The following is a 72,089-nucleotide window of genomic DNA, read 5'->3' on the forward strand; positions in this document are numbered from 1 at the left end:
ACACTGTCACACTCACGGATACTGAGACACCATCACTTTCCTTCCCGTGACTTTCTGTTTGTTTCAGTAGAGTTATATATTTAGAAGGAAACTATATGTTTTTCTAAACAGAAATTTGTGTTTGTTTATTCTTTTTTTTTTTTTTTTTTTGTCTTTTTGCTATTTCTTTGGGCCGCTCCTGCGGCATATGGAGGTTCCCAGGCTAGGGGTCGAATCGGAGCTGTAGCCACCAGCCTACACCAGAGCCACAGCAACGTGGGATCCGAGCCGCGTCTGCAACCTACACCACAGCTCACGGCAACGCCGGATCGTTAACCCACTGAGCAAGGGCAGGGACTGAACCCGCAACCTCATGGTTCCTAGTCGGATTCGTTAACCACTGCGCCACGACGGGAACTCCAGTGTTTGTTTATTCTGTTGACATAGAGAACACTTAGAAATTTTGAATAATTTCATTGCTAAGAGATGACATTGACCAATGTGAGTATCATTGTAGATGCCTAATAAATTGCATGTTTAAAATCACGAGTTTACTTTTTCTGAAACTAAGGTCAACTCTTCTTCATGTCTTCTTACTAGCCTGCAGGATTTTCAAATAGAAATAAAGAAGATGTGGAGAAAATCAGAACAAGGACTATTCAAAGTTTTTCACTTCATTTCCCAACATCTTAAAAAGAAAACAGACTTTGTACAGACCAGCGTGAAAAGATTATGTCTGTTCTGAACATAGCCAGGCCAGGGAAATAACAGCTTTTCATTTAGTACTCATTTGCAAGTTTATCATCCAAAAGATAATATTTACCAGTCCTAAAGTCTTCAAAGATAAGGAGGATAAAGGAAGATTTTTTAATAATAATTTCTTTAGATTTTATGTGAAGAGAGCACAGACTCACCAATGGTTCTTTTTGTCAGCAAACCTCTGGGAGGTACATTAGGATTAAGGTGGGCTTTGAACTAATGTGTTCAAACATGGAGTTTGCTCATGTACGAAAAAAAAAAAAGATCAAGTCAAAGCTAGTCTTTATCACTTGTCTAGCACTCAAATCATGTACCCTCCATGGAAAGCTGTTTGTTTCACCCACAAAGTATTTGCTTTGCTTTACCTTACAGAAGTATGAGATGAGCATTCAAAATAGCCTGTCTTCCTTCATTTTCTTGGCTTTATAACATTAAAAAAGTAGCTCACTTTTTGAAAAAGCATAATTTTTAGAGTTCCCTGGTGGCTCAGTGGGTTAAGGATCCACCGTTGTCACTACTGTGACTCTGGGTATGGCTGCAGCATCAGTTTGATCCCTGGCCTGGGAATTTCCATATGCCATGGGTACAATAAAAAAAAAACATAAAATAAAAATTACATTTTATGTCATTACTCTATAAATTAAGTCTTTCCCGTTAATAATAAAAACACATAATAATCACAGAGAGAAGGTTTTCCTGAGGATGAGAAATACACAGCAAATTCCATTTGTTTATTCAGTATTTTGCTTCGCTTCATAAAATACCTAAAGACATTTGGCTTATCCAGTTATTATTTCTTTTAAGGAAGGGTAGTTTATGGAATATGGAGTTTAGTATTTATACTAAATAGTAAAAAGAAGGTTATATACCTTAAGTCCAGTTTAGCTTCCAATTTAAAATCATCGCTTTTAAAAAACTTTCAGATCAAAGTTACCATTGTGGGAGCAGCATACCCAGCTAGCAGGAAAGGCTAGCTGGGAAGGCTAGGTGGGAAGGCTTGGGATAGGAGGATAGGTGAGCTGCCCCGCCTGCTCCTCCTGCTGCATCTGGGCAATCAGCTGCTGCCGCTCAGCGGCCTGGCGCATGCGCATCATGACGAGGCTCTCGTAGTCCCTTTCGGATAGCACTGAGCCCTGGGATGCTCCTGGGTGGCTGGGGCCCATCGAACTCTGGGGCCGTCCCTCCCAGCTAGCAGGAAAGGCAGTAAAAGAACTGAGAAGGAAGAACCGAGGACCCCCTTTCCTGAACATTTTGTTCAGCAGAGTCAAGGGGGAGAGGGCTACAAAGCTAATAATCTGAATCCCTGGTAGCAGAAATTTGCTTGGCAAAGTTTTTCTCCAAACCAGAACAGATAAAGGCTTCCCCTTTATTTCTATCTGTGTCTACTAAATCCTGGTGGTCCTTCCTTAAGAATTTCCTTTGGACACATTGATTAAATATATAAATGTACTGTTTAGTCCATGGATAAATGAACAAATGAGTGAAAGAATGAGGCACAGCCATGAAAACTCTTTTGACTTAATATCTCTCAGATGAGATGCTGTATCCTGATTTCTGGAGATCTGTCCAAACACAACAAAGTCAGTGGGTGGGCCCAACACTCAGCATTTAATTCTGCAAAAGGGAGATGATTGGAGTCAAGCTCAGTATTGAGGCCTTCAATTAAAGGACAAGAAGGCATTTTGAAAAATTAGGATAAAAGAGAATATTGGAACTTACAATCTAGTCAGTAAACAGAGTTTATCCCTGAAACACGAAACATCATGTCTTCCTGGTGACTTGACTCCATTGTAAGAGGCACTCCCTGGGGGCTTGAGCTTCCCCCAGAAACTTTCTAGGTGACCCTGATTATGTCTGTGGGCCTGCATGTGCCCTTGAGGGGACATAATGTGGCAGGAGGGTGGAGAAGAAAAAGACAAGAGACACAAGGCAGAAACCAACCAAATGCATCTAATTTCAGGCACTCTTCTTGTCTTCAGTATATTCTAGACTATATTTTAAAATTATGATGTCATTATTATTATTATACCTTATAATTTGTTAAGCACCCACAGAATTTATGTTGGCATATAAAAATCTTTTTTTTCCTTTGACACACAACTGATTTGTTGACCATTTGACCACACACAAACTGCTGAGTAGCAATTCTTTTTTAAAGATCTTGAACTATCTTCTACGCAGCTGAAAGTAAGAAGAAATAGAGAATCTTCCAAAAACTTCATAATACTTTCATATGAGTGGAGATAACTCAGCTTTATGCCCAAATGTGTGGGTGCTTGTCACAGTCAAGCCTTGTTTTTTCCCTTTATTTTTTATTGTATCAGTTACAGAAAATTGTTCAACCTCCAGGCAGAACCTGGATATTTCATATTTCTCTCAGCTGGAAATTAGAAAAAGGAGCACACATATACCATATGAAACACATTTTTGAAAGACAAATATGCAGAAATATTTTCTCTAGTAGTCTCTAATTTATATAGAAAATACCCCTAAGGAAGATAAAGCAAGTTTTGTTGGGGAGAAGGGCATACAGGACAGCTTGCATGACATGCATGATAAGGTTCTTTCAACTTTATTTCACAATACTGTGCTTTGATAAAATGTTTACCTTGATTTGGGACTTCTCATCTTGTCTTCCTGTTCCTGGCTTGGTTTTAGTTTTTAAAATAAAAATAAAAACGAATGAAGGCAGAGAAAAAATTTTACAAGCAAGCGTCTTAAAAGAAATCATTGTAGTCTCATAAAGTTTTATCTTTTTAGATTTGTTGCAATTTGAGATGTAATAAAAACATAAGGAAAAGTATAACATCATGTCCCTTAATCTAAATACAGTACTTTCATAACCTACCTACCTCAGTGGAAACTTACACATTTTTAAATTTTACTACATGAAAGCTTTTTTTTTTTTTTTTAATCTTAGTACTACTAGTCTCTGCTACGATTCCCCTTAGAGGTTTTTCAGAGGGACAGAGACCACATATAGGAAATTTGGCATCACTTCTAATGTTGCCAAATTAGAGTGTGACAGGGTGTCCAATTTTCCAATAAACACCATTTCAACAAATAACAAACTTGAAGATGATCACACTGAAATCTGAAATACAATATTCCATATCAGATCAGAAATTGTACATAGAGTTTTAGTGTTAAAAAAATAAGTAACATTTCAACTTCAGATATATTTTATAGGCTAAGATTTAAATATACTCTTGGTACTTTAATATCAAGTTACAGAAAACAGCATGCTAAGTTTTAATTTTTCCAAGTAAACATGTACTATGCAAACACTAAACAAGAATAAGCACTGTTTCCTTGAGATGTATTATGTTTTTATTTTTTTTATTTTTATTTTATCCTTTTTACAGCCACACCCACAGCATATGGAAGTTCCCAGGATAGGAGTCGAACTGGAGCTGCAGCTGCAGGCCTACACCACAGCCACAGTGACACCAGATCTGAACTGCATCTGCAATATACGCCACAGCTTGCAGCAATGCCACATCCTTAACCCACTGAGCAAGGCCAGGCATCGAACCTGCATCCTTAGAGGAACAGCATCGGGTTCTTAACCTCTGAGATACAACAGATACTCCTGTATTATGTCTTTAAATCAAAGACTTTTTAAAAAATGATGCTCTGCTCCTCACAATGGAGCTGAGGGATATTTAACAGTCACTCTTATGTGGACAATATTAAGACAATGATATTAGAAATCTGTTAATGTTCCAAGCTCATGTTTAGTAGTTTTCTGAAATGTCTATGAAGCATCTACAAACACTCCTGTAAAAAGACTAATTAATTTTTTAATTGAAAAAATATTGCTTGAATACCAGGGAGAAGTTGAGTGGTCTATGAAACTTGTTATGTCTTTGGAAATTAGTTGTTTATTGGCTAAAAAACAATATGTCACTTGAGGTCATTCTTTCCAGCTGAGTCACTAACTCAAGGGCAAAGCATGGTGTTTAAATGCCAGTGGAGACATAGCCCTCTGACTGTGACCCTTATTTTCATGATACAGCATCATGTTTTGGATATCCTATACTAGTGAAATTCAAATCATGTTTACTTATAATAATCTGGGAGCCCCTTATATACAACACTGGGTCTAATTTCACCCTCTTTTTTTTTTTTTTTTTTCTTTTTGCCATTTCTTGGGCCGCTCTCGTGGCATATGGAGGTTCCCAAGCTAGGGGTCTAATCAGAGCTGTAGCTCCCGGCCTATGCCAGAGCCACAGCAACACAGGATCCAAGCCACGTCTGCAACCTACACCACATTTCACAGCAACACTGGATCCTTAACCCACTGAGCAAGGCCAGGGATCGAACCCACAACTTCATGGTTCCTAGTCGGATTCGTTAACCACTGCACCACGATGGGAACTCCCTAATTTCACCCTCTTATCAACCCAAGAATCGCCATATAACCAGCTAATCCAATGTTTATTGAGCTGAATTCCTTTAAGATGGGCTTTCTCTTTCCTAATAATTTCACGTTGTGCTTCTCCCTGTTTTCCTTGTGGTGTGTCTGTGTTAGACCACTGCTTACTGATTTTTGCAACAGGAACAGGAACAAGATAGTACTACAATTGCCTACTCAGCCTGAAGTGAGTAAACAGTAAAATTTTGGAAAGCTCAAGGAAGGGGTAAGAGACAGAAGGAATGTACCGTCAGGCATTTTTCTGTCTAATGGGGGTTTGGTGCAATGGAAGAAAACACAGATTTAGAAGTAAAATGGCCTCGTTTTCAAACTACTGCCATTCCCTAGAAGCGATAGCTTTTCTCTGAGCTTTGGTTTGTCATCTGTAAAATGGGAAGAATAAGATTAACCCTTTAGGATGCTAAAAGAAGATAAAAAGTTACATGTAAAGCATTCCAGCTAATGCCAGACACACAAATGATAGCTATTAAAATTTGAACTAGAAAGATTATGGTGCTACAAATAAAGCATTTTTAGCTTACGTGCTTTGCTAGTGGTAGCTCAACCTGTCAAAAGAGGTTTTAAAGTGCTCCCTCTCACTTCACTGACATGTGCAGAAGGTTGATCCCATCCAGAGAATTCAGCTGCCATTGAGAAGAAAGCTGATTGCTCAGTCACTACGGATAGCAACTCCCTGTCCTTCCCAGGGTTGGTGAGCGATATCAGAGGCTACATTTCTGATAAACATGTTAGAAACAAGCAGCATCCCTTAGAATCGAATGATGAAGTCCTTAGCAATCTCTCTGACAAAACATAAAGAGTTGGCTTAAAATACAATCATAAAAGCATTTGTGCTTCCTTGGGTATAACTCCTTGAATATAATTCCTCTCAGTTGAAGATCTATGAAGTAGGGCCACAAATTATATACTGCCTGTGTTAGTCAGGGCACTCCAGAGAAACAAAACGAGCAGGCTCTCATGTATATGTATGTATCTGCTCAGGAGCTCCAAAGGCCTGTCTTAATTTTGTCCTGTCTTTATCATTTAGTTGAAGCTAATACATCCTTTAAAACTTTATGGTCACCATAAGTTTTTCAAAGTCTGAGTTGTATCTGTTCTGCAAAGAACTTAACAATTTCCAAAGGAGACAGGTTGGGGCATGGGGGGATGGGCTGGGGGTTCAGGATGGAAATGCTATAAAACTGGGTTGTGATGATCATTGTACAACTGTAAATGTAATAAAATTCATTGAATAATAAAAAAATAAAATTAATTAAAAAAAACATTATGCTCTTCTTTCTTATTCATTTATTTTCTACTATGTTAGATAAAAGCCAAACCAACATTGTTCTTTGAGACAGTCCCTCTCAGTCTTAGGCTTCCTGGGCTGGAGATGTAAGTTTGTGAATCATCAGTGTAATAGACAATAATTGAAGCTGTGAGTGTGGATGAGACTACTTGGAGTGACAGCATAAATAGAACTGAGAAGAGTGCTTATGACCAAACTTCTGCTGTCAAAGAAAAGAGTTTAACAAAAGTAAAAGATGATGACAAACTAGGTCATTTGTATTTGCAATGATTATGCCAGGCTAAGATTTGAGGGCCTTAATACATAAAAAGTTCTTATAAATTAAATTCAGAAAATAAATGGTCAAAAGGATAGATAAATCTCCAGACAGTGAAATACAAATGTCCCTTAACAAGCTATCAAAAACTTAAAAATAAATGTTTAATAAACTAAAAAAAAAAAAAAATCAAATTGAAAAAGATTCTTTTAAAGTATTGAACTCAAAGTCAGGAAGGGTGAAAAGATCCCTTCCCGGCACAGCAGAAACGAATTTGACTAGTATCCATGAGGAAACAGGTTCGATCCCTGACCTCGCTCAGTGGATTAAGGATCTGACGTTGCCGTGAGCTGTGGTGTAGCTCAAAGATGCAGCTCAGATCTGGCATTGCTGTGGCTGTGGTGTAGGCCAGCAGCTGTAGCTCCAATTCAACCTCTAGCCTGGGAACCTCCATATGCCATGGGTGTGGCCCTAAAAAGACAAAAGAATAATAATAATAGAAATTTTTTAAAAAGTCAGGAAGGGCAAGAATAGACTAGCACTCACATTTGCTACTGGTGGGGCTGTATTTTAATACAAAAGGGCAATATTTGAGCATTATGTAGAGCAGACATTTAGAAATTTTATTTAGTAATTTCTAAGAAATAAGTTTAGAGGAGCAGTTAAATATTTATGTGTGAGAATGTTCATCGAAGAATCATTATTGCATGAGAATGATAGTTGAAGCATTAATCTTTACCAAAAAAATCAGGAACAATCAACATTTCCAACAGAATAGTGATTAAGTAAATTATGAGACATTCATAGGATTATGAATTTAAAAGATAATGAAATATATGCATGATCACAATATGGTGCTAGCTGAGGTAAGACATAAAACCATATAAAATATGATTCCAATTTAGTTTAAAATATGTGCATATTGAAATTCAGAGGGAAATCTCTCAAAATGTTAATACAATTTATCTCTGTGTGATGCAGTTATGAATGCTTTTTAAAAATTTCTCCTTCTATCTAGTTTTCTTTTTCATTTTCCCACAATAAGCAGGAATTAGTAAACAAAAGACAACAAAAACAAGAAAAAAAACGAGCTTAGAAGATGTGGCACTTAAAGGCTTTTCTTTGCACAATTGCACAAGCAAAGACTAACTGTTTAAGTAGTAAAAGCCCTAAGGAAAAAGTGGACATCTCAGACCAGATGGCAGGATAAAAATGCCGTCTAGGGAGCGCAGAAACAGATTCAGACTGAATCAAAACAGAGACAATTCCCTTAGGTGGGTGGTTTTCTCAAAATTTGGCACAGACACCACTTATCTGTACTAGATCTTGCCCAGAAGTGTTGAAAAAAAACAAACAGAGCTTCTCTGGCTGAAGACAGAGATGGGGGCCTGCTCTGCTGCAGGCCTCCTAGATTCCCTGCCTCTGCCTTCCCTAGCCTCGGGGGTCCTTGCAGCAGGCTCCGAGGAGGCATGAGGTCTAAGAAACACAGTTTGAAAATTTTTAAAAATCATCTTATGCTCACGTTTATCATCAACCACTCCCTAAGAAAGAGACCTGGAAATTGTCAGAATCTGCTGTATAAATTTCATGATGGACAATGCATTTCAATATAAGAAAATGTGTGGTTCTCAGGACAGGATGGGTCAGTTCCCTAACTCCCCACAAATTCATCAGCCCTCTCTAATAAAGGCTTCATTAAAAAATGTTATTCTAAGTATTCATATCTCTAAGTACTTGGCCTGGAAGGATTCTACATGATCTTCAGTGTTATCCAGAGTAAGAAACACAGCAAAAAACCCAAATGTGAGTGCATCTGAAAAAAGGCTGTGGTGCTGAGTTGCTGAGTCAGTTTTGGCATCATCGCCCTTGGCTGTGCAGAATGCCAAAGGGAAAAAAATTCTCCCCTGTGCCCAGGTTGCATGACAGCCTGGACAGAGACATACTGATAAGGGCAACAAAAACAGCCTCAGCCCAGACATGCCCTATCAAAGCTGCACTCAAACTAGCCTCTGAGCTGGGTGAAGCAGGGCCTGGAGATGGTTGAAGCATTGAGACAGGTCTTATTTATTGAATGTACTTAACACTTTTCAGAGGTTTCAACATGTTGCCTTTCCTAAGATGCCAGGGGCTGCAGTGAAGATGAGTGGGAACATCTCTTCTGACTGTATGGAAAACTAGAGCACAAAAGCACATTGTAGAACTATGCTGCTCAGTGTGGAACCATCAGCCATGCGGCTTTCACCTCTTAAAATGTGTCTAATCTGAACTGAGGCGTACTGTAAAGTACGTACCAGATTTCAAAGACATAGCACAGAAAAACAATGTAAAATATCTCACTAATAACTTTTCATATTGATTATATGTTAAGATGATAAATCTTGGTATTTTAAGTTAAATAAAAATAAAATCTATTACTAAAATTATTTGCACCTGTTTCTCTTACTTTTTCTTTAGGCCACACTTGTAGCATATGGAAGTTCCCAGCCTAGGGGTCAAATCAGAGCTGCAGCTGCCGGTACACCACAGCTCACGGCAATGCCAGATCTTTAATCCACTGAGTGGGGCCGAGGATTCAACCCATCCTCATGGATACTAGTTGGGTTCGTTTCCACTGAGCCAAAACAGGAATTTCTCTCTTACTGTTTTTAATGTGGATACTAGAAAAATTTAAATTACATATGAATCTCACATTTATGGATGGCACTAAATTTCTACCAGACAGAACTGTAACAGAACGAAAAAAAAGTTATTAGCCCCTCTGGTCTTATTTGGGAATTTTTTGTGGCAAGAGGAGAGGATTCTTTGTTCTATGGATGAAGAGAGAGAAAACAGCCCTGGCCTTCTGAGTCCTTGATGTATCAACTGGGGTTTGAGTTTCTTTGTGGAAGCAGGAAATACCAGTTACATTCCATAATAAATGAGGGAGATGTGGACTAACCCAAAAATGCACCCAGAATGAGTCTTTTGTTGTTGGCTTGGGCAATGGTTAGGAACTGTGCTGAGTCCTTTGGTCAATCTGATTTTTTTTTTTTTTTTCCAACATGAAAAGGAGAAAATTATCTAAAGATTTTTTTAAAAGGAATGTGGATACTGACCATCATAATGGGCTCAGGACTGCTCTATAGAGTGAGATCTTAGCTTTTACTCAGGGATATGCCCTCTTATATTTAGGCCTAAACCTTTATGCAGAATGCTTTTCTCTGAAATGGAACATTAATCTCCCGAAGCCCATGAATTCCAATGTAACATTGAGTTATATATCTCTTCAAGCATCTTCATTCATCATTTAAATATATTTTGAGAGGCTGAGTAACGTAACAGTAGATTCTAAGGTGGAGTTTACATTACGCAGTCCCCTACTTTCAAGGGCATTAGTATTTTCATTAATTTATTCAGCATATATTTATTGAGTTCTTACTACGTGCCAGGCACACTGCCAGGCCTTAGGGTTGCAATGGCCGTGAAGACTGGAATAAGATCAGTGACCTCCTAGAAATTACAGTCCAGTGTGGGAGGTGATTATTTATCAAATAATCATGTGTACAAGTTCTGAGGAGCAGGAAGCAGGAAGAATTCAAAGCTCCTCTGAATATAATGGGAAGCACAATGACCTAAATCCACACAGCTACCAAAAAAGCCTATGTATTGATAGAAAGTTTTCAAGGAAAGTAAATGGAGCTGGGGTGCCTAATGTATCCCAGCTCCATTATCTTGCCATAATAATCACTTATTATCTAGATATGGCTAATTACTCAGAGCAAGATTTAATTTCAGACAATGGCCAAAACTTAAAGAATAAACTCATCCATTAGGGCTGAAAGATAGGTTGATGGAGACCAGGCCCAGCTGATAAGAGCAGAAGAAGATACTTGGCTGTAAGGACAGGTTTGTTGACACCATCCAGGAAATCCATAGTGTACAAAGATTGGGCTTTTGTACTGGCAGAAACCCTTCAGGAGATCGAAAGAACATGTCAGTGTACCATTGTGAAAACTCGAACCATAGGTCAGGACGGCGTTCTTGTGGCTGGACATGCAGGATGTGGGGGAAGAGGGGTGGAAAGGGAGAGGGATAATGAGACTACACCCCAGCCATTGGAGATTTGCTATCAGGAATAGTAAATAACAATTGTGACTTGGAAAACATCGTAGAAGTCCAGTGGCCAGTGCTAGTCATGATTTGGATCCTATTTGTAAGTGTGAGCAACACTAGAGCACCATGACCAAGGTCAGTCTGTCAAGGAACACTGTTCAGTATCAAGTTCCTCAGCTTGGAAGAGGAGATAGGGATAGAGAGTCCCCAGTTTTTTCTGCTTTAGGTTGGTTTTGCTCCCGCAAGGGATTTTGATACACTTGAAGAAAAATTGTTCATTAGATGCAGATATCTCCTAGATAGATATATTTTTGTGTGTGCAGTTGGGTAAAGTACTAGAAATACAGACTTTAGAAGAGACTCTTCCCAGCGAGTCTGACCTACATCTGTCCCTAGAAAAGGACAACTGTTCTAGGAACAGAGGCGGGGAAGAAAAATCAGTTATTTTACCACCCTAAAACTTGGAAGGCAATGACAGGGTGGAGGCAATGACTGACAGAAGACATACAAGTTATGATCATGAGCAAGTTTGTAAGAAGATGATACTTTATCATTATTTTTTGCCTGTACCCATGGAATGCTGTAAGTTCCTAGTCCAAGGATCAAACCCATGCCATAGCAGTAACAAGGCCAGATCCTTACCTTCTAGGCCACCAGGGAACTCCCAAGAAGATGGTATTTTAAATAGGCTTTGAAAGAAAATCATGATTTAGAAAGTTGGTGGTGACAAGAATGCCATATGGAATAAATGTATAGTTATTTAATTCATATAAAATTTAAATATATAAATATTTAAAATATACAATACAGAGCTTATATTTTAATGTATAAGTCAAAGCTGTGAAATATATTTCTTTTATTCTCTAAATATATACTGTTGACCCTTAAACCCATGGGAGTTAGGGATGCCAACCTTCAAAAATCCACATGCAACTTATAGTCAACTTTCTGTATCCTCATTTCCTCTCTATCAATGCTTCTTTATCATCCAAGTTTTCACAACCACAGATTCAATCAACCATGAATTGGGTTGTATTTCCATAGCTACTATTGAAAAAAAAATCTGCACATAGGTAGACCCATGTAATTTAAAACCATGTTGTTCAAGAGCCAACTGTATTCTCTACACTTTATTTATCTTTGCCAAATAATCAAATTTATAGTAAAGTCATTCTTCAAGTCATTCTAAGATTTTGAAATCATTGGTGTAATGTTTGATTGACAGAGCTAATTGATGCTCCTTCCTTAACTGAGGTTTTACGTATAAAATTCTTCCAAAGACTTCTCCATTAAAGTAAATCTCTCTCCAACCACTGTCCAATAGCAAAGGCTATGACCCTTTGTCACAACCCTATTGGTAGTAGTATGAAAGCCAGAGAAAGAGGAGAAAAAAAAAGAAGAGGGAAAGGATGTATTAATCCTATTTCTAACATCTATAATTTGATGGTTTAAAATCTGTCCTACCTGCAGAGTTCCTGTCTTGGTTCAGTGGTTAATGAACCCGACTAATATCCACGAGGATGCAGGTTCGATCCCTGGCCTCGCACAGTGGGTTAAGGATCTGGCATTGCCGTGGGCTGTGGTGTAGGTTGCAGACATGGCTCGGATCCCACGTTGCTATGGCTGTGGAGTAGGCCAGCAGCTAAGGCTCTGATTCAACCCCTAGCCTGGGAACCTCCATATGCCACATGTGTGGCCCCAAAAAAGACCAAAAAAAAAAAAAAAAAAATCTGCCCTATGTGCATGTATCAGACACACTTGTTCCCAACAAGCTGATAATTTTGCTGAGTCACCTTGCCTCAGACGCCTTTGCTTTCCTCCCCCTCAGGAGGAATCATCCTCACAAGGCCACTCTTTGCAAATACAAACCAACCAATTCAGCGCCTACACCCCCTAACCACCTCCCTCGTCAGGAGCTCACACTCCTGGCCACTATCCACCTGCCCAGTCACCACAGGGCCAGATGTGAGCCAGCTAGGGACAGCCCCTGTGCCCCAAAGGCCTCCGAAGTATCAGACAAGCCAGTCTCAAACCTGTTTACCACACCTCACCTGCTTCTTCCCACAGACAATGTGGTAAGAGCTCTTGCGCACAGGTCTTTTCCGCTGCCTCCGGACTGCCCCGGTGCTTCCTTGTGACCCTCAAGGGCATGAAATGTTTCCCTCACTTGTGTGTATAATAAACTCTCTTTTCAATGGCCGTTGTCTCTGGCTCTACTGGCCCTACCATACCTAAATAATAAGAAATCTTACTAAAACCAAAGGGAGGCAAGAAAAGGGGACCAGAGGGTGGTTATTGGCCAATGCTAGTTACCCACGTATTTTATCTGCTTTTTTCCCCCGAGAGGCGGGTTAGACGGTTGCCTCTCTGCAAAGTCCAGTTAGGAAACAACTGGTGCAGGTGTGGAGACAGCTGGTTGAGACACACTTAACCAGCAAGACAAATGCAGGAAGGGGAAGAAGAGGAAGTGAGACATAAAGGGCCATCGCTGCCAGGCTCAGCAAGTGCCAATGCTTGGAAAGCTGTAGAACCAGCCGAGGTGGGCATAGAAGGGCCAGGGCATCGTGCAGTTTCTCCCCGGGGAGAACTGGCTGTGGGAAGGGGTGAGGGGTCAGAGGTGAGGCCCTCACTGTCACTTCTGCATTTCACAGTCTTGTGACCTTCGAATGGGATCCCAGGAAGAGCTCCTCCTCAGAAACCACTTCACAGGGTACAGTACTTCCAGGGAATAAGTTTTCCAGTAAAGCGTATTTACCTGATTGCACCTGAGAGGCCATTACCACAGTCTGAAAGTTAAGTCCCACTTGTGCTGCCTATGTCACAGACTTCTCCCGAACCCTTCAACCATCACCATGTTTCTCTTCAACAAGATTGTGTGAGCTCCCTTCTCCCAGCCAAGGACATTTGAACCCCAAAGAAATTCCTCAGCCCTTGAAAGAAATAGAAGGATCTCTTCAGCAGGATTTCTAGATCTGTGCTCTGGTGCCAGACCAAAAAAAAAAAAAAAAAGTTAAACCTTGGAATTACAGTGGTGTGTGGTTTCTGAGAAAAACCCCATGTGCTGAAATTCATTAATTTGAGTACTTAGCACATTTACTGTCACGCTATTTCCTAACCGGTAGAAAAATATTTCAATATTAAATAAAAGTGTGGCTGCATTGATATGTGCCTCAGAGTATAAGCCCTGGTTTACTCTATCTAAGACAAAGAAACTCAGCACTCCAAAGAGGAAAAAACTTTCATAAACCCAACAAAGAGATTGTAAATAAAAATTTAAACATCTGTACATGCATAGACCCACACACAAAATGCGTGTCAATACACACACACACACACACACACACACAAAACTGATCCTGCTTTAAATGTATGAAGTATTTCTGAATGTGGAAATCTCTTTCTTTTCACAGACTTGCAGTTTTTCAGTCCCAGTGGTAGAGGTTCTCCGTGCCGAGGGGAGTACGCGTCTTTGCAGCATGAAAGACTCTTTGTACTGTGTTCTTGTGCTACTTTTCCATTCAGTATGGAGCAGAATACCACAGTTATTCTCCACACTATCACAAATAAAAGCAAAGCAAATGGTGCTTTATAAAATTGGTACAATTTGTAGAAAGGGAAAGGGGAATTTGTAATAATTTTACATTACAATATTATGAATTTTTTTTTATTTAGAGAGAATTCAAGGTCATGTCTTCTAAAATAATGAGGGTTTCTGTGAATGTTAATGACATCCTTTGAGATCTTCTACCTGGAATTAAGTGCAGTCCCATAATTCTTTGGGGAGCCCCAGACCACTCTGGAAAGCCTCCAGGGTGCATGAGTATTCAGGCCTACAGCAGGGAAAAAGACATCTATCTCTTGCTCGCCAACACACTCTGTTGGGCCACAGTATCATGATGTGCCTTGAGGGAATCTTGTCACTCCTGCTCTCAGTCCATTTGGTAGAGGTGAGGCTAACCTTGGACCCTGGTGCTGGAAGTGAGCTCATGACCCCAAGCCAAACTGATAATATCCAATCTCAGGACCTTAACTGGAATTTTTGTAAAGGAAATTCTTCCTCTAAAGCTGTCCTGGTGGTAAAACATAAGTCTCAAATTTTTGGTGAACACATTCATCATAACTTTAGAAAAGCCCTGGAATGAAGCCAGCCCTTAAGAAAGAAAGCAGAGTCAAAGATGTTGATGTTGACATGGAGATGTGCTGTGTAGGTTTCTCTTCAGGGAAGGACTGGATGCCCAGCTGCGGGGAGTGTGGCCATCCGATGGCCTCTAGCCATCAGCTTCTTCAGAGTCTGCCTCATCTGACAGAGTTGCCTCACCTGAGGACATGCCCTTATGATTCAGCCCACATTAGTGACTGTGCAACATTATCAAGACCAGCCATTTTGACCAGTCTTGGGAAAGACCTCATGGTCAATGCAGAATATTAACTCAGGGGGTTGGTTGAGGTTTAGCAGGACCTGCATCATGGTTTCACTTCTCCCTTTGCCTTTCCCATCACAGGTAACAGCTTGCACTCTGAGCTCCATCTTAGCCTCTGCTTCTGGAGGGCTCTACCTGTGGTAGGTAGAGGAAAACAGATGACTGATAAATTATTTGGGAAAGTAGTTATGGCTGAAATAAATTCTCTCTCCATACTTCTAATAGATTGTGTCAGTTAAGTCTCTAGCAATTGCAAGGTTCTTGACAAAACAGGCTCTATATACTATAGCACAAAGCTTTCATGGGAAATTCTGATAAATATCTGGTTGTATCTCGGTATCTTCTGCTTTTGCATTTCTAGCTATCAACTCTCTCACTCTCCTCAAATAAACCTGGTAACCCATCTTAATCTCAGGTCTATGAGAAATGAAATCTTGCCACCCAAATTACTGATGGCTATATAAATAATTAATGAAAGAAGGAGGACTTGAATCTAGAAATGTCTTCTTTCAAAGCCTATTGTAGACAGCAAGGAAAAGGCATATTTAGGAAAGAGAAGTGAGTGTGATTCTAAGGTAAGGAACAACTGTGTCCAGGTATAGGGAGCCAAGAAAGGCAGAGGGGGAGGAAATGAGATTATGAGCTAATATTTACCCCTAATTTATATTTACTTCCGTCTGTAGCTTTTTGTCTATGTTGTCCCACTTTGTCCTATAGGGCTCCCATTCTATTAAGTACAGACTTTATAGTTTCTCCAAACATTTTCTCACCTCTTGTTCTATTAAAATCCTCCCTATTTAATGATAACACAGTGCTATTCTCTGCTGTCTCCTAGATAGTCTTCACTTCAGTACCACCCTTATACCTTGTCAGGAGATGCCTCTACTCACAGAACTAGCTGTTAGGACCCCACTGGGCTGTTGCTCAGCTTTCTTTCTCCCAGTGGCATGAGGAATCTATAGGACCAAGCCACAGGCTTTTGCTTACCCTTCCAGAGTACACTCCAGACACCAGAGAATTTCATGTTCCCTACATAGGCCACTTCCTTTGGCTAGACTCCAAAAATGCTGACCACACGACTGGTGTGTACAACTCTAGATCCAAGGGGTGGAGCAGCCAGGAAGTGGTTGTCTGTGCAGAGTGAGGGCAGAGATTGCAAAAGTGGGCTGCTAGTGGAAAGGAAAAACAAGGGGGTGTGCTGTGTACCAGAAGTCAGCCCTGAACTCTAAGGAATTCCAGGATTCTAAACTGGAAACAACTCAAGAGGTGAAGGGTAACTTTTTCCCCATTATTCTTTGTTTCTTCTTCTAAATCATCAAATTGTCCTGCTCTTTCCATCTCTAGTCATTTGACATCTCAGAATTACAGAAAATCAGTAAAATCATCACTGTAAATTCTCCTGAGGGGAAGTGTAGGTCTAAGGGACCCTCACTCTGTAATCCATGACATGAATCTGAGCGTAACTTTGCTACTAACTGGAACATTTACTGCTTTCCTTTCTCCTCATGCAACTCAACAGAGTGACTGTTGAGTACCAGGTACATTACTGAGAACCTACAGTGTCTGACATTGAGAATTCAAATGATTAGGACTTGTTTTCTGCTCTTAAGGAGTTTGTAACATAGTGTGTATAGGATGTCTTTGTATGTGTGTGACACAACCTATAAAAATGATTGTAATAATATGTAACTATAAATGACTGATGATTCATTAACCATGATTTTTTAATAATTTGGGGGAGGTAGGTAGGAAGGACCAGCAGGGGGAAGAATTGGCTCTGAATGGTTTCAGAGAAATGGTGCAGGGTTTAAAACGACCTGTGTACTCAAGGAATACCAAGTAGCTCTATCTTTCCAGGTCTTCCAATTTAAGAGGTGGAGGAAAGCATGATAAAAACTAGCCCAAAAAGGCAGGAGATAAGTCATGGAGGACCTTGGATGCCCTGGAATAACAAGGCATTGAGACTTTACCTATAGATTGAGAACACAAATTGAAAAATATTATACAGAAGAGGGACATGGTCATATTTAAAATGGAGAAAGATTATTTGAGGGCAGAGGTAGATTCAATCCTGAGTGAATCAAGAGTGACCACAAAATTGTTGCCAAACTGACACACTTTGAGACTGAAAAAGGAGCACTGCTATCATCCCACTCAGAAAAGAGGCATAAACTGGGACTGTCTCTGGAAAACTAGATGTATGTTTAATATAATTTGAGGGGACTTGGCAGTGGGGCCATTTATGAAGTTTCCGAAATGATCTAAGTTGGAGACAGAGGAGCTCTATGAAAACAATAGTAGTGAGGGTAAAAAGGAGAGATGAACTTAAGGCATAGTTAGAAGATAAAACTGGTAATCTTTGATTAATGGTTACAAAGGATGAAGAAGAGGAGAGGATCTCTGCTGTCAGCTCTGATATGTTTAAAATTTGGAAGATGTCCCATCAGTCCTTACATCTAGAAAAAAACTGAACAAATTGAAAATAAGTGACATTTCTTGGACCCATCAGAGAACTGAAGTCACAAGGTAAATATCCATCCCCAAATTTGGCAAGACAGAAAATTCAGTCACAGCCAGAATATGTTTACCTAGGGAGGAAGCCTTTGGAACCATAAACTAGTAGAAACACAAATGTTAATTCTGATGAGTTGAGACTGAGTGTGGGCTAGCATAAGAGTGGGAAAATCCTTAAGGGCACAGTCTTAGTGGGACCACCCACATTTTCATGGATTCTGCTTTCAGAAGTCCCACCAGGTTCTTTTTGTGAAAAGCCAAGAAAATCCCCATGTGGTTCTGGCAGGGGGAGGGGTAAAACATCAATTTGAAATAGGTGCAGAGTTCCACGGTGTTCTCTGTAACAAAGGCCTATATTCAACCTGCGAAAAGGACATTTTCCTCAACCTCTGCCCCCTCTATGCCTCCTGTCTGAAATAAGGGGAGGAAAAAGGGAAGTCACAACCCAGGAACTCAAGCCCACTAAAAGACTGAGATTTAATCATAAGATTATAGAATCTTTCCCCTCCAATATCTTACCACAATGCCAATAAGTTTCCAATGTAATAGCAGTGGACTACAGGTTAAAGGGCTACAAGATTCAGATTCTATCTAACAAGAGTTCTTAAGGAAGCCCCAAATCAACAGGAAACAAAATCAGGGACACTATAGGAAATTGAAGCTTCTGATATCTACAGCTAAAACAAACAATACAGGCAACACAACTCAGAAGATTAACATAAAACTTTGCACTAAAAATCTGTTTGCTTTAATCCTTATTATACAATACATAATAGCTTTCAGAAATGAATTATTAGGCATGCTAAAAGACAAGAAAAAACAGAGCAAGTCTCAGAACCAGACCTACATTTGGCATAAACTTGAAATTATCAGGCATGAATTTTAAAATAACTATGGTTATTATGTTAAAAAGCTCTAATGGAAAAAGTAGAGAACCTGGAAGAACAGCTTGATGATGTGAACAAGAGATAGAAATTCTAAGAAAGAGAAAAAAAGGAAATTCTAAAAGTCAAAAACACTGTAATGTAAGCGAAGAATGAAGATGAACTCATCAATACACTAGATATGATTGATAAAAGAATCAGTGTACTTAAAGATAAATCAATAGACATTTCCCAGACTAAAATGCAAAGAGAAAAGGAATTAAAAATATGAGAATACTGAAGGTCAGTATGACAACTCCAAAGAATGTCATATATGCATTATTAGAACACTAGAGAAGAAAGAACATAAGAAACATTTGAAGTAATAATAATGGTGAGAACTTTCCCAAGTAATGACAGATACCAAACCACAGATCCAAGAAGCTCAAAGAACAGAAGCAGGATAATTACAAATAATATATATACCTAAGCAGATCATGTTCAAACTGCAGAAAACCAAAGACAAAGAGAAAAAAATCTTAGAAGGGAAAATGAAGGAGTAAGGATAATTCTCAGGCATCTGCTATGGGTGGCATCTATACTATAAGGAAGACAGGCTGGAAAGCTTTCCATCTTGATTTCAACTTTAAATTATTTCTTATGTAACCATAATATCCACAGCACCTAGCAGTACCCAGGCCAAGACCTCTTCACTTGAGACCTGGATTCCTACACCAGTGTTGTAAGTAACACCTCTAGATTCATTTTCTCCATTCCCTTCTATTATCTATCTTGACTGCTGCCTTATACTATTTTTTTAAAATAGTATTATTCTAAGTTCAACTTTTTCCCAATACTGCTAATTTCTTTACTTTATTGGGTACTTAAAAATGTTTAAATAATAAAGTGAAGTGGTATAATTTCAAAAAAAAAAAAAAAGTAAAAGAGCTGAAAACAGTGTAAGGAAAACAAAATCATCCATAATCTTCTAGTTCAGAGTTAATAACAGCTGGTAAAAATTGGTGTCATTTTCCTGTATTTTTCTTTATCTAAATAGCTATCCACACGTGCTGTTCTTTCCTCCATTTTGTGTGCTTTCAGGAACAAGACTTAAGCATGGTGATGAGAACTAAAAAGAGCCATAACCTTGACACATAAAGCAGGGCATCTCTGTGGCTGCTATGTGTATATATCAGCAAGAGTAACCCAGCAACAGTACACAAACACTGTCCATAGAGCTGTGCAGGCTGAGTCTTTAGCATCAACATCATCTGCCAGGGAGAAGCAATGGCAGAAGAGGGCTAATCAGGCAGATAGTTCTCTCTCTGTATAGTGTTGGAATCAGGACAAATCCTCACACTCACTTCCTGTGGACTGGGTTTAAGTTCTGAGGGTTCAGGGGTAATTTTATTTGAGAGGAGAGAATGGCTGAAAGAGCAATAAATGTTGCTGTTGTTGTTTTCTAAAAAAGTGTAAGGAAAGGTGATTGATAGGGAGAGGGGTTGGAGATGACCATGTTATAACCATATCTGTTTCCTGAACTTTGAAACAGGTCATGCTAGGCTGTAGTCTGTTCAAGCTCTTCATTCTACTGAAGCTCAGAGGAGCAGGAGCTGTAAGGATCTCTGTAGGATGTATTCCTAAAAGCCAAATGACCCCTCCTTCAACGCTCAAGCCAAGTTCATTGTCATCTTGTTCTATCTTAAAAACAGAACATATTTCTTACTGCTTTGCCAAGCAAGATCTAGCTTATAAACTAATGAAAATCAGGAAACTTCCTCTTTTTCTTCAAACACATATATCTTCATTCATCTGAGCTATGTTTTTCTGACTTTTGGGATTACAAAAGAAAACACATAGCCCTTCATTAAGCAGACTCAGCAAATAGCACTTCAGTTTCGTAACAAAGCCAGTATTATGGCAGAGAAGTCATGATGTACAATACTGCCCAATTAATTTCAACAGGTGCAATAATAAAAGATTTCTTTCATGATGCTGGTTGACAAATATTTAAAGGTATTTACCTGACTTGCAGTGAACACATTTCTATTCCAAGACCATAAAAAAAATAAATCGAATTTTAAAAAAATCTTAAAACTGTCTGTATGGTTACCAAAGAAGGTTAGAAGACTTCAATAAAGCCTGTTGTTTTTGACTGAATTCTCACAATTGCCTTTTTTTGTAAGCTGTCATAGTTTAACTTCCTTGACCCCTGAAGCTATCACAGAAAAGAGTTGAAATTTCTTATGAAAAAAGTTTCACACAACTAAGATTTTCATGGTGTATCTAGTTGAACATTAAAAAAAAAAAATGTTCTTAATTAGCTACAATTCTGTATGGGAAAAACAACCACTATGATTACTCAGGGAACAGATAAGCCTCCCCATGTTCCTTCTAAATAACAACATTGCATAAGATAAAAAGAAGAAAACATCTATTTTATTTTGAAGTAATCACCAAAAGAGCTTGCCTGATGCGATTATAAAAAAGTCCAATGTGGGCTCAGAGTTAAGTTACTTTTTTATGTTGAAAGTGCCACTGCAAGGGAGGGAATGGAAAAAAGGCAGTCCTTTTACAACTTTTTCAAGATTGCAAGGCAGTGCTGCGAACATCAGAGGCTACATTCAGCTCCTTGGCTAGGACAAAGGCAAGGCCAGAACCAAGTGGATGCAGAATGAATAAAGAAAATGCCTGGTATTCAAGGGCCAACTCTCAGCTGGGCTTCAGGATTGCCATTTCAGTTTTCAAGGGTAGAGAAATCTACCTATGTTTGCGAAAATTTGTGTATTTCTACTGTGAGTGGAAAATGGCTTCGTCCTTTGCTTATTTGGTCTCTGATCTTCAATTTCTCCATCTGGAAGGAGGAAAAAGCAGATAGAGAAAAACTACCATGGGGCAAGTTTTTATTTTGTTTTCTCTCTCTTTTTTAAAAATTTGTATTGGACTAGAGGTCAAAACTGATTTGGACTGAAAAGTACTGGCATGGCAGAAAAAGTCTCCATTGAAGGAAGTCGTGATGGATGTCCTCCTGATTTTGTTCACACTGTTGTCCACAAACCTCTTGTTCAAATTCCTGCCCAAGTCTGGCTCTGCCGGGAGACTTTCCCAGACAACCTCACCCCAAAGTGATCTTCTGAATCATATCACTTACCACTGACAATGCCTATTTGTCATTAAATGCTTATGGTCTTGAATTAGCTCTGGGGGATGTTGTTTGACATGACTGAAACTTTCTAGTGAAGAATTTCAGCAGAAAAGTGAAACCATGTATCTGCTACTCAAAGAAAAGTTCAGTCCAGAGATATAAAGGTGGAAATCATAAAAAAAAAAAAAAGTGGTGATTGAAACCAGAAAAATTAATGAGAGTACATAAACAAAGAAATGCAAAGCAAGAAAGAAGAGAATTTGAAGAGGGTTCTGAAGAAGGCCACTACTTAAGAAGAATAGAATAGAAAAATTAGTGAAAGAGGAATTTGCAGGGTCAGAAAAGCAGAAAGAATGTTGCTTTTTGTAATCTTTTACAGAAGAAGAAATTGTGTAATTGGTGATTTCAGCATTTTCCAGAACATTTACCACAATTCTTTGCACATAGTATATGCCCTAAATATTTACTTGGTGCACAAGACATGAGGAATAAATTCACATAAATATTTTTATTATTTTTCTTTTGATTGTTATGTTCTTAGCAATCACCCCCGTGCCACTCCTATTCCTTTTTTTTTAATTCCATCTTTTCTGAGAAGTCACTGCGGGGTTTCTGTTATTGGCAGACTCTAACCTCTAGGGGGAGCTCAAGGAGAGGAGGACTGAATAAGGGTCACGTCTAAGGCTACATTGGGTCATGGTAGTAGTAGACTGAGTTTTTGGTGAATTAGCAGGGAATTAGAAGGAATTAGCCTCCACTAGGCTGAATCGTTAATTCTTTTGAAATCTCGCCTTTTTAAAAATTTCACATGACAGAGAGCAGATCCAGGCTTGACTCTTACTTGGAAAAACTGCCCTAACCTGAAAAAACTGTAGGGTAGAATTCAAGGTTTAAAAATAATGGCCAAAAGACTGCATTTCACTCAAGGTAAGTGACTCTGAATGTCTATTTGTGTGAATGTATATGTGTGTGCATGTGTGTTTTCGAGAATTTGAACTTTGAAACGGGAACAAACTTACCACTCCCTCAAGTTTTTACAACTCCATTCATCTTCTATCTGGCCTTCATCACAGATTTTTGTTATATTTTTTGTCTCTATAGGCAATTGAGTTTGCAAATATTGTTTAAGTTTGGAAAAGTACGTTTTTACAATTTGCCCTCTCAGAGCCTTTATGGTTCAATATCTCAGAGTTCCTCTTGTGGCGTAGCAGAAATGAATCCCACCAGGAACCATGAGGTTGCAGGTTCCATCCCTGGCCTGGAGGAGTGGGTTAAAGATCTGGTGTTGCCATGAGCTATACTGTAGGTAGCAGATGAGGCTCAGATCTGGCATTGCTGTGGCTGTGGCTTAGGCTAGCAGCTGTAGCTCTGATTAGACCCCCTAGCCTGGGAGCCTCCATATGCTGCGGGTGCAGCCCTAAAAAGACAAAACACAAAAATAAATAAATAAATAAATAAATGTTCGATATCTCATACATTCCTACATTTCTCATCAGGAAAAACAACAACAACAAAAACAATTTCCTTTCTCGGAAGATGTGTTTTGCTCCATGTAGGGGAGTTTAGCAGGATAGATAGTGAGAGCTAAAATATTGCCTGCCATGACAGTAAACAAAGGATGTTGCAGCCACCAAGCCATCACATTGCAGCCAACTGGACAGCGAGCCCTGAGGAAACTCAGGATGGAGACAAATGGGCTGCTCACTGCGAAGCCCATCTAAGCAGTCAGCAGCTTCAGCTACCCCCTATGGTGCCCCCTGAGAAAACAGAGTATTGGCCCAGATAGCTGAGGTGAATATCAAAGGGGTGATTTCAGTGAGCTCAAACTCTTGCATCTTCCCATTCACAGAAAAGCACTAAATTCCTTAATGTAAAATGTATGGTTTTTTTTTTTTTCTTTTACTTTTTAGCCACATATGGAAGTTTCAGGCTAGGGGTGAAATTGAAGCTGCAGCTGCTGGCCTACACCACAGCCACAGTAACAAGGTATCTGTCTGCGTCTGCAAAACACACCACAGCTCACAACAATGAAGGATCCTTAAGCCACTGAGCTGGCCAGGGATCTAACCTGTATCCTCATGGATATTAGTCAGGTTCATTCCTGCTGAGACCCACAAGGGACACTCCTGAGTTCCTTTAATTGTTAATAATCCTTTGATGTTCTGACTGCTTGGTCTTTTGTTGAAAACTCCTATACATCCTAGCTCCCCATCATTGCCTCTCTGGAAAAGTTTTCAGTGTTGTTCGAGCTGTTGTGTCCTGGGCTTGAAGTCCTCAGAAAATCATCGGAGTAAAACATAACCCTCAAATTTTAGGTAGTGCTTTTTTTTTTTTTTTTTTCTTTCAGTCAATGGTACGTAATCCTTTGCACAAACCACAGAATTTGCCAGTCTGTCCTAGCTCTTTTGCTTTTGGGTTCAGTGTTTCCACTTGAACTGAGTTGAAATGATGGGAGCATCCCTCTTAAAGGGAACAAGGGTGGATCCTTCTTACGGATTGTGAATCATTGTTTCCTTATTGTCACTGAAAAATGTAATAGAGAAGACAAGATCTGAAGACAAAGTGTTCAGTATTACATGTTAGTCAAACCTTGTTTTTTTTTTACACTTGGAAAGAAAAGAAAGGATGCTGAAGTGAAAGCCTCCCTCTGTAGCTCTGTGATCACAGCCAAGGCAGGAGACTTCCCCAACCCAGAGGAGCATTCCAAAGCAGAAAGGATTAGGCAACCTCCACAAAGCAGGCACGCCGCCATTGGTCTGGGTTTCCCAGTGTAAAAAGCTCTTCTTCTGTTCTAAAAGGACAAACAGTTCAAGTCTCACCACGGGTAACTGGGAAAGTAGGGTAAAAAAGGATCTTCCAAACAGTAAACTGCCTATTTGTTTGATGATTATTTTGCAAGCCCAGTAAACAGATCTGTTTAAATCATCCATCCAGTCAAAAAAAAAAAAAAAAAAAAATCCGCCAATTACCTACCACATGGTGAGGGCTCTGCACCTGCACAGAGGTGTAAGACAAGATCCCCACCCCAGAGAGCTGATAGTCTAGCACTGCTGGCAAATATGAGTGAATTTCTCATTTCCACCATGACCCACAGTAATATTTTATGTTGAATCCATTTTCTTGAGAGCATTGTGAATCCATTGATCATAATCTCTACAATAAGAACAAGTAGCTAATATTAGTTCCCAGGTATGAGGCATTCTAGACATATTTTAAAATGTTGATTTTTTCAGCACCCCATGGCAAAGATTTTAAATGGATTTGATCAAAAGTCAAAAGGAGCCCTTTCACATGCTCTTGCTGAGAAACTTGGCATTGGGACTGTACCTAATTGAGAGACTTTGTTGGCTGAAGTGTGTTGGCTCCAAGCCCAATCACAGGACCCCTTGGAACAATGAGTAAGGCCATTAGTGTGCATGCCTAATCCCTAGTGACCTTGTGAAAGTCTCCCTCTTTCTTGGGATTTGCAGGTCCCATGGTTCCGTAGCATGGGAGAGTGACACGTTAATCCTGTTCTCTTTTCTCTCTCATCCTTACAGATTGCTACAGGCCATGGACTGTCCTATAAGTGGAGACTGAGTCATTTTTTTTTAACAACTTGACAGTGAAGCTTACATCAGAGTATGTTAAAATTATAAGTGCTATTAACTTTGAACAGCAATCTGACTATAAATTTTCTTTTGGCCTATGTAATAACTCTCCTCCTTTTTTAAAGACACCCTTATTAAGACATACCCCAAATGTAGCTAGTTTAAATACTACCCATTAAATTTTTTCTTTAATCTTTATTCCTTTTTCTTAGAATCTTACTACATATTGGATTTGTACTTTTTTTTTAGTATCTTTAGAGTGACTGACCAAATGCAGTAACTAGCTGTCTTAAATACACCTAGAGTATTACTTAATACCTCAGAAATTCCCTCTATAGTTTTGTATTTAAAAAAGCAGAACAGGGGAGTTCCCATTGTGGCACAGTGGAAACTAACCCAACTGCTGTCCATGAGGACATGGGTTCCATCCCTGGCCTTGTTCAGTGGGTTAAGGATCTGGCATTGCCATGAGCTGTGGTGTAGGTCGCAGACGTGATTTGGATCCTGTGTTGCTGTGACTGTGGCCAGTAGCTGTAGCTACAAGTCCACCCCAGCCGGGAAACTTCCATATCCTACAGGTGAGGCCCTAAAAAGAAAAAAAAAAAAAAAAAAGCACCACAAAACCAAGAAAGCTACCTTTGAAAGCAACAACGCTTTTTTTTCTTTAGGTAAAAGTTAAACCAAGGCAAGTGCAAATTATCTGAACTCCATTCTCCATTATTATGAATTGGCTTTGACAACTCCTTCTTGCCAAATTTATTGTTCCTGGTTGTGTGGGAGATGTTTCTATAAAATAATTTGGAAGGAGCAGTGGAAACATTTCTCTATAAAATAAAGATATATAGTTGTCTAAGATCATTAGCAGATGGGTTATAATAAATTTGTAGTTTCAAAGTGATGGAAGCAGACTTTAAAAGGGGGTGCCCAAGAGGTTTTGGTTTTTTTTTTTAATGAGAAAATCCTCTCCCTGAAGCCTGATTGGTGTTAGAGAAGTTTGACAAACTCTTCCTTCTGAGCACTGATTCCCAGAGAGCTGAGTAAGGCCACTGGAGAATGACCACTGGCACAGAGATCTACCATCATCAACTTTTAGATCTTTCCATGAACTGTCATGAATTACACCTGTTTAAAACTTGTGAGGAAGAGACCCCCATATAGGATTAAGTGGGAAGCATGGGTTTTGTCCAAGAAGAAAGCAAAATGAGCATTATCTTGGGCTTTTATTCAAGTAGAATTAACATTACTTGTTTCAGTGAACATTTATATGTGTGTTTTAAAGACATATGTTTTAAAAATTATTTAATTAAAACAAATGCAGAAATGGCAAGTGTTTTCTTATCCTGAAAAAAATTTTTTCCTGTGACATTCAAAAGCCATTGTTTCATAAAAAGGTATACACTTACTTCACCCACATACTCCCTGTATTCCCCTCCCCCACAAATCATAGCCCAACTTGCTCCCCACCATCCCCACCAGTAGAGGGTTAAATCTGGACTAAATGAGGGTCAAAAAAACGGGGACATCATTAGAAAGACTTCGTATAACTAACTAGGTTCAAAAGCCTACCTCTGTAATCAATTTTCTATGGCATATATAAATCAGTCTTCTGTTGTTGTGATTAAAATGAAATTTTGCTCTTTTTTGGGTGCAGAATTTTAAAAGACATACAAGTCTGTTAGAAAAAATTGAATAAAAATCAGTAAAGAAAATTGAGTTTCTTTACTGAAAAGTACATAAAAGAAACTCATTCAACGTTTATTGAAGTTCAAAACCAAAAAGCTAAATAATAGTATAAATGTTTTATCATTTGGGGCACTTAGGTAACTAATCAGGAGGAACTGAGTACAAAAAGAATATATAGAAGCAAAATATTTATTGATGGTTGTTGCATATTAACTCATCAGATGCTTATAGATATGGTAAAAACTAGGAAAATGTTCAAATAGCCAATGGATTTAATATGTAAAAGAACTTGCTTCTTTTAAGGAACTCTTTTTGCATTTCTTTTTTTTTCTTTTCTAATTGTACGAATTCATCAATTACCCTTCCAAGAGTTAAACTATTCCATCAGACAAGAAAATAATAAGGCTATTTCTTATTTACAAGTAGAGAGTCAAAGAAATTCCTTTATAAAGATTGTATCATGACTTTTTTTCACATCTTTAGACACAGATGTGTACTCTCTGTGGACAAAAACCAGGCAGCCTGTTTCTGAGCACCTTTTATCAGTTCTGACACATCATTGCTCCTGTTTCTTCAGGAGGACCACAGGATGTAAACGAATAGTGCCCTACCTCACTATAATTAGTGTCCTTATCTTATAAAGGTGCCAGGGTTCCTCTGTGCTTTATCTGAACTCACAGCCTATTTATTGGAGGGGAGGCAGAGGAACTGTCATCAAGTCCTGCTTAGTGGTTGCTGCCACCATGTACTATTTCAGAGATTTTAACTCACTCCTAACTCAAGGTGGCAACAATGGAAACCACTGCTTTGGATTTTGAGTTACAACAAATGAAAAATGTTGTTAAATATATAAGAACTTCTGAAATGGTGTTTTTTTTTTTTTTTTTTTTTTTTCCCACTGAGGCCATGAAAAGTACATCAGAAAACACATCCTTTGGAAAAATCTAAATAAGTATTTAATACTAAGTAAAATCTAAATAAGCATTTTGATAACCTATCTGAAGAAGCTATATCTTATTTTATTGTACCATAGCAATTCAGCTTTTAGTTTGGGGCTTCCCATTTCTGTAGCATGATTTTTACCATTACTCTTCACCGTAAAATTTCTTCTTAATTTTTACTCCCCTCAATTTTTAACTTCTCTGATTCATATTCATTTAGTATATTCCTAAATCTTTAAGCTCGAACTTCTGGATGCACATTGTCTTCTCCTGGTGATAACAACACAGTGTTTCCTTATAGAGGTTAGACCTCTGCTCTGTAGTGGTTAGACCTCTGCTGACCACTACAATAGCCACCAGCCACATCTGCCTATTGAGCCCTTGAAATGTGACTACTCCATTTTAAAATGTGCTCTAACTGTAAAACAAACCCTGGATTTCAAATGATTTGTATGAAAAAAGAATGTAAACTATCTTAATCATTTTAATATCAATTATGCATTGAAATGAAAATATGGTGGCTATATTAACTTAAATGGTTTATCTTAGATTATTTTTATCTGATTTTCACTTTTTTAAGAAGGTCAGTGGAAAATATTAAATAATCTACATGGCCGACATCACCTTTCTAGTGGACAGCATGGCTTGGAATGTGAATCTCTGCGTACTATAGCCCTGTGATTTCATATATTCCTTCCTTATTCTGAAGCCTTTTGATACATCTCCTTTTTCACTGAATTCCTCACCTCTACAGTCTGCTCTTTCACATGTCCACACTGCAGGATCTGGGAACCCTCTTAAACTTAACATTCTTGTATTCAATAGCCATGCATTGAATGACTGTTTGGTGTCAGGTATTTTATCAGGAACTGTAGGCATATTTGGGAACAGGGCATGTTCTGGGAAATGCACAAGGTGCACCCATGTGCCTCGAGATAAGGGTGCAAGGAGGAAAATAATGAGATACAAGGCACTCAAGGCAAAGGAGCCCCATCATTGAAGCACCTTCTGTGCCATGTGATGGAGTTCAGCTTTTACACAGAAGGTGGTGGGTGGTGACTGAGGAATTTGGAATAACAGAGTGCCAATAATCAGGCTTACTTTCTTAGAAAGATTAGATTACAGCAGGATCAGAAAAGAATTAAACAGCCATCATAACAATTAATAAAAAGTTCTGAAGGTTTGAACTGAAGCTGTGGCAATGAGGATAATTGATTCAGATTTGAAAGCCATACAAAATGTAGAGTTTGTAGAATATGCTAACTATTTAGATATGGATACAAGGGAATGAGATTGGTCAAGCTTGAGAACTTGCCTAAAAATTCTGGTTTGGGAGGTAATGGTGACTTTTACCACAACTCAGAATGTGGAAATTGTAGAAACTGACAAATGTCGAGTCTAATTCCTTGCATCTGGGATTCTTAGAAGATACCCAGGTGAAATTATGTGGCTGGTAGGGGTGGAGGAGTTTGGTACACAGGATTAAAATCTGAATTAGATAAGTGGTATCAAAACATGGTAGTTGAAAAATCACCGTGGGATAGAATAGAGAGTAATAACGTAAACTCTGTGAATATTCATATGTGTGTGAAAAACTAAAAGTAAAATATTTAAGGTCCTACATCTAAATATATGTACACAAGAAAAAGTCCATATCCTGAAATGTTAAATGATTGCTTCTGGGACATGGGGTTATGAAAGATTTTTCATTTATTTGTTTGGCTTGACATTATTCTCTAAATTGTCTATAATTGCCATGTATGACTTATGACACTTTTTAAGCATTTTGTTTTAATGACAAAAGAAATAAGATTAGTATATTAAAGTCGGGCATCTTTAGACAGTACTCATATGCTTAGAGCAAAAAGAAAACATTTTCCTTCAGCCACCTCCAATAGCACACGCATCACAGAATTGGTATTAAAAGTTTAGCTTGTGTTCTTCCTGCACTCTTCCAAGTCACTAACAAATATATGAAAGGCAGAGAAAGATTTTGGCTCATTTATTGTATTTTGATTGATAAATAGATCCCAAGTCCTCCCCTCTCCTTTATCTGTATTCTCTACTAGATGATTGTTCCTTGTCTACTGTTTATTATTATTATTATTATTATTATTATTATTATTTTAGGGCCACCCCTGTGACATATGGAAGTTCCCAGGCTAAGGATGATTTGGAGCCCCAGCCGCAGGCCTGCACCACAGCCATAGCAATGCTAGATCCGAGCTGCATCTGCAAACTACTGCAGCTTGCAGCAAGCCTGGATTCTTAACCCACTGAGTGAGCCAGAGATCAAACCCCCATCCTCATGAATATTAGTAGGGTTTTTAAATTGCTGAGCCACAATGGGAACTCCAGTCCACTGGTTTTAAATGCTGGTCTATATGGCCGGTGACACTGAATTTTAAATGCCCAAGCCATGAACTTTTACCCAGAGCTCCATAATCACTTACAGTATTTGTCTATTCGATATTGACAGTTGGCATGGTTCTAAACACTTAGAACTAAATATATCCATAACAGAATCCCTGATGCCTGTTCTTTCCTGTGGCAACAACCCTAAACTGTTCTCCCTGACCTCAGTAAAAGATACTTGTTTTCATTCATCCAGGAGAGAGCCCAAAATCGAGTGTCCTCAATTTCTCAACTTCACATCTAATGCATCAGCAGAACTGATTGCTCTACTTCTAAAATATATTCTATATCCACCCACTTTTTCCCATCTCTACTTCCATCACCCTAGTCCAAACTATCACGTTCACTTGTCTGGATTAGCTCATAGTCTGCTTCTCTTCCACTCATGTTTTTTAGGAAGGAAAATGGTTTCTGTGCAAAGAAATAATTTGTAAAAATGTAATCTTACCCCTTGATTAAAATTATCCAGCTGTTTCCTATTTCTTTTAAAATAAAACCCAGACTCCCTACCATGATCTATAAATCCCTTCATGGTACATTCCTTGATCTCCATCGTTCTGGCCACATTGGCTTTCCCCCTGTCCCTGAAACAACAGCAATTAATTCTGGCCGCCGGACCTTTGCACTGCTGTTTCTTCTATTTGAAAAGCTCTTTCTCCAAATACAAGTAAGCCTGACTCCTCAACTTCGAGCCTAAACCCGACCTTCTCAGGGAGTTCTTCCTAGTCTTGTGCTCCCTTATTATAGACAAATTTATACATGAAAAGCATCAATTTTAAATTAAGCAACACATGCTATCAAAAAGAATGCTGAGATTGTTTTATACAATCATTACAGATGACTTCACCCTCTATAGGGTTTTATCACAAATCAATACTACCAGAAAGTGAATATAGAACAGATATTTATCCACACTACACTTAGAAAAGCAAAGAAAAGAGAGAGAGAGAGAGAGATAATCATTTCTTAGTCTATTAACTAATCTGATCGCACTCACAAACCTGGCCCCAATTCCACAAGCCAGCAGCAAGAAAAATGAAAAAAAAAAAAAAAAAGAATTATATTCCACTTTAAAACTGATTAATTCCACCTTTTACATGTATCTCCTCAACTCCTTAATTTCCTCAAGTAGGAGAGAGAAGGGATTTAAATCACCTCAAAGCAACATGAAAAGGGGAATCTCTGGCCTCATGTTAGTTCTGGAGTAACTTGATCATGTTTAACGAATGAGTATTATAATCCCAGCATGGTTCTAAATTGATTACATGCATTATTTAATATAATCCTTGCAACACAACTATAAGGTAAATTCTTTTATTATCCTGGTTTTACAGTTGAAGAAACTGAGGCAGAAAAAGTCAATAGTATTTTTGCAAAATTATTACATGGCAGAGCCGAGAGTTATACCCAGGCAGTCTTCTCTATAACCCATGCCTTTTGCTTCCATCCTGTGCTGACCTGTGGTTGACTCCATCCCATCCTTATGCTATTGGCTGGTGTCTGTTGCTGGCATCTACACCTAAGGAACTTGTGGTTGAGTCTACCTGACTTGGCCAGACGCTGGGCTGTCGATTCAGCATTCACCCAACATAGGACCTGAGGGAGGTTGAGGAGGAAAAACAAAGCCCTGTCTCAGCCTGCCCATGCCACTCCACCCACTTACCCAGTGGGGGCAAGTTCATACTTTTGTGTGGTCACTCTGTTCAGTGGGTCCTCATGGACTCTTAATGGGGAATGGGGTCAAGGCCTTATGCCCTTCTCTGTTAAGAGCCCATGTCTGACTGTCTCACTCCTCTATTTTTGTCCCATCTTTCCTTTCCCTTTTTCTGCCACTGAGCTACTGGGCCAAGGGGATGGGCTGGCCGCCTACTTTGTAACACAGACTTTCACGACCACATGGTTTCCATCTTCTTAAAGTACCATTTGTCACCACCCATTTTCCATGGGCTACACCAACAGAATTGCTGTGATAGGACGTGGTTTATGGAGGAGAGGGGTAAAAACACGTAGGCTTAACACCTGTCAAGTATTATCCATACCTCTCTTGTGTGTCTCCTCCAGTAGAACACAGGCTAACGGCAGGAGAGGTTTGGCTCCCTGTCTGTAGACCAGCTTGCTGACTTCTAAATCTCAGTTGTTTACTTCCTTTAAACATATGGTCTATTTGTCATGAATATGACCCTCATAAAGGTCTGAGCAATGCTTAGAAGAATAAAATACATTGTTAAACCTTTCATCCCTCAAATATCTGTCACACTGCCAGGCCAGGTGGAGTAATAATTATGCTTGCATGTATCAGCAAATAACAGCACTAACAGATGAAACTACTTCAAGTAATTAACTTACTCATAACTTGGGTTTTTTTTTTTTTTTTTTTGATAGAAATAGCCTAGAAAGGCTGAAGTCATGAAGAGCAGGAAAGAATAAAGCAAGAAGAAAAGGTCACCATAGGATCAGGCTGTCTGTTTAAATACTGAAAAGACAAGGTCAGCATGACTACACACACGTACACACACACACCCACACATACACAGAGTCAATCACCAGAAAAGAACTGTAGTTACTGGGTGAATATAGGAGTGAATGAATGAGTAATCTTGGTATATACACCTATATAAGAAAAAAAAGACAAATCAATGTATATTAAACAGTTATAACTTACCTACTGTGTTAATTTCCTGTGGTTGCCATGAAAAAAAAAAATTTTACCATAGCCCTGGTGACTTAAAACAACACAAATTTAATTCTCTCACAGTTCTAGAGTCCAGAGTTCAAAATCAAGGTGTGGTCGGGACCATGCTCCTTCCAGAGATTTGAGGGAGAATCCATTCCTGGTGTCTTTTGCCTCCTGGGGGCTGCCAGCTTTCATTAGCGTTCTTGGGGTTAATGCTATATCCCGTCACTCTCTGCTTCTGTTGTCGCATCATCTTTTCTGTGTGCTAAATCTCCCTCTCCCTCTTTTCTATAAGGGTACATGTGATGGCTCCAGAGGCTATGCAGAAAATCTAAAATAATCTCCCAGGCCAGGAAAGGACAGGACACAGATAAGGAGAAGAGAAATACTGGATTACCTGGCAATATATCCACCAGGCTTAAATGAAATGGGCTTTAGAATTTTCTAGAATGCTATGACCAAGGAAATCCTGACTTTCAATGTTCTATCTCTCTCATAAATGTGCTTACTATTACCCTTTACCTAGATTTCTCAAATTTACCTTTTGTCATTTGACGCTACTTGAAATTAATCTCTTGGGGATTTTTGATCATTATATATGAATATTCACCAAAATAGACAGTGATAGAAATACCTAGTATCTCAATACTAAATGAGGCATAATTAATACATAGGCGAAGAAAGGAGGGTAGAAACTGATAATTCATTTTCATATATCCTCCAAGTGTGCCCCATTTCCATCCCATATCCCACTCCAACTTTCAAGTAAACTATAGATGGGAAAAGAGAAAAAATAGCTATGCAAGTATGACTTTGCTATTGTAGATTCCAGGGTGATTTGGAACTACTTTTGAAAAAAATTGAAAAAAACTTTCCCAATAAACACATGATTTAATCATAAAATTGAATTAATTATGTTAATTATAAGGACATTTTTGTAAAATTTCTCTTCATATAATTTATATTAGTTATCCTATTAGTTTGGTGCTGAGATAGAAAGAGCCCCTAAATGAGATACTTGGCTTGCCTGGTGACTGCTCAAGTACCAAGAACAAAGGCTCCTTTTATTTCATTGTTCTAACCTTTATGACATGTGGCTTCCATCTTATGTTCAATGGCTGGACCAACCCCCTGGTCTCTATTCCTGGAAAAGGCAAAGGGAGTAAGGCGAGGACATCCCATTAAGGGAAAATCCAAGAACATGCTCTTTCTGCTCTAAAAGCCAGAACTCAATCATGTAACCATGATCAGATGCAGGGGAAACTAGACAATGCACTCTTTGCTTTGAATGGCCTTGTAAAAGTTAAAATTCCATTAATGTGGAGGAGGAGGACACATATGGGGGGTCAATTAACTTTCCCACAGCCCACCCTTTCACCTACCCAGATATCTGTGGTACTCTTTTCATAGAGCACATTCAAGCCCTCTCTAAGTCTCATTCAGTATGTGACAACCATCAAATAGATAAGTTATGTGCCCCTCCATACCAAATTTATAATGGTGGGATAGGACTGAGATAATTGTCATTAAGTCTCTAATGTTAAACAAGGAAAAACAAATAGGAAACACTGGACAGTTATCAGTCTATAGAGATTATCACGGGCTAGTGGTAAGAATTGCAAAGACTACCTGCCTTTAAGTACCTTAAATGGCCAGTCTGACTGCCCTGAATATTCTCTCTATGAGGATCCCATGACTTTGCCCATTGGGAAGCTTATTTCCAGTGTCCTCTCTGGCCACCTCTGAAGATGTCTGAAGGCTGCCTTGCTTTTGTAATCTGACTTCATTTGTTTTAGCTGGTAGCTTCTTTGGAAGTGCAATGTCCTCAAAAATTTGGTAGGTTTCCAATATTGTTGTTCCTACTCAATTCCATTTGGGAGTAACCACAATCAAAGTTTGGACATAATTTTAAAACCTGAGATCACTGGGTTTTTATTTACTGGTTTCTGTGTTCTACTCTCCTACCCCATCTTCTCAACATGATGGATATACTACCTTCAAAGCTATTTGGAACAATTATCCTGGATGAAAAAGCAGTGATCTTTTTAAAATTTTTATTTGTTTGTTTGTTTGTTTTTAGGACTGCACCTGTGGCATATGGAAGTTCTCAGGCTAGGGCTCAAATTGGAGTATAGCTGCCAACCTATGCCACAGCCACAGCAATGCCAGATCTGATTTTTTTTTTTTTTTTTTTTTTTTGAGAAACCAGTGCTCTTAATCTGACCTTTACCATTTGGCTGGCTTTCAATATCTAGCAGAGATTCTGAGGCCCCCAAGTCATCAGCATAAATATTACCCATTCATGAGGTTGACAGACTTGAGGGGATATTGAAGGCATGTATAGAAGGTGACATCTTGAAAGGTGAGCAGAAGTTAGATGAAGATATGAGGGAAGGAGGACTCAGCTAGAGGAAACAGCAGGAAAGGCCATGAAGGAAAGAGAAATTCAGTGAATGAAAAGAAACCTTGGCAAACAAACTGAGACTGGGAATAAGACTGAACATGTAGCAGAAGCCAGATGATGGAAAATTTATACATTAAGTCAAGAGGAGCCATTTGAATATTGAATAGGGTGGTTGCAAAAGAGATTTTTTTGATACTCCATTCTAATACCAGTGTGAAGGGTGGATTTAAGAAACAAAAATTTTGAGATGAGAACACCATTTAGAAGGTTCATGGAGGGGGAGAAAGTGGGATGGATTGGGGATCTGGGGCTAGTAGATGAAAACTCTTGCATTTGGAGTGGACAGGCAATAAGATCCTGCTTTACAGCTCAGAGAACTATATATCTAATCACTTGTAATGGGACATGATGGAGGATAATGTGAGAAAAAGAATATATATATATGTGTGTGTATATATAAATATACATACATATATGAGACTGGGTCACTTTGCTTTACAACTGAAATCGACAGAACATTGCAAATCAATCATAATAAAAAATTAAAAGTAAATAAATAAATAAAATAAAAACCACAAAAAAGAGAAGGTTATCATAGGAATCCAGACAAGAGATGATGAGAGAGTGATAAAAAGGTCAAGAAATATTTAATAAACAAATCTGTAGTTCTCAGTGTGGTTTGGTTGTAATAGTGTGAGAGAGAGAAAGGAAGAGGGCAATGTCCAGAAATCATGAGGAGAAGGAAAAGGAGACTGATTCTACTGAGAGGTATTATAATAAAAGAGTCTTATGAATTCCAGAGGAGGGAAATATAAGATGCTTTTTCTCAAGTTCAGAGCATCCTGGAGAAATTTGTCGAGGAGTCTTTAGTGAACAGATGATATTTAAATTTTGAAATAAAATGGATGTCTCTAAGATAATGTAAATACAGTGAGAAGAAAATTTGGGGATCATCAAAATTTTAGAGGAAGGCAGAAATAAAGAGGCCCCTCAAGAAACCAGGAAGGACAGTCAGAGAAGCAAGATGAGAATCAAGGAAGTGATGTAAACGCCTTGCTCTGGGGGATGGAGAAGACCAGATTGTAGTAGGTTGAAGAACAAATGGGGGATGTGAGTAGGAAAGAACAGGAAAATGCTGGGATGATATTTTTAGGGGAAGATGGGGTGAGATAATGGGTGGAGGGAGGGCCCGCTCCACAAAGGGAGGAATCGCAAGCATGATGGACAAGTGGACCTTGATCATGAGGGAGGGCTCATCCTCTGAGACTGGAAGGTGCGCGTGCAAACCGGTGGATCAGAATCGGGGAAAAGAAAGTTGAGGGATCTTTTACTTAACAGACTTAATTTTGCAGCTGAGTGTAAAGGAGTTGGGAGTGAAGGAGCTATGGAATCAACCGCTCTCTTCACACTCTCAGCACTTACACAAGATTTAAATCAAGCCCAAAGAAATGGGGATGAAATATCCTGGGAGAAGGCAGGAAGGCAAAAGAGTGAGCAAGAGAAAGACCTAAAGGTTGATCCCAGCAGGCCCTGCTCTGGGGTGAGAGTGCAGTCCCTCACATATCTCTTATCACCCTGGAGAAGGTGGAGCCTGGCCTGCCTACTCTCCCTTGGCTTCTGCCTTTACCTCCTGCTCTTACAGAATGGAGCTCCCTGGCTCCCCATTCAACCTGTAATCCGTTCAGAATATTTAGCCAGGTCAACCTGGACACAGTTATTTTCAAAGACTGAGGTTTTAAAAAATAGTATTTGACTAAATCTGTACTAATTTTTAAATAAAACTTCTCTGACAGTTCATCACACATCCTACACATTTGAAGGATCATCTCTAACAACCATTCTGTGATGGTAATGTTTAAACTATTTTCTCATAAGCTTATCTGTGCTTGGTCAAACACAAGCCACTAGTAATACTATTTGAAAACCAGAAGTAAAAGGAAAAAGAGAATGAGAGCAAAAAAGAGAGAGAGAGAGGAGAAACAAAAAAGGAGCATTATGAAAATAAAAATTAACTTATGAGCTGAACTTGCCAAACCAAAAATATTTCACCTGGGAAAAATGATTTTCTGGGGAGCTCTCCACAATGGCTTGTGTGGGCAGGAGTTTCAGGGTTTACGCCAAGGCTTTTTGGAACTTATACCTCAATTTTCTCTTCTTCCTCATTCTTTTTTTAAAACTACTTCATGATTTGAGTCTTCTGAAATCTATAATGAGAGAGGGAAAAAATCAAATTTTAGGAGATTCTGGCACACAGGCAGTTTGTGAAAATGAATGCTAAGACACCACAGAATTTCATTTCTTAATAGAAACACCTGCAGCTGTTTTTGTGACCTGGAGATGTTAAGGCTACAGCGCTGAGTTTCTTTCATACAGATACTTAAAGAAAGCACTGCATCTTTATTTTATTTTTTCAAGTTTTTGGCCATGGCATGTGGGCATTCCCAGGCCAGGGATCGAACCCAAGGCACAGCAGTGACTCAAGCCGCTGCAGTGACAACACCTGATCCTTAACCCACAGCACCAAAGAGAATTCCACAGCATCTTTATTTTAAATCAGAAGATACACTTTCTTAAATGCGTGTTTGTCTGATGATCTCTAGCCCATTTTAAATCATGTTCCTTCTTGGAATTCCCACTGTGGTTCAGTGGGTTTAGAACCTGACATAGTGTCCATAACGATGCAGGTTCAATCCCTGACCTGGATCAGTGGGTTAAGGATCTAATGTTGCTGCAAGCTGCAGCAAAGGTCACAGATGTGGCTTGGATCCCACATTGCTGTGACTATGGCATAGGCCAGCAGCTGCATCTGCTATATGACCCCTGGCCCCAGGAACATCCATATGCAGTGGGTGTGGCCATAAAAAGAAAAAAAAAAATCATGTTCCTTCTTTTTTTAATTTTTTAATTTTAATGTTTAATATTTTTATCATGTTCATTCTTGACCTTATTCCTCCCCTCAAGAAAATTTTACAAGATACTATCAATCAATGCAGTGCTTAGTAAATCGTATAAACTTATGGTTACCAAAGGGGAAAGATGGAGGGGAGCCATAAATTAGGAGTTTGGGATTAACGTATATGCACTACTATATATGAAATAGATAATCTACAAGGACCTACTGTATAGCACAGGGAATTATACTCAATATTCTGTGATAACCTATATGCGAAAAAAAGCTGAAAAAGAAAGGATATATGTATATGCATAACTGAATCACTTTGCTATCACCTGAAACTAACACATCATTGTAAATCAACTCTATTCCAATATAAAATTAATGCTAAATTTTTTTAAAAAGAAAATTTGTATACAGTTAAGTATGTCCCAGCTCTCTTTTATCAGTGTCTTCATTTTAATCTTTTCTTACCCTGATCAACAATATAACATCAGTTCAAACACCAGATCAACCCAAAGAAATCAGATTTCTTCGTTCTCTAATTTTGTCTTCGTTCTCCTTGCCAAGGAATAATTTCTGCTCTATATAAAGGCAGAGTGAATTATCATCACACATACAAGTATTTGCTCTACACACTTACACAGACCTCTACACAAACACACACACAAGAATACAAACACGCATGCAAAGACACAGACATCAGACTCCAACAGAAGGAAGAGAAAGCCTGAAACAAACAAACTTCTGTGACGAATTTCCCAAACTGACCAAAAATAGCCCTTCTGCACAAAAACCACCAATTCAATGCAAAAAAAAACTACCATCTGGTTACTGTCAGGTCTATAAATGCAGAAAGGACTTTTTACACTTGTATTTATTTTTCACTAAACATACTGGGTTTTTCCCCACTGTGTGCATCCTGTCTAGAAAAGGTAAATTTGGTCTTCCTTGTTCAGACTGTCTTGGCAGAATTATATCAAAGTACTAGAATTAGTTTGTACTTGTCACCCCCAAATGTGATAAGTTACATAATTCACTCCTCTCCCCCCATTTTTTTAATAGCCGCACCAGGGGCATGTGGAAGTCCCAAGGCCAGGGACTGAATCACAGCCACATCTGTGACCCACGCTGCAGCTGTGCCAATCCCAGATCCTTTAACCCTCTGCCATGGACAGGGTATCGAACCCATGTCTCCACAGCAACCTGAGCCACGGCAGTTGGCTTCTTAACTCCCTGGGCCATAACGGGAACTCCTATATTCACTCTTTAAATGACAGAATCTCAAATTCTGACAAGTGAGGTTCTGAAACAACCTTGATTCTTCCATAAAGACACTTATGCAAACTAAGGCCATAACAACCTTACTTCACTTTAGCATACATTCCACACAGAACTCTGGTACCAGAAAAACAGCAATAACAACTCCAGAAAGGAGTGAGGTGCTGAACAGTGACCAGGAATTGTCCTCAGTGGCCTTGTTTGAAGATGTTCATGATGTATATCCTGGGCTACACTGCCAGGTTTCCCAACTCCCACAGTGTGACAGCCTCACTGAGAGGTTCCCTCATACACAGGCCTCATACACAGCTGCTTTTATTTCCCTAATAATGGAAAGAGCAGAAACACATCTGTTTTCATACTTTGCTGTTGACAGTTCACCAAAAAATGTGCATTCAACAGTTTTCATCCAAATAGACACAGACATGTTGGGTCCAAAACACAGAAAGGTTATCCGATGTTTTGGTTTTGAGTTTGTGAAAGAAATTTAATTTTTACATTTTATGGCACGCCTAGAACAAATCTCTCTTCAAATTTTGACAATATTCTTTTTTTTTTTTTTTTTTTTTTTTGCTTTTTAGTGCTGTACCCGTGGCATATAGAGGTTCCCAGTCCAATTGGAGCTACAGCTGCCCAGCCTACACCACAACCACAGCAACTTGGGATCCAAGCCGCATCTGCGACCTACACCACAGCTCACAGCAACACCGGATCCTTAACCCACTGAGTGAGGCCAGTGATAGAACCTGTAACCTCATTGTTCCTAGTCAGATTCGTTTCCTCTGGGCCACAATGGGAAATCCAAATTCTGACAATATTCTTAGTGATGTTCCAGACGATTTCCAGGAGCATCACTGCAGAGTGTTGAAGCTCATTTCTATGTTTTGTAAAGTATATTTTGAGATAGTTATTGGACAGAAATGAATTATGCAAAATATTTCAGTCTTCAAAGCAGGGAATGATAAAGAATACAAATGCAGGTATAATGTGCATATGATGTAACAGAAACATGTGAGCAAAGAGAAAATTGCTTCTAAATAGTTACTCAGCGTATCTGTATCTGATAATTTTTTTAGATTCTTTCTCCCTAAATAAAACCCAGCCTGACAAAAATGCTATTTCTTTTTGAAAAAAACTTGTGTGTAAGAAATGCTGATTTTAACAGATAGCTATTTTTCACAGTCTGGCATAACAAAATATGCAGTGTGATTTTACCACTCATGAAGCAGAGAAGTGGAGAGGGGTAATAAGATATATAGCATGTGAAACTGTATATCCTTCAAAGGAAAGACATTTTCAACATGTCTTTGCAGGATGCCCCATGTAGATGAGTGGCAGGTGAGTGGCTGTGATCAATGGGGAGGGTTTTGGGAGAAGAACAAAGAAATGAAAGGTTGTTGGCTTTCATCTTAGAGTTTGTCTCAACCACATCAAATAGACATTTAAAATATATAACCATATGCTATTTAGTAATTATTATTATGCATTATTATTAATATTTTAGATTATTAGAATTAAGATATTTTAAACACACACCTAGATTTTCTGCCTATGGTATTAAAATTCAGTTTCAGAGATAAATCTTCTGACTAATCTTTTTTATAATTAATTTGAGATTATTCCATCTAATAGTAACAGTTAATTGACTGTCAAGATAAAGAAGAAATATAGCCTTTTATTTCGGATGAAGAAACTAAAGAACTTATAGAGAATCTTGTGATTATCCATACATGGCCCCAAAATTTATACTGCAGAAGAACCTGTGTATACCTAAATGAAACGTTGAGAAGAGTTGGGTGACTTTTCCAATATATGAACAAATAACACATTTTCAAGGCACTGGATTACTTTGAAGTAAAGGTCTCACACCTTAGCTGCCAGATGGGCCAATTAATACACAAACATCTACTATTCTTGCAGCAGAAGTATGCAGAATTATTCAACTCAGTTTCAGGTTGTTTTTTTTTAACTTATTTCAAAGCAAGTAGAAAAATTTTCAATTGTTGGTACATGCTTTAGTCTCTGCCTACACTCCTTTTTATCAAATCCCCCACAATCTATGATGAACATAAACTTCCAAACCCACACATACCCACTTGAACATGTTGAAACTCAACTTCAGATACAGTGCCTATATTCTTTGAACAGGCATTTATTAGCTAACGAACTAGCAATAAGCAGTCACTGCCCTTTTGTAACTGCCTGTGTTTAAAAAAAAAAAAAAAAAAGCTATATCACCTTATGAAAAATGTTTCCCATGTATTCACACAACACACAGTACCCTGTACAGAATGCTCAAATGATACTGTTCCTATCATCCCTGATGCCCCAATGCTGAAGATCTAAAAGTTTTCTTTAAAAAAAAAAAAATCCAAAGTCAATCCACAGGGTTAAGAAGGAAAGAGTATAATAAGAAAGACGTAAGGACCAGCTTCGCCAGTTGTAAAGTAGGTGTGAGTGAGAGACCAGCAGCTAGATTTTTTTTTTCCTTGATCTTAGAAAAATCAGCATTTTACAGGAAAGGGAAAGACTAGAAATAGGAGAAGAAAGTCTTAAGCAATAGTCCACTTTCAGTTTTTGAATTTTTTTGCTTCCTCCTCACCATTTTGCAGCTTCTTTCTGTAATTTTGCTCATATAAGTTGAAACTCTGAAATTTTGTTTTGCTAACCATTATTCTCTGTGATGATTCATCATTTACAGACAAGAAGGGGTCTTTTAGACAGGATTCCGCACAAAGAAACAAGGGAACTGAATTCTAATCCCAACTCCTCCTTTACTTGGAAATTCATTTTGGCCAAGTCCGCTAAACTGCTCCATGGCTCACTTTAACTCATTGATAAAATGAGCATAATAATATTTGCGTTGCCTTACAAAAATGTTGGAAATAGAGAACATTTTGCACATTACACATGTTCTGTATTATTAGTGTTAGTAAACCTGCCAAAAATTAATTCTAAATTTAAAACTAAAAGCCACAAATGAATTTTTCATTTACTCATTCATATGGAATCTTGAAGCACAATTAAAGGATCTCAAAGTGGCCCTAGGAAATAAGTGGTAAAACAAACCAGCTTTGCCAAATATGAGGAGTTATAAAAATTTCACCCTGCCAACAGCCATACTGGTCTTCTTCCAGTTCTAATGCACTCCTTTTTATATAATCAGTGAATTTGCTGATTTAAATACAAGTCTAGGAAAAAAAACTCCTCAGCAGCTACTTTACGGTTCATGCTTCCCTCTCCATCCATATCTCACACCATTTCCCTCACTGTGGTCCAGCCATAATGGGCTCCTGTTTATATTAAGCCTTCATCATGGTGTCAGTAGCCTTTTGGACTATTCACCCTGCCCCTGTGCCTTCACTGGCCAACTCATTCTCACATCTTCCATCTCTGTTCAAACCATACCTTCACAAGGAGCCTTTCACAACCATTCTATCTCCTTATAAAGATGCTCACCCATTATTCCCTAACACGTCATTCTCATTGCTCTTCCCACTTTTATCTCATTTATTTGTCTAGTATATGGTCAAACAAAAGTGTCATCATTCTTTATTCTTCTCTTTCCCTCAGTCCTGTGCTTGATCCATCAGCTAGTCACCTCTGTCTCCAAAATGCACTCAGTACATGTTTATTCATCTCCATCTCTTCCTGTCAAGATGCTATCTAGTTACCAGCATCACCAGTTTAATCTGCAATTGTCCCTGCTTCTACATCTAATTTCACATATTCAATTTTTTCATAATAGTCATAATAATCTTTTCTAGAAAAACCTAACTCAGATTCTTCATGTACCTATTTTTAAAAAGCCTCTGATGTCTTCCCCATCACTTAGAGGGAGATCTGAACTCCTTACCATGGCCTGCAAGACCTGCCCATTTCTCTAACGTCACCATTTATCTACCCTCCCTCCTCACTCTGCAAAGCCATACTTCTGTTGACCTTCTTCTGTTTCTCTTAAGGGCATTCGCTTGTTGCCTCTGCTTGAGCACATGTCCCTCTGGCTTTCACATGACTCGTTTGCTTTCATCATTCAGGTCTTATCTCAAATGCCACTTGCCAGGCAAGCCCTTCTTGGCCACCCTCCACTCTCTGTCACTTTCCATCACGTTATTATGTGTTCTTTCTTCCATAGTGACTATCACTATCTGAAATAATACTGTTCTTTCATTTACTGACTTATAAGTTTTCCATCTTTCCCACTGATATGTTACATCTTTGAGAGTAGGGATATTTTTTGTCTTTCTCACTGTGATTTCATTAGTACTTAAAATAGGATCGATCAAAAACAGGAGATGCTTAATTCAAATATTAGCTAAGTAAATTAATGTGTGGTTTATTGCCTGTCCTACTCACAAATATGTAAATTCCATGAAGGAAGGAACTTGCCTGTTACATGTGTTGCTGTGGTCCCATTACCAGTCCAGTGCTTGATGAGTACTCATTAGCTAATGTTTAGACAGGTATTGAATACAAGATAAATAAAGGACTGAGTCTGAAGAAGATAATAAATATAAGCATTTTTAGGCTATAATTCAAAATTTATTTGTAATGGATAGTGTAGTAACAGAAGTTAAAAATGCTAACATCTTTTGGCAACCTATACAAGAGGCAGGAAGCCAAGAATTTCCATTGAAAGATGTGTAAAAAATAAATTAAAAAAAAAAAAGAAAGACGTAATTGGGTCACTAAGTAGAGATTCTTATTTCAGGCTGAAGTACTCAATCTCTTAGCTGCTGGGATTATTGCCTACTGATGGCTCACAGCTATGTTCCTCCCCAGGCATGGGCCTCCCCTAACTGAGAGAGCTGCCTTTCCAGAGGTGATGGTGCTCACATTCAGTGACCGTCAGACACTGAAGTGTAAATGCACAGACCCCTTTGCCTCAACCAGGGATGGAGTGAGAGCCTCTGTGGAAACTGCATCACATTTAGGTGTCCCTCTCCCCAGTCTTGCTTCGCTCTTTCCTTTAGAGCTATTGTTCCTGCACTTAAATTTCTACCAGCGCCTATTCCCCCAGGAAACTCATTTCAGAGAGTTGGCTCTAGGAATGAGTTTTAAGATGGGATTTGGGGGAGTTCCCATCGTGGCTCAGCAGAAACAAATCTGACTAGTATCCATGAGGATGCAGGTTCGATCCCTGGCCTCTCTCAGTGGGTTAAGGATCTGGTGTTGCCATGAGCTGTGGTGTAGGTCACAGAGGTGGCTTGGATCTGGCGTTGCTGTGGCTGTGGTGCAGGCCTGCAGCTGCAGGTCAGATTCAACCCCTAGCCTGGAAACCACCATATGATGTGGGGGCGGCCCTAAAAAAAAAAAAAAAGACAAAAAATAAAATAAAATGGGATTTTGGAGTTGAATCAACCTTCATCCAGTAGCAATGAGGACCCCTCGCTGCTATCAGGTGGAGTTCAGAGAGCCTCCAGCATGCTGCACAATGCAATTGGAATGGGATACAAGTTGAAGGAAATGTACTGATACTGAAAATAGCTCAGGTGTTTGAGAGGTTTAGGAGCAAGTCATAATTATAAGGATCATGGAATCAAATGGTTGTTGCCAGAAGCTACTGAAACATTAGAGAAAGAAAATGTCCTGGACAATTAATTACCAACACAAGTGAAATGTGAAACCCAGAAGGCCTTGGCATCATGTACACTCATTTCTGTAGCCTGAAGCACGAAAAGCTGAGGTTAAAACCTAGGCCTTATACAAGGGTATTGCAGGGAAGGATGAGTTTTCAACCCAGTCCTTCAGGGACCTAACTGGCAAGAAGTAGCACTCTGAAACTTCCAGTGGGGACTTTGGGGTCAATGTACTTGAGAATCTTGTATTCCCAGGTTCCCTTAAAGTCTGTGTGCCTGCAGTGACAAGGCCAGATTCTTAGCTGCGCCACAAGAGAACCCCAAGCCATATCTTTTTTTTTTGGCTCTGCCTGGCGTGCAGAGATTCCCGAGGCAGGGATTAAACCTGTACCAGGGCAGGGACCTGACCTACAGAAGTAACAACTTGAATCCTTAATCCATGAGCCACCAGGGAACTTGGTTGCACTTACCTTTTTTTTTTTTTTTTTTTTTTTTTTAAGGACCAATAGCATATTGAAGTTCCTGGGCCAGGGATCCAGTTTGCACTACAGCAGTGACCCGAGCCATGGCAGTAACAATGCAAGATCCTTAACCAGCTGAGCCCCCAGGTAACTTTTGTTTTTCATTTTATCCATGTACCACACAAGTCTTGGAGCTACCTCTGCAGTCCTACTTTGTTGGGTGGCAACCTCCTTGGGAGCGTCCCAGGTGTCACCTGAAACCAACCCAGTATACAGAGGGCAGGGAGAGAGCAAAGAAAAGAGGCAGACCAACTCTACATTGGTAGGTGACAAGTTTAATAAGCAAGGGAGCTGAATTTATGAAGCTTATGTTGGGCAGCCCAGGATGACTAGATCTAGCCCCCACTCACCAAATCCTTATTTTTTTTTTTTTTTTTTTTTTTGTCTTTTGTCTTTTTGTTGTTGTTGTTGCTATTTCTTGGGCCGCTCCCGTGGCATATGGAGGTTCCCAGGCTAGGGGTCTAATCGGAGCTGTAGCCACCGGCCTATGCCAGAGCCACAGCAACGCGGGATCCGAGCCACGTCTGCGACCTACACCACAGCTCACGGCAGCGCCGGATCGTTAACCCACTGAGCAAGGGCAGGGACCGAACCCGCAACCTCATGGTTCCTAGTCGGATTCGTTAACCACTGCGCCACGACGGGAACTCCCCCACTCACCAAATCTTAAAAGTTTATGTAGACGCTTACACTGGGTTAAGTCACTTGAACAATCCAGATGTTCTCAATACCACATTACTATCTCAAGACTATGTCCTTGGGTAGCTTCTGGTATGAAGAGGGCAAGCAAGGACAGCACTGAGGTGAGCAGGCTCCAAATGCCCAAGTCCAGCTCACAGGTCAAACTGGCAGTCACATCTTAACCTGCCCCCATGCACTTTTCTCTTTTTCAGGGGAAGAAATTGAGGCCCAGAGGGGTGAAGTATCTTCCTTATGATCTTCTAATTAATCAGTGGCAATGCCAAACCTAAAACCCAGCATTTTCAATCTTTTATCAATGGTCATTAATGTAACTTTTTTTTTTTTTTTTTTTTTTGCTTTTTTTAGGGCCACACTCACAGCATATGCAGGTTCACAGGATAGGGGCTGAAATCTGAGCTGCAGCTGCCAGTCACAGCAACACCAGATCTGGGCCACGTATGTGACCTACACCACAGCTCAAGGCAAAACGCCAGATCCTTAACCCACTGAATATAGCCAGGAATGGAGCCCAGATCCTCAAGGATACTAGTCAGGTTTGCTACTGCTGAGCCACAAAGGGTAACTTTTTTGAAGAGTAAAAATAGCCTAATTTCCATCCAGAATTTTTGAATTAAAAAAAAAAAAGATGTGTTAAAGAAGTACCAATGTTTGTTAGCTTATCAAAAGTTATCATGCATATCTAAATTTATTTACACTTGAGCAGAGAATCTACTATAAAAATACTGCCTTTCCATTAGTGTTTTCTTTAGAACTGATTCACTCTTTCAGAAATGCTTCACCATCAGGCAATTCCGTTACTAATAAATGATAGAATCAAGTGATAACACATCTGCCCAGCAGGTGACAAAAATTCACATCCCAGGAGAGCAAGTGCTCAGAATTCTCAGTTGAATTTTAGGTGGTTTTGGAAATATTTACAAGAGATAGAAAATCTTTCTAGTATGTTTTGGCAGTCTATTGGAAGAGCAGGTAACCAATGCTTGTACTTTGAAAGATGTAATTGGTTCAGTAACCATGGGTGATTTTTGTTGTTAATGTTGCTTACAGTAAAGATCAGCGACGTTTATTTGGAGGCAGGGTAAACATCTCTGCCCTGAGATAAACAATTGGCAGATCTGGAGAGATGACAAAAGGCAGCCTCCCCAGGGACCTGGCACTGGCTTTTCTAGGCCTTGAGAAGTGACAGAATTGTTTCCTTAGCTGCTAGGAAGCATTATATTAGGTAGATTCTTAAATAAAATACAAGGATGTAATTTGAATCCCTCTGCATGCTACACTTAGACTGCTTTACTCTTGTTGTCTGAAAATGAAAATTTTTACAATTGTGTACATAATGTCTTTGAACTTTGAGCATCTGCCTGAAACATCTGTTTCAGATTAAATTAAACCTAACATTTTCACTGGTAGAGAATCTGCAACAGATAAAAAGGAAAAATTGTGGGTGTAATGGGGACTGTGCAAGCTTCAATTTTCTTCTTCTCACTCAAGATTATATGAGAAAAGGTCTTACTCATTTTATTCAGAGAAATAGAAGGAGTATAATGTTAAAAGTTGGAAATCTTTGAAGGTATAGGACCTCTTTTCAGGTACAGTGCTAAGAATTAAACCAGTTCACTATTGAAAAAAGGATTTCAGTCTTTAACAACAAAAATCAATGTGTAGTTGACTTTAAGTGTTTTTAGAAGCATTTTTTATTATGATAATCTTGTTTGGGGCATTTTTAATTCCTAGTATTAATGGGAACTGTATAGTTAACTCTGAATTCATACTTTCTAGGATGGATGGTTTTATGTTCCACTTGGCTAGGCAATAGTTCCCAGTTATTCAGTCAAACACTAATCTAGGTTTTACTGCAAAGGTATTTTATAGATGTAGTTAGCATTTATAGTCAGCTGCCTTTAAATAAAGGAGATTACTCTCCATAATGGGGGTGGGCCTGTCCAAACAGCTGAGAGGCTTTAAAAGCGAATACTGAGGTTTCTCTGGGAAAGATGAAATTTTGCCCAAAGACCTCAGAACCAACTCCTGATGTTTCCAGCCTGCAGACCTGTCTTACAATTTTGTACTTGCTAGCCCTCACAATAGCAAAAGCAAATTCCTTGAAATAAATCTCTTTATTTGCATATATATGTTGTCTACTTGTTCTAATTCTTTGGAGAACACTGACTGATACACCTTCTGAATAATAAAACATTTACTATAGATGAAAACAGCTCTGATATTTGCAAAATAGTTATTACAGTTCATCATAACTAGCAATGGTTTTAAATTAAAACCCTCTAATTTGTTTATTTTCCCATCAGCATTATTTTTATCTCCACATCTTAGTTCATCATTGATTATCCCACCATCAGATATATTTTTGATTAATTAATTACTACGAGAAGTCAAATATCAAAAATAGAGGCAATTTTCTTAAATATTCTTTCAAAAAAAGAGATTTTTTTCCAAATTAAATAGGAGGAAACTCTTAGAACTATTCCTCATCAATGCTAAAAATAGTCAAAAAACTTTCCTCTACTCCATCCCCAGCTTGTTATTTGAAGAAGGAAGGATGGAAAAGGAAAGAAAGCAGGAGAGACAGACAGAGGGATTGAAAATAATTTCACATGGCTTGCTAAAATTCCAATAGACTATTACCTAAAGTGGAGAAGTTGAGATGAAGAAGAAAATGTGGACATTTTGCTAGCTACCAGGGAGTTATCTGCTATAGGAAAAAAAAGATTAGATTTTGATACCTGTCATTCTAGTTCAGATTACTGAAGATACATAGGAGTAAGCTGTGATTCTTATCATCAGTGAATTTACAGAGGAAAACAACATGACACCAAATCACAGAGACAAGATCACTAATTATCACATTTATCTTTAGCCTTGTATACTGATTCTGCTACTTCTCCTACGCCTAAAGCATTGTGCAAAAAAAAAAAAAAAAAAAAAAAAAAAAAGGGAGGGGGAAATAAATAACAACTTTTATGATCTTAAGCAGTTTTAAATGTTAGAACAAAATTATTGTGTTAGAATTATTTATTGTGCATGGCAGAATCCTGCAAAATTTAGTAGCTTAAAATAACAAATTTACAGTTGCGGCAGGAAAAGGAAAGCAGCTTAACTGGGTGGTTCCAGCTCAAGATCTCGCATGAGTTGCAATCAAGATGTCATCTTAGTCCACTGAAGGCTTAGCTGGGGCTGGAAGATCCTCTCCCAAGATGGTTTTCTCAGGTGGTGGTGGCAGAAGGCCTTAGTTCATCACCCTATGAACCTCTTCATAGAGCGTCTTGAGTGTCCAGGTGGTTTCCCCCACAGTATGTGATTCAAAAGAGCAAGGGGAAATTTCAGTGTCTTTTATGACCTCGCCTCAGAAGTCACTGTCTGTCTCCCGCAATATCTAGTTGGTTATTGGATTTAGCCGTGTTCACTATGGAAGGATACACCTAAGATCACGAATATTGGGAGGGAGGGTATTTGGATCCATCTTTGAGGCTGATTACCACAATCATTAAATAACAGGGACAAAAACCATATTTTCAATTTAAATCAGTGGATGCAAGAGTTCCCATTAGGGCTCAATGGGTTAAGGCCCTGATATTGTCTCTGTGAGGATGTAGATTAAATCCCTGGCCTTACTCACTGGGTTACCGGTCCAGCGTTGCCACAAGCTGTGGCACATATCACAGAGGGGGCTCGCTTCTGGTGTTGTCACGGCTGTGGTGTAGGCTGCACCTGTAGCTTCTATTCAACCCCTGGCCTGGAAACTTCCATATGGCACAGGTGCGGCCATAAAAAGAAAAAAAAAATTAACTTGCATATCAGTAGAGTTAAAATTAACATATCTGTTCTGAAATGATAATAGTAGCATAATCAGTATTAGACTGAATTTATCATTCAGGGTTTTCTGAAAGAGGTAAGGAGTTTTTAAGAGGATTTTGAAGATAGATTTTTGATGGACAGAGAATATTTAAAGTGAGTGCAGGAGTTCCCGTCCTGGCTCAGTGGTTAACGAAACTGATTAGCATCCATGAGGACCCCGGTTTGATCCTTGGCCTTGCTCAGTGGGTTAAGGATCTGGCGTTGCCATGAGCTGTGGTGTAGGTTGCAGACGTGGCTTGGATCTGACGTTGCTGTGGCTGTGGCATAGGCGGGTGGCTACAGCTCTGATTGGACCCCTAGCCTGGAACCTCCAAATGCCACTGATGTGGCCCTAAAAGACAAAAAAAAGTGAGTGCATATTCCAGTTACATGTAAATGACTATTTTAGTAATCTATTAAAGGATAAGAATTAGTCCCTAAGAGAGCTGACCACCTAGCATTAAATCAGAATTTATAGTAGCATTCTAAAAGTGAGTAAAACATATTTCAAAGTAATCTACTATTAAGGTAGGAATCTGAGGCATTACCACCACAAATACCCAAATGTTTCTTTAAAATACATGTTTTCTGTAATTCTCTCTTGGCTCAGTAGGTTAAGGATCTGGTGTTATTACTCCTGTGGCTCTGGTGACAGCTGTGGTGTGGGTTCAATCCCTAGCCCAGGAAATTTTGCGTGATATGGGTGCAGCCAATAAATAAATAAAATAAAATAGATGTTGTTTTCTTTACGTAGATGAAAAGAATAAAAAGCCACTATAACAAGTAACAAATTTAAGGAAATGTGCTTAGTTCAATGCACATTTTTCTTTTGTAGATAGAAGAATGTGTGTTAACTATTAATGTCACACACACATATACACAAATACATTTTTTAGAAGATTCTCCATGCCATAATTCCTCGTGATATCATGTAAACTAAAATTTGTGAGTAAGCCTGTGTTTAAAATCATATTATCAATATACTGTCGATGTTAACAATTTAAATTGTTTAACTTGCCAGATGCTAGTTAAATCCTTCTGAGCAACCTCAAGATTATACTTTGGCATCTTTTTTATTTGCTGTTTAGTAAACAAAATACTCTTGTCTGCTTGGTAGTTTTAGTTTACATTACAAGTTAGTCAGTGGACTTTCTTTATAAATCAGTTTCCAGTAAATTTGTTGTGTGTCAGTTCACAAAACTTAATCCATTACTTTAAAGTATACTGACAAAAAATTCAAAGTATCTGGAAAGCTGGAGAACCCATCTCCGGAATGCAATCCCCATTTGAAATCTTTGGCTGAAGCTCTGTCTGAGTGACCATTGGGGCTCTCCAGACAAAATAATACATGGAGTCTCTCCAAATTACTTTTTCCTTATACTTGAATAAAACAAAACTATATCTAGTAAGAATCAACTTTTCAGAAGGAAGAAAACAGAAACTTCTATTAGAGAAGTGAGAGACTATAAAATCCTTTACTCTTCCTTGGAAAAGACTTGATGTTGTATTTTCTTTTAAAGATCATGAACATATTTGAATGCTTCTCTTTTGCATGGCATGACAGGAAGAACACAATGAAGGATTAGCAGATGTGGGTTCAAGTTCTTGCTGTGACACTGTCACAGGGCATTAGAATATCACCTCCATTTTTTACATTTCAATTTCTTCAACTCCAAGAAGATTGGATAGATTATCTCTAAATTCCTTTAATCGGAAACTCCTTGTATTTTTCTACCAGCGACGAACTGCTAATCCTTCAGGAAAATAGGATGATGCAAATAGATCTAGTAGAAGAAAAACAGCCAAGACATTGACATTTTTCCAAAAGAAAAAAAAAAATCCAAATTTCAGCTATTATTGCAGATTTAATTAGTGTGCTTTAAAATATTCCATAATTATTATTAACTGCCGTAATTTATTCCATCCTCACGGGGATTACAGAGAAGAACAGAACAAAATTGAGGCCAGAATTCCAGTAGCTCCAGACTCCAGGCTGAGAGTCTAAAATGTCATTAGATTGTGAGTGACACATAGAGGGGAATTGGCCAGTTATCACTAGTTTTTAAAGTACACTTTGCTCATTTCTATTAACACATTTGAAACTCCAGAGTGAATCCCAGACATTTGTACAGGAAAGGAAAAAAAAAAAAAAAAAAAAAAAAAAAGGCTTCTACAAAATCAGGGTCACCCTAACCTTAAAAAAAGAAAAAAAAAAAAAAAAAAAAGCACCATGTTCTTCTTCCTTATCTGAAAAATCTTAGCTATGCTTTCAAGATCATTTCTGGTAGGTTTTATGGGAAAATGCCTCTCTTCATCCCACTGCCTACTACAGGAGCTTATGTATGTGATAAGCATCAAGCATTTTGAAGTGCTCTGACGTCTTTATAAACAAACTTGTCTGGCCTCAGACCCAGATAACAGTGTGTGTTTTTCATTTGAGAATGATTACTAAGAGGCCTTTAAAAATTGGGAAATTTGCAGAGAAATCTACAGGAAAAATTCCCTCCATTTTAAAATACTCCTCTTTCAGAAAAAAAAAAAAATCGTCTTTCTGCTGTGCAATTCTTTTGATTTTAGTAATTGCATTTTTCTTTCACAAATATTTCTACCCTCTTGGAATAGAGCTTAAATGGCTGTGTTTTATGGAAAACATATGATGCCTGATTTTTCCTTGAATCAGAAGTATTTCTCAAGTTATCCCAAATATATTTTATTTCCTTAAAAGGTAATTTGGGGGACAGATGGGAAGGATAAAGCCTTTTATAATCATGAAAAGTATTGGCTCCCTGTACAAAATTTTCCTGTCAGGTTCCTATCAGCATTTCTATCAAAGAACTGAGCTTCTAGGCCTTTATGGAGACTTTTCCAAATTTATTGTTCTGCATAATATGGTAACAGAAGTATGTATAATAATGTGTAAAAACCAAAATCAAAAAATTTCTACAAGAGGTAATATAATGACATAATGCAATGTTACTGTTTTAATGGCAGCCAGAGGAGAAAAAATAGGAAAAAAATATTTATACAAAGAACTTTAGTGAAAAGAGTATTAAGCTCAAGTATGGGTTTCTATGGTTTCACTGCTAGCTTGCCTTGGAAAGACCTTTGTTCCCTCAGCTATAAAATGAACAAGTGGGATCTATTTCCCTTCAGGCTTAAAAAAATAAGATAATATTTTCAACTTATCCTGTATGTTATGAGCTGAATTGTATCCCCCCTGCAGATTCAAACATTGAAGCCCTAAACCCCTGGAGCCTCAGAATATAGCTGGGTTCAGAGATAGGGCCTTTAAAGAGGAGAGTAAGTTAAAATGAGGCCAATACAAAGGGTCCTAATTCAATCTGACTGGTGTTCTTATAGGAAGAGGAAATTTGAACACAGAGAGTCACCAGGGATGCATGTTCACAGAGGAAATAGCATAATAAAATCAAAGGAACTCTGCTTCTGTGTCTTTCTCTTTATATCACTGTGATCACTGTTTATTTTAAAACTAGGTCTAAATACAAAAATCTATAGAGCCATAGGGGCTTGAGACTGGAACTAAGCAGAAGCAAACACAAATGATTCCTTACTGTTAAGAATTTACTTCTAGAAATTGTCATGTAGTCTGTGTGTGTCAGCACCTCTGTATAACTGGAAGTTCTCTGCATTAATTTATATATAGAACCCAACATTGACTAAAAGATAAGCCATAATAATAGGCTCATTTTAAGCTCAGATACAGTATTAATATTCATAAGAATAACAATTATTTAGAATTTAAATGACAAACTATAGCCTGAGCCAAATCTTGCCTGCTGCCTATTTTTGTAAATAAAATGTTATTGGAACACAGCCACTTCCAGTCATTTATGTTTTGTCTATGGCTTCTTTTTCTCTACAGTGCCATGGTTGAATAATTGTGACAGATACTTTATGTCCCCCAAAGCCCCAAATTGTTGCTAGCTAGTCCTTTCCAGAAAAAGCGTGCTAACTCTTAATTTAGACCAACAAAAGATTTTTTTTTCTGGGAAGAGTATTTTCACACTGATACTGTTTTGAATCACTGGTATTTGGTGATAATAAAGAGCAAAATGCCATAGACAGTGTACACACTTACTGCCTGCACCCAGGACAGCCATTCCCATTGCCCTGTCCTTGGTGAGCCACTGGTGTAAAATAAGCTTTTGACTGAGTAGGAAGCCAGAGCTCAGACACTGTAGATATTTGGAGTTGTGCAACTCCTCACACAATGTATTAATTGGACTTTAGATTCTACCTGGCTGATTCCATGGAACCATTTGAATACATAAATACAGATGAGGTAGAAGAACTTTCTAAGAAAAAAAAGAAGTGTTTGGAAGGTGTTATACCTTCTCTTTGAGGTTCAAATGATTAAAATAGTAGGCTGTTTCTATTTTGTTTACAATTGCTTGCCTTGGACATAGAAAACACTCCTGCTTATTTATAGTAAGACGAAGGAAGCTCTAACCAAGGAAGATTTTGGAAAAGCATGATGGAGACTGAGAATGTGGAATGGATGAGGTTGGTTCTGGTCAACTTGGGAATGGTTAGTAATTCTCCACCTAACCCAGCCAGCCTGAAATCATGGGTCTACTAGGGGGAAAATGGGCTATGTGGGTGAATTTGAGGGCTCAAAACACTAGAATTGTAAACCTTGGGGCCCAAGTTGTGTGTGGGTGTGTGCGGGGTCGGGGAGTGCACTCCTGACTGAAGGAAATAGTTTCTTCCCTTTTGTCTTTTTTGAATGACCTCAATCTGTGGAGGCTGGTGACTGAGTCATGGCTTTATTTTAGCAGATTCAAAGACCCAAGATTCAACAGCAATGAGCCTGAAGATGAACATGTAAAGGATAAGAAGTCTATGAGGTTGTCAGGCCCTGACCCTTAGACTGTCCCCCCAGGGAAAGAGTAGCCATGGCAGCCTCAGGTGCCCTCAATGGCTCTGGAGGGCCGTGGAGGGGGACTTCCAGAATATATCGTAAAGCGGTTGGCTCTGGGAGGGAATGATAGAGTGGGTTGTATGAAGTTCTGCTCAGCAGGAAAAAGAGGGAGAGAGAGAGAAGAATCCATTTCTGAGCACTGAGAAGTATCAAAATATTTGGGTAACAGAACCCTGAGAAAGACTGGAACTCCTACAAGAGAAGTGGATCAGTGCTTTAGAGCATCACGACTGGGGTTCTAATGTAATGCCACATAATATTGAGGTAGAAATATTAGTCTCTAATATTGAGACAGAAATATTTAGATTATAGAGTTAGGGATATAGTCAGCCAAAATACCTAATAATATTAACTGTTGCTTAATAACAGGTAATTCCATCATTCCTCTCTGCAGACACATTGAATATTGATTTAAGAGAAAAGCCATGGTCTGGCCCATTTTGCTTTGGGAGGTTCATGTGACTCTTTACTGATAGCAAATGGCAAAGGTAAACCATGTATGCTCAATACCATCAGTAAAGGGAGTCTTGGTAATATGTTACCTAAAGTGGCTATGAGTGTTCTGTTTCTGGTACTGTCAATAGGACACATGTATTATCCCGTTCCCAACTTTTACTTTCAGTTTTATTCTTGTCCAGTAATAGACTTGCTCTTTAATTTTGCCACCATAGGACTCAAGAGTCTAAACTTGAAAAAAAAAAATTTTTTTTTTTCTTTGTTTACTTTGTTTTCGTTTCTAACCTTGTTTTGGCCTCACCGAACTTCAGTAATCACTGAAGACTGTTAACATCCTTTGGCTGAGATGGTTATTTTTTATTTCAGATTTAGGGGATCAATTTCATAGATTTTCCTCTTGGGTAGGGTTTTCCTGTGATCACTAAATCCTGCCAGTGGTGGGCGGGAGCAGCGAGGGTGAGAAAAAAGGGAGTTGGAGGGAGGGAGAAAGGAAGGAACAAAGGGAAGAAAAGAGGAATGTCAGGTCAGTTGAGGTTCAAATTGTCACCCACATTCCAAAGCTCTCCTGAGCCTTGATTTCCATACTTAGAAGAAGATGATGCAGTGTAATGGTTAAATTAAATATCAGATTAAAATTCTTAGTATCTGGTGAGAGTCTACTTAGTTCAGATGGCTGCGTTTTTGCTGTAACCTCACCAAGTGGAAGGGTCTCGTTCTCTCTCTCTTTTTTTTTTTTTTTTCCTCAAGTTCTTGTGCCAGGGATTGAACCTGTGCCACAGCACTGACAAAGCCCAATCTTTAAGCAGCTGAGCCACTAGGGAACTCCCTCTGGGATCCCTTTTATAAGGGCACTAGTCTTGTTCCTGGAGGATCTGCCCTGAAGACTTAATGGTCTCCTAAAGGGCCCATCTCCAAATACCCTCACTTAGGGCATCAGGTTTCAACATATGAATTTAGGGGGACAGAAACATTCAATCTATAGCCGTTTGTTTTGGTTGAAATAAACTTTCCAAAATCTGTAACATACGAAAAGCAGGAGAAGGAAGAAGAGAAGGGGTATTGGAGAAATTTAAGGGCTCTTTTGAAGTGAAAATACAGGCCACCTCAAAAGGCACTGGAGTAAGAACAGGCCAGCCACCTAGAAACAGGGCAACTTGTCACTCTGACTTTTCTTTTCTGGGCTCTTAACATTCTCTTGCCTGAATCCAGCTCATTTTCTCCTGAGTCTGCAGCCTGGCTGCCTTCCCAGCTTCCCCTTGCTACTGCCCACCCACAGTTACCCCTCAGGGCCTTCCATTTAAAGTGCCCATGGGGATATTGGAGGTGGGCCCTGACATCTAATGCCTGTAGGAGAAAACAGAGGTAGGAGGAAGACGAAGGCCAGGGGAAAAGATTAGGGAAAGAAATGTGAGAGCAATTAGAAAAAAGAAGACTGGGATTAAAGTGAGAAACAAGACTTTGAACAGTGACAAATAATGTCATGATATCTCACATTAAAAATTAAAGAAAAAAATTTATTGGCAATGCCCAATGTGGCTTAGCAGGTTAAGAACCTGACTAGTGTCTGTGAGCATGCGGGTTCAATCCCTGACCTCACTCAGTGGGTTAAGGACCAGACGTTGCCACAAGCTGCGGTGCAGGTCACAGATGTGGTTGGGATCTGGACATTGCAGCAGCTGCGGTGTAGGCCAGCAGCTATAGCTCAGATTCAGTCCCTAGCCTAGAACTTCCATTCCACAGGTTCGGCCCTAAAAAGAAAAAAAAAGTTGTGAATTTTTAAATTAAGGCATAATTGAACTTAGAGCTACTTTATATTTGCTTTTCATTTCTATAAAAATTGCTCAAATTCTGCTAAAATATATTGATACAGGAACATATTTTTGCAGTCTTAACCTCCTCCCTTCCTTCTACCTTTTTAACAGTTCTTGCCCAATTTTTTGAGAAATTGTAGCCAGGTACCTGTTCTAAAAAGAAAAAATGTTTCCAAGCCAACCTGTAAAAATTATGATGTAAAATCTATGCAGCAGTGTTTTATGCTCTAATGGTGGAGCGTTATTGGCTTTATCTTTCCAATTCTGAGGTAAAAATACAAGCTGGACAACTTCTAATTTTTGTAATAAAAATGTGCTGCATGCATGTCCATATAATTAAGTATTAAACTTCACCATAAACAGGGAGATTTTCAACCATATAATAGGTTGTAATGTGCTGTTATATTTTAGTTCTCTGTCTCAGGAGCTCTTGTTTTTGCTGTTGTTTTGATGTTATTAGTTTTGTTTTGTTTTTCAGAATAAATCTATGTCAAAGAAAAAAAATAACTTCATGTGTTCATGGTATTCACCCTTTTTTTTTTTTTTTTTTTTTTTTTACCTAATGTTTCAATGGCTTAAGAAAGTCAGTGTTCCATGAGAACAAATGAAGTGGGTGGGGTGCAATGAAAATAAGCCTTGGGTTATGTTGTAAGAAAATGATTTTTTTAAAAAAATGAGGATGAACTCAAGCCCTCAATACCTTGGATTTAATTTCCTGTAGAGTAAATCCATTCTCAGGCACCCGTGGATAAGTTTGTTATTTAGCACTTCACTGAGTCTCTTTTTGAACTTTACAAAGAAACAGACTTAGGGTCACAGAGTCCAAGAGCTTTGCCTTGTTCTCAGTGGGAGTGTGGACCATCCCCTGACACACAGCTCTGACCCTTTAATACATGGTCATTGCTTTTTTACCCTTGATCACTGGCTAGGAATTATCCATGCGCAGAGAACTGCTTTTGTTAGCTTTGGTCATACCGTACATTCCTGGTAAAAACTGAAGAAGGATTAGTGGAGAGGGAAGATGGAAGAGAAATTGAATTAGCTTGTTTTTTTTTTTTTTTTTTTTAATGCATTTTCTACGTGGGGCCTATATTTTGTCTCAAGAATAACATAGTTATTTGGGGGCTTTTTTCTTTCCTGACAATTTGAATTTTCTAACCATTAATGATTTTTTTTTTTTTGCTTCTATAAACATATATGTTTATGATAGTAAAAATCTTTACTTAAACAGTTTACAACTGGAATGAAAGTTTGCCGAAGAAATCTCCTGGGTTATCTGATCCCATGTCTTTTACCTCCTGGATGATGCATGTGAGTTGTGAGGAAACCCACAGAGGCAGGAGTCCCTCTTCCAGGGTCATGCAGTGAGTTAAAATTCTAGCTGAGACTCCAAGTCCTTGAACTCAGGAAAAAATGTTCTCATAGGACAACCTGTTGCCTCCAGGGAACATGGGTGATTGGTCTCTTTCTGTTGGGACTCTTCTGATGTTTTACATAATACATCTCAAGCTTTTACAGTTAAGGAAATTATTGATGAAAATGTGGAAATGATTTCAGAGTCAGTGCTTCCTTTTCAGTATGTTCTGAATGCCTGCAGACTGATTCAGGGCAGAATCCTGGAAAGCTCCTCTCAGCTGGTCGTGGCAAGTTTGCTGAGTGACCGCCGAGAGCTGCTCACCAGCGGATGATCACATTGGCCAAATGTTCTTTCTTAAATTCACAGCATTTGATTTTTCTTTTATAACGTGAGTCCTCTCTTCAGAAATAGGCTTCTTTTCCAAAAAAATTGCTATGGGATCGTAGTAAAGGATAAGTTACTGTGAGATTTTACTCTCTAGAGAATCATCCATATTAGATTTTTATGTAGGATGAGAGTGTCTAAAATAATTACTCTAGATATTTTCTTTCTGACTCACTGAAAAAAAGCACATAATAGATATACCTTCCAATAGTAGGCTACTTTAGTATTCCAGAATTTTAACATTAAAAATTCTGGGAAATTAAGTAAAGCTTGAAATTTGAAAAATCTTGACAATTTTCCTAAATTTTCTGTATTTTTAAAATTATGGAGGAAATTTTTAATCTCTAATTGTATTGTTTATATTCAGTTATATTCAGAAAATAAACTATAAATTTATCTGTAATTTAGAGGTAATGTGATTTTATTTCACTTTCGTTCTCACTCAGGTGAAGCTTATTGATATCTAAGACAAGAAACCAAATAATTTAAAATACCAGACTATTATTTAATTGTCTCTGGAAAATATTAAAAGAATAATTAAATTCCCAAATTATTTTAAATTTTCAGTGGAATGATGGTATATAATTCCAAAGATTTTATTATCAAAATTTTTTATTTTTAATCAATCTTACAAAAATAATTTTAATATTTCAAAGTAGGAAAAACTTTGATGAAGATCTACTTTAATTTTATAACAATCAATTTATAAGCCCAATTTACAATGAGTTATTGTATATTGGTTGCATTAAGGATATCTCAGGGTTAAAAGTTGAAGTTAAATACCTTGAATTTAAAATAGTCAGTAATGCTATTTTTTTTTCAACTCTGAGTTGTTACCACAGGATGTAGTTAGTAAAATTCTCCTTAGTCTTTAGCATCACATTGCCAAAGTGTAACAAATATACCTGCCTCTGAAAGTCTGTGTTTGTAATGTTCTTTATTTGATGGTAATAAAAAAAACTACTTCTTCACAGGAAGTTAGAATTATATTAGGAACGGAAGACTCACCAGAGAACTTTTATCCATTAACCTTTCCCTTTGTTTTTATACTCACTACTATTAAAAATACATTGTTCCGGTGACAGGAATTAAAGGTTCCAGTAATTAAGGGAGAACATGTCTTTTCTCGGTAAGTTTGAACCTGTTTTGGTTATTTCTTGGCCAGGACACCTATGCAAGCACATAGCCTGAAAGAGCCAGTGTCAAGCAGCAGAGCAGGGATGAATGCGCCATAAAACACACTTGACTCCTGGCCTCTAGGGAGCTTCCTGATTTCCTGAGTCAGTGAATCAAGTCAAAGACCAATGTGTTGAACCCAAGCAGAACTGCACAGGAATAACAACCAGACTCTTTCAGTGTCACAGTCAGCTTCCTGGTACTTCCTTCCTGTCTTCCTACGCAATGCCCTTTTTTTGGGAACCACCTTGTCATCTTCCTTTCTCAGCAGGTAACTAATTCCTGCTAAGGCAATAGCTAACATTAGTGTACAGCGCTAAGTCAATGCCTCACATTATTTGTTTTGTGATGCACAATTCACTTAAAAGCATTTTGTGGATTCCCTCCATCCACACACATGTGCCCAAGTGTAAAAGAGAGATATTTTGGGTTTGGAGGACTGCTTTGTGCTCTACAAATGGCATTATGTATATAGTGACCTTTTCTCCGGTGTGCGGCCTACATAGGAAGCCCTTTCTCTTCTGCTGCCAGATAACTCCTTCCTGATTCAGCCAGTTCTTTCACTTCACGTCAATAAAAAACTGTAGGTACATGTGGAAAAACAACTTCATTTTCCTGGTGTTGAAGTTTTAGCAGATAAAGATTGCATTATAAATGCTTTGTGATTTTAAAAATAAAGGTCAACCCAGAGTTTCTTATTTTTGTAGACAACAACATATTTTGAAAGCTAGATTATAACAAAAACATGAAATTATTATTATTATTATTATTATTATTATCTTTTCTAGGGCCTCACCTGCAGGCATATGGAGGTTCCCAGGCTAGGGGTAGAATCAGAGCTGTAGCCGCCACCCTACACCAGGGCCACAGCAACTCAGGATCCAAGCCACGTCTGTGACCTACACTGCAGCAATGCCGGATCCTTAACCCACTGAGCAAAGCCAGGGATCGAACCCGCAACCTCATGCTTCCTAGTCAGTTTAGTTAACCACTGAGCCACGACAGGAACTCCAAAATTATTTTTAATATCAAAGGCCAAAGAACAACAACAAAAATCAATGAGCAGATGAAGAGGAACTCGATTTTATTTAGCTATTATTGGAATAGGGAACACACTCTAGGTCCGAAGATCAGAGTATCTTGGCAGGTTGTTTTGCCCTCAACTTTAATGGAAAGGAGCAGACACATTATAGGAGAAGTGATTTCACCATGGGATTGGTTTTGTCATCAGAGGGATCTCAGTCAGTCTAATGATAAAAAACAATGTTTGTCTTTGTATCTAATTCATTTGGGGCTTTTCGATGTGAAGAGGAAGCTCAAGTGATTATATGAGACAAAGAATAGGAACTTAGAGAGTCTGTGTTTGGCTTGGTCATAGGTAAGGAAGGGATTCATTTCAACTCTTATGGGAATCAGGAGAAAAAGTTTCTGTGAGTCTTAACCTAAGTCATATGAGAACAATGGGCCTTTATAATAAAAATTGAGAAATTTTAAAAGTATTTATTCATTAATAATTGAAAATAACACTATCCCCAAGTTCCTGTTGTGGCTCCGAGGAAACAAATCTGACTAGAATCCATGAGGATGCAGGTTAGATCCATGGCCTTGTTCAGTGGGTTAAGGATCCAGCATGGCCCTGAGCTGTGGTGTAAGTTGCAGACGCAGCTCAAATCCTGCACTGCTTTGGCTGTGGTTTAGGCCAGCAGCTGTAGCTCCAATTTGACCACGAATCTGGGAACCTCCATATGGTGTGGGTGTGGCCCTAAAAAGAAAAAAAAAGACAAAAAAACCCAAAAGACTAAATCCCTATCACCTGGGTGATGTGACTTTATAGCTAATATGTAATTTATAGTTAATATAAATAATATTTTAATAAAAAACTATACTACAGAGTATATACTAAAAACTATATTACGAAGCTACAGTTATCAAAACCATATGTTACTGGCACAAAGACAGAAATGTATCAGTGGAACAGGATTGAAAACCCAGAATTAAACCCATATACCTACAGTCAACTCATCTATGACAAATTAGTCAAGAATATACAATGGAGAAAAAACAGCCTGTTCAATAAGTGGGTGCTGGGAAAAACTGGACAGCCACATGTAAAAGAATGCAATTAGAACATTTCCTTACACCATACACAAAAATAAACTCAAAATGGATTAAAGACCTAGATATAAGACCAGATACTATAAAATTCTTAGAGGAAAACAGGCCAAACACTCTCTGACATAAACACTCTCTGACATAAACCACAGCAACATAAACATTAGATTCACCTCCTAGTGACAATAAAAACAAAAATAAACAAATGGGTCTTAATTAAACTTAAAAGTTTCTGCACAGCAAAGGAAACACTAAACAAAACAAAAAGACAAACCCACATAAAGGGAGAAAATATTTGCAAATGAAGTGACTGACAAAGGATTAATTTCCAAAATTTATAAACACCCCCTTCTACTCAATACCAAAAAAAACCCCATAAAAAAATGGCAGAAGATCAAAACAGACAATTCTCCAAAGAAAACATACAGATGGCCAAAAAACACATGAAAATATGTTCACCATCACTAATTATTAGAAAAATGCACATCAAAAACACTATGAGGTACCACCTTACTCCAGCCAGAATGGCCATCATCAAAAAGTCTACAAACAATAAATACTAGAGAGGGAATAGAGAAAAGGGAACCCTATTACACTGTTGATAGGAATACAAATTGGTGCAACCACTGTGGAAAACAGTATGGAGATTCCTCAGAAAACTAAAAACAGAACTACTGTTTGATCCAGCAATCCCACTCCTGGGCATCTACCCAGAGAAAACCATGACTTGAAAAGATACATGTACCCCAATGTTCATTGCAGCACTCTATGCAATAGCCAGGACGTGGAAACAACCTAAATGTCCATCAACAGAGGAGTGATCAAGAAGATGTGGTACATATACACAATGGAATATTACTCAGCCATTAAAAGGAACCAAATACTGTCATTTTTAGCAACATGGATGGACCTAGAAATTATCACACTAAGTGAAGTCAGACAATGAGACACCAACATTAAATGCTATCACTTATATGTGGAATCTGAAAAAAGGACACGATGAACTTTGCAGAACAGATACCAACTCACAGACTTTGAAAAACTTATGATTTCCAAAAGAGACAGGTTGGGGGCTGGCGGATACACTGGGGGCTTGGGATGGAAATGCTATAAAATTGGGTTGTGATGCTCATTGTACAGCTATAAATGTAATAAAATTCATTGAGTAATATAAAAAACTATATCCCTATCACCTGGGTGATGTGATTTTATAGCTAATATATATTTTATAGTTAATATAAATAATATTTTAATAAAAATGATATTTTCAAAGAAAAATTTAGTGAAAAGATTGTCATTTACATTTTTATTTTAACACATTTTGTAAAGTCTGGTTTAGTGTAAGGGAGCTGGAATATCATATTGATTTCTGCATTCAGTCCATTGCAATATACTGTTTGGTTGAAGTAAATGAAGAATATCCAGCTTTACACAGATGTAGTTAGAAAACAAAAGAGGAGACATTTTGGATAATTGTAAATGTTCTTCTTTGATACTATATCAAAACTCAACAAGTTCTATAGTTTCTTTTTTTTTTTTTTTATTATTATTTTCCACTGTACAGCAAGGGGGTCAGGTCATCCTTAGATGTATACATTGCAGTTACAGTTTTTTTCCCCCACCCTTTCTTCTGTTGCGACATGAGTATCTAGACATAGTTCTCAATGCTATTCAGCAGGATCTCCTTATAAATCTATTCTAGGTTGTGTCTGATAAGCCCAAGCTCCCGATCCCTCCCACTCCCTCCCCCTCCCATCAGGCAACCACAAGTCTCTTCTCCAAGTCCATGATTTTCTTTTCTGAGGAGATGTTCATCTATAGTTTCTTATGATTATTATGATAGGGGTTAAGAAACTATATCATGAACTTTCCATACTTTACAATTTATTGATCTATTTTTCTTTTTTTTTTTAAGTTTGATGGGGGATGTCAGTTAACAGGGCAGGGATTGAGCCCAGGCTGCAGCAGGGAAAGCATCAAATTCTAACTACTAGACCAACAGGGGACACACTATTTTGCATTTTTTAACTCTCTTAACTCTCATATATAACATACAGCAGTGCTTAATTATATTTATCATGTTGAATATTATATCCCTAGTACTTATTTATCTTATAACTGGGAGTTTATACCTTTTGACTGTCTTAATCTAATTCTCTCTACCCACCCCCCACTACTGGTAACAACAAATTTGATCCCTTTCTCTATGAATTTGTTTGCTTGTTTTTAAAATATAATTGACCTACAACACTACGTTAATTCCTATTATATAGCATAGTAATTTAGTATTTCTACACATTTCAAAATGATGACAAGTCAATACAGCACCAAATACATTACATTGTTGTTGAGTATATTCCCCACAAATCATATGTGTGTGATTATTATAAGTTGCTGATTTTTTAAGTTCAAATGCATCTTAGCAATCCTGCATTTTTTTACTCCCCCATCACATTCACTGTTTTTGACATATTATTCATATTTTAGTTTTGTATATCCCTTAACTACTTATTGTAGATATAGATGATTTTACTACTTTTATCTTTTAAATGTAGTACTAGTTTTATACATGGCTGATTTACTACCTTTATTGCATATTTTCTTTTACCAGTAGGTTTTTCCTTTTGTAATTTATTTTATTTTATTGAGGTGTAGTTGATCTATAATACTATCTTGCTCTCAGGTGTATAACATAGTGACTCAATATTGTTATATACTATATTCTATTTAAAGTTATTATAAAATATTGGCTATATTCCCTGTGCTATACAATATATCCTTGTAGCTTATATATATTGTATATAGTATTTCATGCCTCTTAATTCCCTACGTTGTACATATATTCCATATATAAGTGATAACATACTGTATTTATCTTTTTCTGTCTGATCTATTTTACTAAGCATAATACTCTATTCCATCCATGTTGTTGCAAATGGAAGAATTTCATTCTTTTTTAGTGGCTGAGTAATATTGCATTATATATATATGTGTGTATATATACACATGTCTTTTACCCATTTATTTGTTGATGAGCACTTAGGTTTCTTCCATATGTAGCTATTGTAAATAATGCTACTATGAACATTGAGTATATCCTTTGATAATTTTAATATTTCTAGTTTTTTTTTTCACTTAGAGAAGTCCCTTCAACATTTCTTGTAAAGCCTGTTTGGTGGTGCTTAATTTTTTTAGCTTTTTCTTGTCTGTAAAATTTTTGATCTCTCCATCAAATCTGAATGAAAGTCTTGTCAGGTAGAGTATTCTTGGCTGTACATTTTTCTTTTTCATCATTTTGAATATACTGTGCAACTTCTTTCTGGCCTGTAGAGTTTCTGCTGAAAAGTCAGCTGCGTTTTTTTTGGGTGTTTTTTTTTTTTTTTTTTTTTTTTTTTTTTGTATTTTTAGGGCCACACCTGTGGCATATGGAGATTCTCAGGCTAGGGGCTGAATTGAAGCTGTGGCTGCTGGCCTATGCCATAGCCACAGCAACACCAGATCTGAGCCACATCTGTGACCTATACCACAGCTCTTGGCAACACTAGATCCTTAACTTACTGAGCAAGGCCAGGGATCGAACCTGCATCCTCATGGACATTAGTCAGACTCTTTTCCTCTGAGCTATGACAGGAACTCCCTATCGTGCATTTTGAATCAATCTTTTTTTTCCTTTTTATGGCTGCACCTATGGCATATGGAAATTCCTGGGCTAGGATTTGAATAGGAGCTGTAGCTGTGGGCCTATGCCACAACCACAGTGACATCAGATCTGAGCCGCATCTGAGCCATCTACTGTAGCTTGCAGCAATACAGAGATACCTAACCCACTGAGAAAGGCCAGGGACTAAACCTGCATCCACACAGACACTATATCGGGTTCTTAACCCACCAAGCCATAACAGGAACTCCTGAATGGCTCTTTAACCCATGCATGGTTTTGTAACATTGTGTATTAGTCTTGTGGAAAATATTGAGTCACTGAGTAACATAGATCTTCTAAATGTTAACACATTTTATAATATAATATCAAGTAATAACATTGATTATTTTTGCCACTGATCACAAGAGAAACGTCTTTTAGTATTGGGAAGCTCCTAGTGTTTGTTAGTTTTCCAAAATTCTAATTTTTGTTTAGAAGCTTGAATTTTATTATTGACAGTAAATACTGTCAGTTGTTTTCCTTGAACATTTTAAAGAACATTTTCCCAAATACCCAAGTCCCCCAAACTATAGTTTGTCTATTAATTAGTCCTTATTTCAAGTAAAATGGTGTTCCATGAAAAAATGAGCTAGTTTATTCAGCTTGGAAATCAATTGCATAAGTGCTTTTCCTCAAGACAGCCATTTCTGTCGTCAACAATAGGCAATAGAGATGCTTTGAGCATTTTTCATTTCTTCACACAGAATATTAAAAGAGGCACACTCAAGGGTTAAGTTTAATACAGTATAGAATTTTTATTGCTCCATCAAGAATATTCTCAAGTAAAACTGGCTTTTTTTTCCCACTGTGAGCACATAGAATTGAAAAATGCAATGAATCCTATGACATTTTCAAGCCACTGCCTTGATTTGTACTAAGGAGCCAGCAGTTTTACTCACCAGTGCTTTCGTACCATCAATGTAATGTCAACATAGTAAAACTGTAAATAATGTCTTAGTACTATTATGAAAATACTGTTAACTTTGAAAAGGTGTTGAGAACTCCCAAGAGCCACCAAGCCACACTTTGAGAACCGCTAATACAATATGATGACTAGGTAAATAAGGAGCCAGAAAAATGGCATTTCTTATACCAAACATATTGGTCCCCTCGCTATATTTTTAATGCCTTAGATAGAGAATGCATTCCCTAGTTTACTGTATTTCCCACCAATTTCCCTTTTTTAACCCAGTTCCTACTGCCCTCATTTCTGTTAATTGGCCTCTGTAGACATGTGAGTCTACAATTTCACCTTGTTAGTTCAATAAGATGAGTAAAATCTGAGGCATAAATCTTGGAAAGTCAATATTTATAGACAGTATAATTGTTTCCTTTGAAAATTTAAGAAAATCATCTGGAAAAACCTTTAACATTAACACAAGTGCAGTCAACATTCCTAGCTATGATATCAATAAGCAAAAATAAACAATGGATACAATCACAATATCAATTTAAAAACATAGAATGCCTAAATTTGAATGAATGTATAAGATTTAAATGAAGAAAATTATAAAATTTAACTGAAAAACATGAAGTAGTCTAATCAATTAGTAATAATAATCATAGTAGTGATAAGAACATTGTTCATTAGCATATATTAAACATTAGGTAGTATTCCACAATCTTTTGTTATATTAGCTCATTTCATCCTCATAATAACTCTTTTATATCAGTACTCTTAAAACCCCCATTTTACAAATAAGGAAACTAAAGCATGGAGAGGTGAAGAGACTTGACTCACATAATTAGACCCATCAATTATGTTATGTTTTTAGATGGGATAATTCAGCTTCATAAATAAGTCAATTCTCCTTAATTTAATTTATAATTCATGGATCTTAATTAAAATCCCACTTTGTTATTTTATTTTTTAATTTTTAAATTTTTTATTTTATTTGTCCTTTTGCCTTTTCTAGGGCCGCTCCCGCGGCATATGGAATTTCCCAGGCTAGGGGTCTAATCGGAGCTGTAGCCACCAGCCTACGCCAGAGCCACAGCAACATGGGATCCAAGCCACATCTGCAACCTACACCACAGCTCACGGCAATGCCAGATCCTTAACCCACTGAGCAAGGCCAGGACTGAACCTGCAACCTCATGGTTCCTAGTCGGATTCGCTAACCACTGCACCACAACAGGAACTCCACACTTTGTTATTTTAAAATAAAACTTGACAAGGTAATTCTAAACTTTACATGAAAAAGAAAAATCCTTAATAGCAAAAACATTTTTAAAAGAATGAAAGAGGGAGTTCCCATCGTGGCACAGTGGTTAACGAATCTGACTAGGAACCATGAGGTTGCAGGTTCAGTCCTGGCCTTGCTCAGTGGTTAAGGATCTGTCATTGTCATGAGCTGTGGTGTAGGTTGCAGATGTGGCTCAGATCTCACTTTGCTGTGGCTGTGGCTAGGCCAGTGACTACAGCTCCGATTAGACCCCTAGCCTGGGAAATTCCATATGTCACGGGAGTGGCCCTAGAAAAGGCAAAAAAACAAACAAACAAAAAAAAAGGAATGAAAGAGGATTGTCTCACCATATTCCAAAAGACTCTTTGATATTAAATTAATAGTCATTTTTATATTTGTTGCAAATACAAATATATGACTAGAATGGAATAGGGTACAGAAAATTGCCTATATATGTACGTACTTATGATGATAGTTATATTTCAAATCAGTAAGGGAAAGATGTGGTCTATTTGATAGTTCATGTAAGTAGTTTACTGATTTAGAAATCATTAAGTTAGACTTCTACATGCTGTGTAGTATGCAAAAATAAACTCCAAATGAATAAAACAGCTAAAAATAAAAAAGTAAGCCATAAAACAAATAAAATATAGAAGAATATTTTTATAATTTGATGTATTGAAAGCCTGTCTAACCAAGATTTTAAACATTCCAGAAAACATGAGGAATAAACTAACACATCTGGCCAAATTTTTAAAAATATATTTAACAAAGAACTTCAAGACGACAAAAACACCATACGAATGTTAAAACTCGAGTAACAGTGGGGGAAAAATGGGTATGATTTATCTGACAACTAAACATTAATATCAAACTATATAGGAGGTTTCATAAATAAAGTTGACAAGCAACCCAAGTTTCAAAGAATAGGCAAAAAAGAGAAAAAGATAATTCCAAAAATAATATAATTGCCCAATAGACATTTGAAATTAGATTCACTCTCGCTTGTTATCAGGAAAATAAGTTTTTAATGACATAATATTTTCTATCAGAATAGCACAATTCAAGGGTTAAAAACATGAATTATCACTTAGAAATGAACATTCTCAAACTGTCAAGGCAGTCTAAATTGGGTGAAATCTCTTGGAAAGCAAATTGTCAGCATCTACTTATATTTTAAGTATATGTCTTCTTTGTTGGAGCAATTTCTTTTCAGGTAATCTTTTTTTTTAAAGAAACAGATATTTGTGCTCAAAGACTTAGGTTCAAAGGTGATCATTGCTTCTTTAGCTATGATAGCAAAAACAACCAAGCAAACATATAAACAAAAAAAGTTAAGTTAAATAGTCATAAACAAGTATGTGGGTTATTTAAACTAGGTAAACCCAAGTTATGGAATACTGTACAGCTGTTACCAATAAACATGAACTACTAACACAAAATATAGAATTATATATCATCAAGTGAAAAAAGAATATTATAGCTTCAGTAGGTTTACAAAATAATGACTTCCCACATTTTGCTCACTATCATTTTGCATAATTTGGATTTTTCCAGTGAGAATATATTGATGCATATGTAAGAAATATGCATATTTGTTATATTTTAAATATGTATTTCTAATGTATTTGAAAAAAGGTTTTTTTTCAGACTTTTACTGAGCATCTATATTATGGCAGGCACAGAGGAAGGCACTGAATTTACAGAATTACAATCCTTAGCTCCCGAATGCCTTTGATCTGCTGGGAGAAAGAGATGCATTAACACATAAAATCCTGACACATCATACTAAGGATCATTATCAAGGTGTGCACAGTTTCACACTAGCCAAAAGGGATGGAGAATATGGTTTAGAGAATGACAAATCTATCAGGGAGAGTCAGGAAACAAGGGGTCAGCAATCTAGCTCTTGAAACGAGAAGCTTCCTAGGAAGCAAAGACAAGGAGGATATATCTTCCTGGCAGAGGAAACAGCACGTGTAAAAGGAATCAAGATAATGGAGCAGTAGGAATTGGCCACCTTTTTCTTCTCCAAATTATAGTTATAGCCTGAGTACATAAATATGTCTGTTAAATACTAGGCAAAAAAAAAAAAAAAGTAATCATTATGAATTTCTACAATACCTTCAGTGTCCTTTTTAAAAACTTGTTTTGCGTGTTTTGTTGTGTTTTTCTTTCCTACTACCCTAGGGATTTTTCCACTGGCTGCCTTTCCACATTCTAAACAATCTTAGCTTTCACAATCTGAGATGTTCTGTCCTTCCTCTCCCCTACATTTGTTTCATCCTAGTCACATTGTTTTAAAGGCGACTGCCTGGTTTTGTACTGCATCTTGAGAAAGCTCAAATGACTAGGGTCTTTTTCAAAGGTCGAATTTTTTAAAGTATATGATGGTCTGACCATGTTTAATGTCAATAGAAATTAGAAGACATTTCTTCTTAAAAGCTTATCAAATATAAACTTTGGCAACTAAGCCTTAATACAAGACCATATAAAAAGTCTCATAGGAGATATCCTGCATGCCTTGGAAGGGTGTGTGTGTACCCCTTGCTTTCCTTGCATTCCCATCCATTTGTTAATCAATAATAATATTTATCCGTTTTTCTTGCTAACACATTCTATGCTTGTGGGTTTCACTCATTGTATATTTTCTAAACCACCGGCATATGCAAAAATTGATCACACAAATGTTCACCTTAACGATATGATACTCTGAGCAAAAAAAAAAAAAAAAAGCAAGCCGCAGAGTTCTTGTGTGAAGTTTAGACAGTAAGCGCCTAGAACCCTATGTCCCAGACACTATACTGGTGGCACAGCTGAGCCAGCCACAGGGACTGCCTGGAAAGCTGGCACCCTCCCTCTTTTTAAAGGGATGCCACGCAAGCACTTTGTAAGTAGAGAAACCCCTTGCCTTAGTTTCCTAGGGCTACTGTAATGAATTTCACAGACTGGGTGGCTTGAACAACAGAAATTTATTTTCTCACGGTTTGGGAGGCTAGAAGTCCCACATCAAAGTCCAAATGTAAAGGTGGCTTCCCTTTGGTTGCCTTCTCTCTGCATCCTCTAGTGGTCTCTGTCCTAAGGGCATGCATGTCCCTGGTAGCCATCTTTGTATCATTTCCTTTTCTTAGAAAGACACCTATCAGCATGAATTAGGGCCCACTCATGTGTCCTCACTTTAAATGAATCACTATCTCTTTAAAGACCTCATCCCCTAATATAGACACTTTCTGTGGTAGTGGGGCCCTTTTTATTTTGGAGGAGTACGTGATGCTCCCCACACATGAAGAAAACCAAGCCATGCTTAGGCTTAATGATTTCCCTTCATTGAAGAAGAAGTGGTTATACGTGTCAAAGTGTCTTATCAAGGAGTAAGGAAGAGTGCCAACATAAGCTAGGCAATGACGAGGGGGGGCATGTCACACACATTTAGTTTTCACTTGATCCTCACAACAATTTTAAGAATAAGGTATGATTATTAGTCCCATTTTATAGGTAAAAACTCTGAGAGCCAGAGACAAGGTAACTCACCCAAGGGCGTGTAGTAATCACAGTCGCTTCTCAGACCTTGCTCCCTCCAGCAGCCTCAAGGTTCACATTCTCCCACCCGCCCCAGACTCCACACAGCATGCAGAGCACCTCCACGCCTGCACCCAACCCTAGTTCGCCACAGGGCGA

At 38.1% G+C, this 72,089-nt stretch overlaps 1 long non-coding RNA gene across 1 annotated transcript; it reads left to right on the forward strand.

Annotated features, from left to right (window-relative positions):
- Positions 19,413–46,076, forward strand: LOC102158650. Its single transcript, XR_001305940.2, has 3 exons — positions 19,413–22,682; positions 32,767–32,870; positions 45,716–46,076. It is a non-coding gene; the product is annotated as an uncharacterized LOC102158650 (long non-coding RNA).

Source organism: Sus scrofa, chromosome 1 (genome assembly GCF_000003025.6).
Source record: "Sus scrofa isolate TJ Tabasco breed Duroc chromosome 1, Sscrofa11.1, whole genome shotgun sequence".
In the NCBI taxonomy this organism is placed as follows: Eukaryota; Metazoa; Chordata; class Mammalia; order Artiodactyla; family Suidae; genus Sus; species Sus scrofa.